Source organism: Pan paniscus, chromosome 1, assembly GCF_029289425.2.
Source record: "Pan paniscus chromosome 1, NHGRI_mPanPan1-v2.0_pri, whole genome shotgun sequence".
NCBI lineage: Eukaryota > Metazoa > Chordata > Mammalia > Primates > Hominidae > Pan > Pan paniscus.
The window spans coordinates 126,730,685-126,785,000 of NC_073249.2; the positions used below are offsets into that span (position 1 = coordinate 126,730,685).

Genomic DNA, 54,316 nt, shown 5'->3' on the forward strand with positions numbered 1-54,316 from the left:
TAAAAAAACAAAACAAAAAAAAGGACAGATACAGGGCACTAATAACTTTGAAAATAGAGGCTCTCGGGTAAAGCTGGATTGGGAAGCAAGAGATCAAGGACCTGAGGTCAAAGCAGAGCCACCTACTGCCTCCCCTTAAATTTAGGCTTAGCCCCAGCCAGTGGGGAAGATTTTCAAGGCAGATCCTGAGCAAACCTGCCCTGCCACCACCTAAAGGATCACAGGTCTGTCTAAAAAATTCCACTGTGCAAGTGTCTTTTCACGAAGGAGCATGGGGGGAAGGTGGGCGGGAGACCCAGCCTTCTTACTGTCCTTGCTGCAGGCAGTGCACCAGTTATGGGGAGTGGAGGGGGCTGTCTCCTGATGGAAGTCAGGCTTTCACCAACCAGATTACTGACTCCTCTCCCTCCTTTGAAGAACAAGTAGCCCAAAAGAGATACTGGAAAAGTTCACTACAATTCTGCTTTCTCCTGTGGAGTGGGGCATAAGCCTCATCAATGTGGAAATGACTAAACGCCAAACATCTACTCCAAATGATTTTCCTGAAAGATTTCTTCTCAGTAGCTATTACAGAGAGATGACGGTATAATACAAAATTCAAAAATAGTTCATTGCAGCACTATTCACAATAGCAAAGACATGGAATCAACCTAAACGCCCATCAGTGGCAGACTGGATAAAGAAAATGTGGTACATATATACCATGGAATACTATGCAGCCATAAAAAAGAACGAATCATGTTCTTTGCAGGACCTGGAGGCCATTATCCTTAGCAAACTAATACAAGAAGAGAAAACCAAATACTGCATGTTCTCACTTATAAGTGAGAGCTAAATGATGAGAACACTGGGACACAAAGAGGGGAACAACACACACTGGGGCCTACTTGAAGGTGGAGATTGGGAGGAGGGAGAGGATCAGAAAAAATAGCTATTGGGTACTACTAGGTTTAGTACCTGGCCAGTGAAATAACCTGCACAACAAATCCCCATGCCCTAAGTTTACCTATATAACAAACCTGCACATGTACCCTTGAACCTAAAAGTTTAAAAAATAAAAGTAAAATTAAAAAATAATAAAGACAAAGATCTATAATAATTTCTAGATCTGCACTGTCGAGTACAATAGCCACTAAATACATGTGGCTATTTAAATTAAAATTAAATAAAATTAGAATTCATTCTCTCAGTTACACTAGACACTTTTCAAGGCTCGAGAGCCACATGTGGCTAGTGGGTTCTTTATTGGACCGTGAAGATACAGCACATTTCCATCACTGTAGAGATTCTATTGAACAGCACTGTGTTAAATGTAGGAAAACAGGATACTGAATTAACAACTCTACTTTTCTCATAACTGAATGCAGTTGTCATCAAATATTATGGTCACAAACCTCCTAAAAAGAATTTCAAAACACTATTATTCTTATAAATTTTTAAGTTGACATAAATTTTTCATCATAAGTTTCAACAGCTATAGCAAATGATCTAATTTTCATGTTATATTTCCATTTTAAAATAAAATCAGGCAGGGCACAGTGGCTCACATCTGTAATCCCAGCACTCTGAGAGGCCAAGATGGGCAGCTTGAACACAGGAGTTCAAAACCAGCCTGGCCAACATTGCGAAACCCCGTCTCTACAAAAAAAATACAAAAAGTTAGCTGGGCGTGGTGGCATGTGCCTGTAGTCCTAGCTACTCAGGAGACTGAGGTGGGGGAAATCACCTGAGCCCCAGAGGTCGAGGCTGCTAGTGAACCTTGAACTCATGCCATGCACTCACTCTGGGTAATAAAGTGAAATACTATCTCAAAAAAATTAAATAAATAATGACACCACTCTCAAATGTATTTACTGGAGTGGCTGTTTGATATTATCTCAAATTAAAAAAAAAAATTTCCACTTCTCCCACAAAGGTATCTTTTTTTAAAATTGTAGTCACCTAGCTAATTTTTTCACCCACAAAGTTATCTTAGTATATCTTTATGTATTAATCTGCATTATGTAAAAATGTTCAGTGAAGTTTTTGTTTGTTTGTTTGTTTTTGTGAGATGGAGTCTTGCTCTGCCGCCCAGGATGAAGTGCAGTGGCATGATCTCGGCTCACTGCAACCTCTGCCTCCTGGGTTCAAGCTATCCTCCTGCCTCAGCCTCCTGAGTAGCTGGGATTACAGGCACCAGCCACCATGCCCCGCTATTTTTTGTATTTTTAGTAGAGACGGGGTTTCATCATGTTGGCCAGGCTGGTCTCAAACTCCTGACCTCAGGTGATCCACCCGCCTCGGCCTTCCAAAGTGCTGGGATTACATGCGTAAACCACCCTGCCTGGCCTTTTTTTCTTTTTTCCAAGATGGAGTCTTGCTCTGTCACCCAGGCTGGACTGCAGTGGCATGATCTCCGCTCACTGCAACCTCTGCATCCCGGCTTCAAGCAATTCTCCCTACCTCAATCTCCCGAGTAGTTGGGATTACAGGCACGTTCCACGTCCAGCTAATTTTTGTAGTTTTAGTAGAGACAGGGTTTCGCCATGTTGGCCAGACTGGTCTCGAACTCCTGACCTCAGGTGATCTGCCTGCCTCGACCTCCCAAAGTGCTGAGATTACAGGCTTGAGCCACCATGCCCAGCCGAAGATTTTTAAAAATGAAAAAAATTTCTTCTGACACTTAGTTACAATATCATTATACAATTGAGTATAACAAATATACATTTTGAAATATTAAACACTAAAAATAAAAACTTATTGAAAATATCTTAATGAGATTAACGCTTTTAAAAATTAGATTATATATCATGTATAAATATTGTTAACTGCTGGAATGACACAGAGTTCAATGGAAACATATAGCAAAAAGTTTATCAAGCAAGTGTGGGACTTAAAAATATGTATTGGCTGGGCACGGTGGCTCACGCCTGTAATCCCAGCACTTTGGGAGGCCGAGACGGGCGGATCACGAGGTCAGGAGATCCAGAACATCCTGGCTAATACGGTGAAACCCTGTCTCTACTAAACAAAATACAAAAAATTAGCCGGGCGTGGTGGCGGGCGCCTGTAGTCCCAGCTACTCCGGAGGCTGAGGCAGGAGAATGGCGTGAATCCAGGAGGCGGAGCTTGCAGTGAGCCGAGATCGCGCCACTGCACTCCAGCCTGGGTGACAGAGCGAGACTCCCTCTCAAAAAAAAAAAAAAGATGTATTAAGGCCAGGTAAGGTGGCTCACGCCTGTAATCCCAGCACTTTGGGAGGCAGAGGCAGGCAGATCACGAAGCAAAGAGATACAGACTATCTTGGACAACATGGTGAAATCCCATCTCTACTAAAAATACAAAAAAATTAGCCGGGCGTGGTGGTGCGCGCCTGTAGTGCCAGCTACTCAGGAGGCCGAGGCAGGAGAATCACTTGAACCCGGGAGGCGGAGGTTGCAGAGAGCCGAGATTACGCCACTGCACTCCAGCCTGGCAACAGAGTGAGACTCCGTCTCAAAAAAAATAAAAATTAATAATTAATAATTCAGTATCACAACCAGGACAGAAGAACATAAAGGGAAATGAAATTGTTCACCAAATTAGCATTATTGAGGACATATTTAATAATTCAATAGGCAGCTGTTGAGCACTTTTGAGACTGTCTCAAAACAAAACACCATCTATATATCTATTAATAATGTGTAAACTACACAATAATATAAGATAGATTATAGAAGCTAGAGCACACTGCACATGGTAGGGATGAATAGAGAGCAATGAAGTGAAATTTTTACTAAGCAGTAAACTCCCAAAGTTTAAAAGGATTTAAACATTCTAATAGCGTTTTGGCAATTAAAAAAAAAATGGTTCTCCTAGTAATCAGAAAAGAAAATTCTGTTTAAAGATGTAATGTTTATCTATTGAAACACTGAATAGATAAACATATCAATGAAGCTTTCTCCTCCTTATTTAAAATCATGCAAAATACACAAATAAGATGCAGGTTCATATCTTAGTTTGAGTGGGCTTTTCAGAGACTAGTATTTCAAAATGCCCCTTTATGTGGTACCCTGGAGATTTTCTTATAACTCTGGGAAAATGCACTAAGACTGGTAAAAAATAAACTTCTTATGTAAAAAGGAAGAATGGCAATTGTGAAAAAGATGCTAAAAAGAACCTTCAAACACCTACCTTGACTTTAAGCAACTCAATTTTAGGAGAAAGTACACATTTAAGTAGCAAAACTTGGAAACTAATTCTCTAAAAACCACTGACATCTGCAAAACCTGAATCTCATGGAAAAGCTTTGTAAAACTCAAGTGGTAGGAATACCCCTGTTTGAAGGCCACTGGTTTAAAGAATATTCTTAAAAGACTGTTCTACAGTGTCAAATCAACAGAACTACTTGCATTTGGTAGTTTAAAACAAACAAACAAACATACTGAAATGGAATTTTAGATAAAGAACAGACATAAGAATAGAAGTTTTTTGGAAAATAGAAATTCAAGTCACTTGTAGGACTTACCACTGAGACTCAATAACAGTGACACATCTAAGCCAAGATTAATCGTAAACTCCCCGTGTATACTGTTGAATTTAAATCTCTCACTCCCAGAGGCAAAATCTCTGCACTCCAGCCTACACCTTTAACACTGCTGGCACACCTCATCAGAAGTACAGAAATCATTTCAGTCTGAAAACCCCCAAATTTATCACAATCCCTCGAACAACAAGTGTAGTATTACTCTAAAAAAGTTTTACTCTAAAATAGAAAGATATATCTCAACTATTACAGAAATGAATAACTTACAAAACTTACCCACTATGTGAAAACATAAACAGCAAGTAACACTATTATCAACTTTAAAGCAAATTGAACCCAACTGTCCAAGGTCATAGATATCACAGACAAGGATAATAATAATGACTATGTACATGGCAACTTTTTTCATTTTACTGTTCCATACAGACTAATTCAGGACTTTCTAAATGTATCATAGAGCATCCTCTGGATCTACATTTTGGACTATGTTTTAATCATCATGAGAAAAGGTCCAAGATAGACCCAAGTTTTAATGAATTACACACTCTATTGTAGTACAACACATTAAGCTGACATACCAAACTGATTTCCTTTGAGTCATAACCTCAACTGCTACCGGGAACAGGAAAACATCTAAATGTGGAAGCATGTTGGGTGTAAGATAACAGAGAATGATGAAAGCACATTCCATTCGAAAGACACTCATTTATTTGTTAATACCACAAGCCAAACAAAAACATATCTGGGGATGAATCTGCGAAACCTACTAGGGTTAAAATTTTACTTCTCTTAATTGTTTGGCTTCCAAAACATATTTGGCTTCCAAAACAGATTCAAATTCAAAAAATATTTACGGCCGGCTGTGGTGGCTCATGCCTGTAATCCCAGCACTTTGGGAGGCCAAGGTAGGCGGATCACGAGGTCAGGAGATGGAGACCATCCTAGCCAACATGGTGAAACCCCGTCTCTACTAAAAATGCAAAAATTATCTGGGTATGGTGGTACGTGCCTGGAGTCCCAGCTACTCGGGAGGCTGAGGCTGGAGAATCACTTCAATCTGGAAGGCGGAGGTTGCAGTGAGCTGAGATTGTGCCACTGCACTCCAACTTGGTGACAGAGTGAGACTCTGTCTCAGAAAAAATGAATAAATAAAATAAAAAATAAATATGTACAAAGTGCCCGCTAGGTAGAAGGTATATATCATTAGAATGAGACAATGCCTATTAAATGTTATTGTTGCCGGGTGCACTGGCTCACGCCTGTAATCCCACCACTTTGGGAGGCCGAGGCGGGCAGATCACGAGGTCAGGAGTTCGAAACCAGCCTGACCAATATGGTGAAACCCTGTCTCTACTAAAAATATAAAAATTAGCTGGGCATGGTGGTGTAATACCAACTACTCAGGAGGCTGAGGCAGTAGAATTGCTTGAACCCGGGAGGCAGAGGTTGCAGTGAGCCAAGATCACGCCACAGCACCCCAGCCTGGGTGACAGAACGAGACTGTCTCAAAAAAAAAAAAAAAAAAGGAAAATGTTATTGTTGTCACAACAAGTACATTTGCATAAAGTTGCCTCATTATACTTGAGATGTGATTTCAGCAAAGATTAGAATTATACCCAAATTACAGATCAAATCTATATCCCTGATTTAATTAATTACATAAAAAAGAAAAATGTATTTACTTCAGGTGTAAAGAATATTTTATTTCAATACTTCAATATTGAAATCAGCTATCACACATATCCACCAATATTGAAATCAGCTATCACACATATCCACCGACTGATATTTCATTGTCCATCTCTCAGGAGATATTCAAAGTGAGATTAATTTAATGAAGCCTTCTCAGCAAACCTAGAACACTGTACTTCATCTTCAAATTTAAGTCATAGCCTTTAATAAGTTACTTCCTAGTCATTATTTTATAGTATTTATGAAATAGTGCAATATATCAATGAGGTATCATTTAAGAGGCAAATACTCTATAGATTTGGATTTGTCATCCCAATTCCTTGGCATTCAATAATATAAGTATCTTTAGCGGCATCTTCTTCATCTTCTGATTTCTTCACAATAAATTTAGCCTGAAATCAGAAGAGGAGTATATAAGTAATACGAAGAGATATGGAGGAAAGAGCCCACAACTCCAACTTATGTAGGCAGAGAGTTAATGTCAAGCCCATTTTATTGAAAAACCTACAGAGACACAAAGATCAAATGATTGATGAGAAAGAAACTTAATAGCCTCAAGATAACACATTTCATTGTACAACCATGGTTCTTCTTCAGAGGTATACATACCTGTGAGTTTTGTCCAAATATATATGCCTGGGCCCCTTCCACGCACACTAAATCAGAAAGCTCAGATGTACAGCTTAGGCAAATAACAATTTTGAAACCTCAAATGGTAATTTTAACGCAACTGTATTCCCTATGCCCTAAAATTTTTCTGAAACATTTCTACTTTTATCTTGTCAAGTCACAAATTACCCTTTAATTTCTTTACATTTTTTCTTGCTAATTTAGTTCCCTAAATATATCGTTCAAAAGATCCAATTCAGAGAAGGTATGTGGGGAGGAGGGGTGGTGGTGGTGATTAACATCTTCCTTCATCTTTAATGTACTGGGCTTAATATCACATTTTTCACTTAGTAACTAAAGTTGGCTTTGAAATATTTTACCTGTATCATTGTATTTTGCTTTTGTTTTTGTTCTGTTTTTGAGACAGAGTCTTGCTCTGTCACCCAGGCTGCAGTGCAGTGGCATGAACACGGCTCACTGCAGCCTCAACTTCCTGGGTTCAAGGGATCCTCCTGCCTCAGCCTCCAGTGTAGCTGGGACCACAGGCACATGCCACCATGCCTGGCTAATTTTTAATTCTGTTGTATAGGCGGGGTCTCACTTTGTTGCCCAGGCTCAAACTCCTAGGCTGAAGTGATCCTCCTGAGTCAGCTTCCTAAAGCGCTGGGATTACAGGCATGAGTCATTGTGCCTGGCCTATATCACTGTATTTTGAAAACATCATTATTTTTAAAGCAAATGTGATTCATTTTAACAAAACTAAATTTAGAATCGAAACAACTAGCCAGGTGCAGTGGTGCACACCTATAATCCCAGCTATTCTGAGGTGGAAGGATCATTTGAGTTCAGTTCAGGAGGCTGGCCTGGGCAACACAGGAAGACTCCTCAAAACTCCCATCAACGTCTTAAAAAAAAAATCAAAACAATTAAATAGGTTAAGTTTGTGGCAAAAGGATTTCAAATATGCCTAAAATCTTAGGATTCTTGGAAGCACAATTTGAAAACCATCACTTGGGGGCCTTACTGAATGAATAGTAATGTTTTAAAATTCTTTCACTTTCAGCATTACATGGTAATGTACTGACACAGAGTGGACACTTGAAATTACTGTTGAATGAATAAATGCTGAATTCTGAGCTAGATAACCATATTAATTAATTAGTAATATATGCATGCGTTTATATATTTTTCAAATTACAAGCATTATGTAAATATGAAACACACGTAGCAGCTATGAAAATCATTTCTAGCCTATACATAAACCTACCTAAAACTACAAATATGTAGACCTGAAAGGAGCATAGCAGGCCTATCTAGCTTAAGTCTGATTTTACAGATAACTATTTGCATTGAGACAAAGAAAGATAAGAAACTTGCCCCAAGTCACCCAGTTATACACAACAAAGCTGACCAAGATACAAGCTATACACAGGTTCATAGCACTTTCCGTTATGTATACATTTCAAATAACAAGTAAGCATCTACTATATGTAAAGTACTGTGAAAAGTAAAGAATATAATGAATAAAACCTGATCTCTGCTATTAAGGAGATCAATCTATAAGGAGAGACAGACAAGTAATAGTTATAAATACAGCATAAGTAGAGTAACAAAAAAAAATAGAGTTAACACTCTTGACATCAAATACAATTTGCCTTTAATTCCCATCAGTCTTTCCTACAATTTAACAAAAACTTATCTATGTTTCTTAATAACAATTAAAAGTATACATAATTAAGAATCAAACTGGGCACAGTAGCTCACAGCTGTAATCACGGCATTTGGGAAGCTGAGGTGGGAGGATCACTTGAGCCCAGGAGTTCAGGACCAGCCTGGGCAACACAGGGAGATCCCGTCTCTCAAAAAAAAAAAAAAAATTAGCAGGGTGTGGTGGTGCACAGCTGCAGTCCTAGCTACTTGATAGGCTGAGGTGAAAGGATCACTGGAGCCCAGGAGTTCGGGGCTACTGTGAGCTATGATACTGCCATTGTAATCCAGCCTGGGCAACAGAGCAAGCCCCTGTCTCTTAAAAGAAAAAAAAAAAAGAAAGGCCAGGCGCGGTGGCTCACGCCTGTAATCCCTGCACTTTAGGAGGCCAAGGCAGGCAGATCGCATAAGGCCAGGAGTTTGAGACCAGCCTAGCTAACACAGTGAAACCCTGTCTCTGCTAAAAAGTACAAAAATTAGCTGGACATGGTGGCACACGCCTGTAATCCCAGCTACTCTGGAGGCTGAGGCATGAGAATCGCTTGAACCTGGGAGGCAGAGGTTGCTGTGAGCCAAGACCGTGCCACTGCACTCCAACCTGGGTTAACAGAGCAAGACTCTATCTTAAGAAAAAAAAAAAGAAAAGAAAAAGGATCATCATACAAATAGGAGTAGGGCAGCAACAGTGGTTTTGTGTATGGGACACTTCTGTAATGATTAATTTTTTAAATTAATATATGTTACTTTTGTCACTTTAAAAAATGCTTAAGACTAGGGCTGGGCATGCTGGCTCACACCTGTAATCCTAGCGCTTTGGGAGATTGAGGTCAGAGGACTGCTTGAGCCCAGGAGTTCAAGACCAGCCTGGGAATGTGGCAAGACTCCATCTCTACAAAACATCAAAAAATTAGCCAGGTGTGGTGGCACACTCCCGTAGCCCCAGCTACTTGGGAGGCTGCGGTGGGAGGATCATTTGAGAGCCCAGGAGGTTTGTGCCACTGCAATCCAGCCTGGGCAACAGTGTGAGACCCTGTCTCAAAAATAATAATAATAAAAATGCTTAAGATTAGCAACTTCCCTTATAAAATTGTTACAAATTTTATATTTCTTTATAAAATTACTTTATAAAGAATAAGCAAAATGGGAAATATGCTACATGTTACTGAAATAAGCAAGAAATGAAGTTGTATGCATTAACTGCAAAAAATGCAAAGAGAAACGATTTAGGAGAAGAGGAAAACACCTAAATGTCAACAGTGGTTTTACCGGCAAGGGGAAATTATGAGAAGGCTTTTCCCCTCTATTTCCTATAAAGAAATTACATTAGTTTCATGATTAAATATACCTATTGTTTCTTTAAATTAACAATCCAGGCCAGGCACAGTGGCTCACACCTATAATCACAACACTTTGGGAGGCCAAGGTGGACAGATCACCTGAGCTACGAAGTTTGAGACCAGCCTAAGCAACATGGCAAAACCCCATCTCTACAAAAATTAGAAAAATTAGCCAGGTGTGGTGGCATGTGCCTGTAATCCCAGCTACTTGGGAGGCTAAGGCAGGAGAATCACTTGAGCCTGGGAGGCAGAAGTTGCAGTGAGCCGAGATCATGCCATTGCACTCCAGCCTGGGCAACAGTGTGAGACCCTGTCTCAAAAAAAAAAAAAAAGAATCCTGTAGGAAAGGTATGAATATGAGCTCATATAATGATAAATCCTTCTTCATTAAAAACTGTACGTCAACTCTACTAAATTTCAGAGGACAGTGAATATTAGTTTCAACAAATATTCTATTTTACCAATAGAATCAAGAAAATAAAATGTCTAAAATTTTATATAAATTTTTTTTATAGCCAACTATGAATCCCTTGTGATTTGATATCATAGTTCACAACAAAACATCTTTACTTACTCTGTAAGGCAGTACCACACAGTGATTATAACATGGGTTTTGAATTATGCTTTCCCAGGTTTGCTCAAAGCTCAGCTCTGCCACTAAAAATCCATGTGGCCTTGAACAATTTAATGAATCTCTCTGCCTCACTTTACTCATATTTATAATGGGAATAATAATAAATAGCCACCTACAATAGTTATGCTGAGTAGACAGTTTAGATAAATTGCTAAATTAGCTCAGTGCCTGTCACACAGGAAACAGTGATAGCAATTATGATTACTATTAAGTTTCCTATTAAAATTTAACCCAAAATTGGCTAAAATAAAAATCAAAATATCAATTTCCCTTTCTGATAGAATACTCACCTTTGCTATTTGCTCAGCAAAATGTATCGCGGTTTGCGTATGGAGTGTAACTGGTCCTGTTTTTATTCTGGAAACTCCATTGGCTAATGCCATGAAAACAATCAGCTATTTAAAAAAGAACAAAGAAAAACCTCACACATTTATTAATATTTGGCGTTATAATTCCATTGCTGCCCATAATAAAAATACTACTAGAAATAAAAATTGCTAAAACAGAATTTCTATTTCTTTAGGTTTCCAGACATACTCAGAAGATGACAGAAAACCTATGTTACCCTAAGTCTGTGAGTAGTACAAAAAGGCTTGGTAGCAGCTCTCAACATACAATTTTTTAAATTAATATTTACAAGTAAAATACAGAACAGTAATGTACTTAGACCAACTATCTCTACAAGTTGGTATATATAATATGATGTTTATTCTACTCTCTTAAATTACATTTTAACAGCTGAATAGACAGACTAATACTGGGACTTTACTGGGAGTTTAAAGTAGACCTGGGCAAGGAGGAAGAGACTAGAAATAACAGAAACTGTCTTAAGAAACAGGTCAAGAAATCTTGAGGACTATATTTCTAAATGTGGACACTACTGATTTGGGACTAAAGAGACAAAAGTATGGTAGAAAGGAAAATCTATAACAGACCATAAAAACGATATTTGGAAATATTCAGTATCACTTCTCACTGTGAGTGAACGTGCTAAGTTTTTTTTGTTTTTCGTTTTTGTTTTTTTTTTTTGAGACGGAATCTTGCTCTGCCGCCCAGGCTGGAGTGCAGTGGCACATTCTCGGCTCACTGCAAAACTCCGCCTCCCAGGTTCACGCCATTCTCCTGCCTCAGCCTCCCGAGTAGCTACGACTACAGGCACCCGCCACCACGCCCGGCTAATTTTTTGTATTTTTTCAGTAGAGACGGGGTTTCACCGTGTTAGCCAGGATGGTCTCGATCTCTTGACCTCGTGATCCGCCCACCTCGGCCTCCCAAAGTGCTGGGATTACAGGCTTGAGCCACCGCGCCATGCAACGTGCTAAGTTTGAGAGGTCTGTGACACGTCCAAGTGGAGGTGTTGACAGGCATAGGGGATATTATGAGCAAGGAGTTAAAGAGAAAGGCCTGGGCTTCGGATATAAATTTGGGAGTTGTCAGCATAAAGACGGTACTTAAGCCATGAGACTGGACAAACTAAGAGAGGGAGCAACTACAGAAAAAGAAAACAAGTATAAGCCAAAGTCCAGGGGCTCATCAAAATTTAGAAGTTGGCCAGGCACAGTGGCTCATGGCCCTTAATCTCAAAACTCTGGGAGGCCAAAGTGGGAGGATCACTTGGGTGCCAGAGTTTAGGATTAGCCTGGTCAACATACTGAGACCTCGTCTCTATAAAAATTAAAACAAAAAAAAAGTTTTAAATTAGGTAGGCATGACAGCATGTGCCTGTAGGCCTAGCTACTCAGGAAGCTGAAGCAGGAGGATCACTTGAAACCAGGAGTTCGAGACCAGCCTGGGCAACATAGCAAGACTCTGTCTCCACCGAAAAAAAAAAATTGTTGTTGAGAAGATGAAAACCATAATAAACTAGCAAAGGAGACTAGAATGTATGGCCAGTGAGATAGGAAGATAACAGTATTTCAGAAACCAAGGAAAGAAAATACTTCAAAAAGGAAGGAGTGGTCAATTGCGCAAAACACTATAGACAGGTAAAGTAAAATGAGGGCTGAAATTTGAGGAATGCAAATCCCAGAATATTTTTTAAAATTATTGAAGTAGGACTTGCTAATTAGTGTCTGAAAGTCAATTATTTAAATTGATATTCAATCTACCACATATTCAAATCTAACAGGTTAGAGGGTTTTTAACCTAAATGTGTCATTACCTGGTCTTGCAGATACTCATCCACAGTACCACCATGTCTAAGATTTGCTAATAGCATTTCGGCAGCTTCAATTCCAACTTTGTCTGCATTTACACCTTAAGATAAGCACAACATTAAAACAAAACAAAACAAAACTAATTACTAAGAGACAAAAAGTTTGGTATATCCCAATTAGCACTGGTATACAATGTTTAGGCCTCAAAAACCCACTCAATGCACCTTTTAGAATAAGATCTTTAGTTATTTAATATTCTGAGTGTTTGGGATACACAAGTCTTATACCTTTAAATATACTAGTGGAGGAAAATATAGGCTTCATTAGTCCTATTTAAAATGTACTAATTTATAAAGCCAGTTTATAAGTTAAGTTATGACCCTATAATGCTATGCCTCAATTTCAAAAATTAAAACTTGCAGCCAGGCATGGTGGCTCATGGCTGTAATCCCAGGACTTTGAGAAGCTAAGGTGTAAGAATTGCTTGAGGCCAGGAATTCAAGGCTGGCCTGGGCAACATAGCTAGACGCCATCTACCAAACAAACAAATTCCCCTCCCAAATCCCAGAAAAGCATGCGTGTTACAATTAGTCTGCAGGTAATTCCATCAGAATTAAAGAATTTGGCCCAGTGCGGTGGCTCACGCCTGTAATCCCAGTGCTTTGGGAGGCTGAGGCGGATGGATCACTTGAGGTCAGGAGTTTGAGGCCAGCCTGGCCAAAATGGCAAAACCCCATCTCTACTAAAAATAGAAAACTTAGCTGGGCATGGTCGTGCATGCCTGTAATCCCAGCTGCTCAGGAGGCTGAGGAAAGAGAATCACTTGAACCTGGGAGGTGGAGGTTGCAGTGAGCTGAGATTGTGCCACTGTACTCCATCCTGGGTGACAGAGCAAGACTCTGCCAAAAAAAAAAAAAAAAAAATTAAAGAATTTTTTTAAAGTCAAGAAATTACATTTTATGTAAAAAAAGAGCATATAACATTATCAGATAAAATATTTTAGAGTTTTATTTCCTCTAAGATTTGAACAGGTATTCGCTTATTTTAAATATAAGTCAGAATATTTACCCTCTTGCCCTATTCCCTATCTCTCCATACATATTCCAAATCTTTGGTACAACACTGAATACAAAGTAAGTCTGTCACAAGTAGTAGAATGCCACATTATTATTTTAAGGTATTTACTCTCAACTAAAAAATTCTTGGCTGCAAATGAAAACGTCTTATGAAAAATGAAAATGTGGTTAGTTTTGTTTCTATTTTATATTTGCAAATTTACTTGATTATATATGATAAAATTTTCCCCAAAGTGGAAATTGTAGAATTTTAACTCTATTTTTCTTTGTTTTTCTTGTTTTTTCTTGTTTTTTTTTTTTTTTTTTTTTTTTTTAGCGACTAGGTCTCACTACATTGCCTGGACTGGTCTCAAACTCCTGAACTCAAGTGATCCTCCTGCTTCAGCCTCCCAAAGTGTTAGAATTCCAGGCATGAGCCATCATGCCCAGAAGCTCTATTTTTCTTTATAGTAGTCATAATAATATAATAAATTACCCTCTTTATATTATCAATTGGCCAAGTATTTACGTGACTGAATGAAATGGTTTGAAACATGTTTTGTGAATCTTGACTTCTGGTTAGCCACTGCCATTTCCTCTTCTAGAAGATGGAGATGATAATAACTATGCTGCAAAGTTGTTATAGAAATTAGAGATAATATTTATAAAGCATCTATTACCCAGACTAGTACATAAAAAGCTATTAATAATAACACAGGTTGAGTAACCCTTATCTGAAATGCTTGGGACTAGAAGGTTTCAGATTTTGGATTTTTAAAAAATTTTGGAATATTTGAGCCAGGCATGGTGGCTCATGCCTATAATCCCAGCATTTTGGGAGGCCAAGGCGGGCAGATCACTTGAGATGAGGAATTCGAGACCAGACTGGCCAACATGGTGAAATACTAAAAATACAAAAATTAGCCAGGCATGGTTGTGTGCGATTGTAGTTTTAGCTACTCAGGAGGCTGAGGGACAACAATCTCTTGAACTCGGGAGGCAGAGGTTATGGTGAGCTGAGATCGTGCCACTGCACTCCAGCCTGGGTGACACATGAGATTCTGTCTCAAAATTTAAAAAAAAAAAAAAAAAAAAAAGGAATATTTGGATATACATAATGAGATAGCTTGGGGATGGGACCCAAGTCTACACATGAAATTCAGCTAAGCACGGTGGCTCACACCTGTAATCCCAGCATTTTGGGAGGTGGAGGCAGGCAGATAGCTTGAGTACAGGAGTTCAAGACTAGCCTGGCCAACATGGTGAAACTCTGTCTCTACTAAAATAGCCAGGCATGGTGGCACACACTAATAATTCCAGCTACTCGGGAGTCTGTGGTGGGAAGCTCTCTAGAGCTCAGGAGGCAGAGGTTGCAGTAAGCCAAGATTGCACCACTCCACTCTAGACTGGGCAAGAGAGTAAGACTCCCATCTCAATAAATAAATAAACAAACCTGAAATTCATTAATGTTCATACATACCTTACACACATAGCTTGAAGGCAACCTTATACAATGTTTTAAATGATTTTTGTGCATAAAACAAAGTTTTGTGGCATATTGCCACTTGAAAAGCTTCTGATTTTGGAATATTTCAGATTTTAGATTTTTGGATTAGGAATGCTCAACCTGTAGGAGTATTGCATACCCACTATTTATCTACCATGCTAAGTAATAGAAACCAGATCCTTTGCTAAGGAGGCATTTAAAATACACATATATTAGAAAATTAGAGGATAATTAAGTGCTAACTCTGTGATATAAACTATATACCCGACAGGAGTTCAGAAAAGTAAGAGATTATATAGGTTCTAGAATAATTTGAGGTTTCATAAAGCATGAAGGACTTAAGTGAGTCCTTGAAAAACAGCTAAAATAGGGATGGAGGATGTATAGGAAAAGGAAAGAACTTCCGGCTTTGTAGTACTAGAAAACAGCAGGTACACTAAAGTTTTCTGCCATGTAGCAAAGAATTCCTCAGAGCCATTCACATTCCTTTCCACCCAGCCACCTTGATAGTAACGGCATGAATGGTTCTACATTACTAACTGCCATTACTAGCAGTCTGTAGCAACTGAACATAATAAGCAAAATATGAGAATCTTGCTTATTAGTATTATACACACCAAAAGCAAAATCTCAATTTCTTCTGAAATCTTAATGCTTTTCTAACTAATTGCCAATCTTCTCACATTTTGGATGTTTTTAAACAAAGGTCTCAAGGACTTGTTTTAGGACATCAGAGAGATGCCATGAGGCCGGCACGGTGGCTCACGCCTGTAATCCCAGCACTTTGGGAGGCAGATTACTTGAGGTCAGGAGTTCAAAACCAGCCTGGCCAACACTGTGAAACCCCGTCTCTACCAAAAATACAAAAATTAGCCGGCATGGTGGCACACACTTGTAATCCCAGCTACTTGAGAGGCTGCGGTGGGAGGATTGCTTGAACCCAGGAGGCGGAGGTTGCAGTGAGCCGAGATTGCTCCATTGCACTCTAGCCTGGGCGACAAAGCAAGATTCCGTCTCGAAAAAAAAAAACAAAAACAAAAACAGAGAGATGCCCTGAATTACCACATACACTGAGGGAGGGAAGGAAGGTGCTTGCTATAAGTGAGGCAATTACTACACAAAGGAAATAAAGATTGATTAACCAGAGGCACAATTCATTTCAGCAGATTATTTTGCTCCCATAGTAAAGAATATAACTAACTGTAAGATAAGAGTAATGAAAGATCACACAGATACGCAACAATGGAAAGACAAAACACATTCTGTCTATAATGCAATCACTTAAAGTTGGAAGGGATCCTTAAACATAGATCACAATCACGGTCCAATATCATTTTTCAGATAAGGAAAGCCCAGAGTCACTATGCATGATAATGACAGGACATGGGACTAAAATTTAGGTCTTCTCACTCTCTGTTTAGTGCTCTCTATCATAACACACTGCCTCAGTCTAAAACAGCGAGATTTTCTCAGACAAAACAAAATCTCACCGTTTTAAAATAAAATTGAAGAATGTTATAGTTAGAAGGATTTTGGAGATTCTCCAGGCTAATCTTCTTGCTCAACATATAAGGAAACTAAGATCAAAATGGTTTTAGTAACTGAGACAATGATAAAGACATCCCTAGTTACAACTTCCTGCCTCTACCACCTATGGTGGTATTGACAAGCAGCCAATGTTCCTTCTGGTGATAACCCTAAGAAATTAGGATTCAAGGTCTGGTAGTTTTGTTTTATTTTTTTGAGACAGGGTCTTGCTCTATCACCTAGGCTGGAGTGCAGTGGTGTGATCTCAGCTCACTGCAACCTACACCTCCTGGGCTCAAGTGATCCTCCCGCCTCCTGCCTCAGCATTTAGAGTAGCTGGGACTACAAGCACATGCCACCATGCTCAAGTAATTTTTGTATTTTTTGTAGAGACAGGGTTTCGCCATGTTGCCCAGATTGGTCTTGAACACTTGGGCTCAAGTGATCTGCTCACCTTGGCGTCCCAAAGTGCTGGGATTACAGGCATAAGCCACCACACCCAGCCCCTAAATCCAGTAATTTTCTAGTTAATTTAAATCAGAAATGAAAGGGGATCTGGATAATAGAGGTCATGACATTCTCTCTGAGATCCTTAACATATAGACAAGCTGGATTGAGAAGACCACAAGTTACTTTTGCATTTGCTAACATCTCATTTGACTGATGTGCATGATAGGAAACAAGGAGTCAGTCAATCTCAGCAGGCATGTTGCTCTCTCCTCTATTCTCTCCTAACACCCTAAGTCTAAAAATAAGTACTGTGTACTCTACAAGTGTTTTATCCAAAAACTACTTTAAAGTACAAGTTGTTTCATGTGACAAAGTGAGAAAAAAATGCTGACAGAACATTAGAAAATTTTTTTCAGGCCTGGTAAAAAAATTCCATGTATTACTGATAAAGTAATGATCCCTTTACAATCAATCTCAACGCAGCATATCTAAAATTATCATCTACCCTGGCAAACTAACTCTACCCCGTATATTCACAAGAGGTAAATATATCCAGTTACCTAAGCCAGACATCTAGAAGGTCATACTTTACACTGCCTTCCTCACTTCCCATACCCAACTGGCCAGCAAATATTGTCCATTCACCTTTGCAAATACCCTTTTATCAGTATTCACCTCTCTAGCCCAGCATTCCTTGGCACAGGCCCTTACCATTCTGACCTGAATTGTAATAAACTCTTATCTTCCTGCCTCTAATATGGCTTTCTTCTACTTCTCTGAATTATCTTTCAAAAACTCTCATATCACATCCCTCATTAAATGCTCTATATTTCAGGATGAAATGTAAATTCCTAGATATAACCTATAGCCTTTCAGAATCCGGCCTGTCGATCTTTCTGTTGTCATCTCTCTCCATTCCCTTACCCAGATCTATTATCCACTTGCAGTTGCTTGCTCAAACACAGAACACTATTTTTTTGGTGACAAGGTCTCACTGTGTCACCCAGGCTGGAATGCAGTGGTGCAATCATAGCTCATTGCAGCCTTGAACATCTTAGGATCAAGCAATCCTCCCGCTTCAGCCTCCTGAGCAGCTGGGACTATAGGTGTGAGCCACCATATGGGGCTAATTAAAAAAAAAAATTTTAAGAGATGGGATCTTGCCATGTTGGCCAGGCTGTTGTCAAACTCCTGGCTCAAGCAATCATCCTGCTTCAGCCTCCCGAGTAGCTTGGACTAAAGCTGCATGCCACCTCACCCAGAATACTTTTGTATGTCAAATTTCTTTGTCCTTCCTCCTTAGCTGTCACTTTTCTATCCAGCTAACTTCTATTTACCCACAGAACCCACTGGAGGACCATTAAATGGCAGAAGGCAGATTTGGTGTCAATCAGTCCCCAGAAGGACTCACTTTGCTTCCCCTGTATTCCTGTGGTACCCTGGGGATACCACTATCATAGAACTGGTCTGTTTCTCTGCCAGAATAACCCAGGAGGCAGGAATCATAGCTGTCACTTTTGAATCCCTAGTACACAGTACCTGGCACATTTGGTAACCAGTAATACAAACAAACTCACACTTCTCCCAATGCCTGCTAAGTACTTATTACTTGTAATATGTCTGCTCCTAGTCTCCATTTTATATTTGTATTCTCTTTGCTTCTAAAGACTGTTGTAGATAGTGCATGCAGTGGCTCAATATCCACACTGATTCCTCACTGCACCTAATATGTAATTAGTATATGCCAAATACATATTTTAGATCACTATTTCTCAAACTTCAGTATACATTAAAAGTACCTGGAAAGTTTGTTAAAATGGATTCCTGGGCCCCACTCCCACAGATTCTAATTCAATACGTCTGAGGTAGGTCCCAAAATCTGTATTTCTAACAAACTCCCAGCTGATGCTGACAAGTTTGCCTGTCTGCCAACCACATTTTGAATAGCACAGTTTTAGACAGAATTCATTTATGTGAGTTCAACTGGAAATGGTGATTTTATTTATTCTCTTGATCAGATTTGATGCCCAACTAGTTCTAGATTTACCAACTGAGCAAATTGAAGAATTCCTAATTTTTTTTGTATTCAGTAGTAATAGCATGGCTTAACAGCATAGCTAGGGTAAACATTTTTATTTGTTTATTTATTTTGCAAAGACAAAGTCTCACTACATTGCCCAGGATAGTCTTGAACTTCTGGTCTCAGTGATCCTCCCACCTCAGCCTCCCAAAGTGCTAGGATTACAGTTGTGTACCACTGTGCCCAGCTTGGTAAGCATTTTTAAAGATGCTACAAAGTAGGAATAAAGCAATCAATGACCACGCAAACAACTAGAAGTTCACCTAAAAGTTGCCTGATTGGTAAAAGTAACTTTAAATATTAACAAACACATGCATGTATGTATCTTCTCTCTCTAATATACCAAACCTTAAACAAATTTCCCTTTCACAAAAACATTCAAAATTCTGAAATCACCAATGTAATAACTGATGCAGAGAAGAATCATCAATAGATGTTAAAACCACTGGATGAAAGCTGTTATGGGTGCAGGATAACCAGATGGCCTCAAAATATTTTCTTGGATCACTAGTTAATTATAAAGGTAAAAGGAACTTTCACGGCAGACAGATCTGCAGGACACACCTCCTTAACCAAGTGATCACACTCAACCTCACCAATAAAGGAGAAACTAACATCATGTGCCCCCTGCCGTGATACAGTGGAATGTACACAAAATCACCTATGTAGTATTCTTAATAAAAATGTTTAATCTGAATATATCATGAGACAATCAGACAAATTTAAATTGTGGGAAACTGTGAGAAAATGGCCTGGACTCTTAAAAATGTCAGTATCATGAAATGAACAACAACAAAAAAGGTAATGGGAGGATTCTGTATTAAAAGAGGGACTAAAGAGACTTGAGAAACAAATGCTATGTGCCCCCCCCCCAAAAAAAAAAAATTCCACATCGCTCTAAATAATATTTTGGAAACAATTCATTATGTATGAAGCTATCTGGTGTGTCAGAATAAAACAAATTCTTCAGGTGTAAAAATGGTATTATAATTATGTAGTTATTGCTCTTTGGACATATATGCTGCAGTATTCAGGGGTGAGACATGGCACCTGCAACTTATATTGAAATGGCTCAGAAATATACACAACAAACTAAATGTTCATAACTAGTGAATCTAAGAGAAGGTTGTATGGATGACTAGTTGAACTAGTCATTCAACTTTTCCATAGGTTTGAAATTTTCCAAAGTATAAAGGTGGGAGAAAGACTGAAAGTCTGAAAGTGTAATTGACTCTAAAAGAGAATCAATTAACTACATCCTTTTAAACTTTCATCCATCATTCTATAACATTCCAATCCTGATGGATTAAAGAATTCTGCAGTAGCATTGGGAACTATGGACCCCCTTCATTTATCTTACCTCGTTTACCAAGCGATGATCCAGCAAACAAACAGCCAGTGGAGGTCTCAGCAATAATTCTATGCAAGAAAAAAAGTTATTACTACCTTTGCTATAAATGTTCTAAATTTATGCAAATACAACAAAAGAGAACAATGACTATTAAATAGGCAGAACTAAATCTGGGCAACAAATTGCAAAAGTAAAAATTCTTCATATAGAGTGGTATGATTAACATTGTCTATCTTAATCAGACCAGTAGTATCCTTTACCACTTGACCAGAAGTCACACCAGATTCTAATTCACAGGTTAAGAAATGTCTACCATGCCCCCCAACAAGTTAACATGTCATTAGCACTAAGTGGTACCATTTCACAGGCATACAGTACTATAAAGTGTTTCAGAATTATCTTAAATAAAAAGGTCGTTATGCAGAGACTTTGGTATTGTTCTACGGTTTTTAGATAGTGTTATCATAAGTAGAGCAAGCATTTACTTTAAACCTTTTAATGGAAATTCTGAATGAGAGGATTTGGAACTTAAATATCCACAAATGGTACTTTTATACTTCAAAAACATCAGTTAAAGAATTTGTACTAATACTTAAATCTATAACTCCTAACTGAATTAACGTAATAGTTCTAGTCTGGTTTTTTTTGAGATGGAGTCTCACTTTGTCGCCAGGCTGGAGTGCAGTGGTGTGATCTCAGCTCACTGCAACCTCCGCCTCCCAGGTTCAAGTGATTCTCCTGCCTCAGCCTCCCAAGTAGCTGGGACTACAGGTGTGCACCACCACGCCCAGCTAATTTTTGTATTTTTAGTAGAGACGGGGTTTCACCATGTTGGCCAGGATGATCTTGATCTCTTGACCTTGTGATCTGCCCGCCTCAGCCTCCCAAAGTGCTGGGATTACAGGCGTAAGCCACCACGCCTGGCCTCTAGTCTGGTTTTAAAAAGCTCTTTGCTATATTTATTTGTGAATTGATTTCACATTTGACGTATTTTATGCAACTGGAAATATTCTCATAGGACTAGCTTTAAAGCCTAACTTCTGATTAAACGTTTAAGTTCACTATATAAGGGAAAGGGATCTTACAAGGTAACAAAAGGCAAGCCATCCTCAGAAAAATTGTCTTAATTTATCATACTGGTGTTTTAGGTAGGAATGTCCTTAAAAATATAAACTGAGGCTGGGCGCAGTGGCTCATGCCTGTAATCCCAGCACTTTGGGAGGCCGAGGCAGGCGGATCATGAGGTCAGGAGATCAAGACCACCCTGGCTAACACAGTGAAACCCTGTCTCTACTAAAAATACAAAAAATTAGCTGGGCGTGGTGGTGGGCGCCTGTAGTCCCAGCTACTCAAGAGGCTCAGGCAGAAGAATGGCATGAACCCAGGAGGCGGAGCTTGCAGTGAGCCAAGATCACACCACGGCACTCCAGCCTGGACAACAGAGCGAGACTCCACCTCAATCAATCAATCAATCAATCAATCAATAAATACTTCTTAAAACTATAAACTTAAGCAAGAAACCCTAAAAATCTTTAATTTAATTAGATAACTATTTTAGGGTTCTCAACTAATGTGTAGGAAAAAGTATTGTCTCACATTATTCCATTTCCATTGCCAAACGCTTGGTCTTTAGGTTCTTGAACAGGCTGGATGTTAACATACAAATCCCGGATCTCCTTTCTGATGCATCTAACTGCTGCCGCTGCCATATCTTTTGCTACCTATTTTAGCAAGACAGAAAAATAGAATAAAACAATTACTGATTATTTGGAAAATTGTTTTCAAGACTTCAAAGACACATAAAATAATTGGTAGCTTTTACATGCATTATTTAATAACTTGATTTTCAAGAGAGCACTGAATTTTTAAATATGCTTATGCAAATTAATTTTATTTTTGTTAATTAATGTATCCATTAATATATATATTTCATCTTTTATTTTAGGTTCAGGAGGTACATGTGCAGGTTTGTTACATGGGTAAATTACATGTCGTTGAGATCTGGTATATGAATGATCCCATCACCTAGGTAGTGAACACAGTACCTGATAGTGTTTCAACCCTCAGCCCCCTTCCACCCTCCTCCCATTAGCAGTCCCCAGTGTTCCCATCTTTATGTCCATGTGTATTCAATGCGTAGCTTCCACTTATGAGAACATGTGGTATTTGGTTTTCTGTTCCTACATTAATTTGCTTAGGATAATGGCCTCCAGCTGCAGCCATATTGCCACAAAGGACATTATTTCTTTCCTTAAAAAAATGTTAAGTTCTCTCAATAATTTCAAAATTTAGTTGACATAATACTTATCAAGACACATATATATTTTATTTCTAAGAACATCTAAACAACTTACTTTAAATGGCAAAACACCAGCAACGAAAGCTCTTCCATATATCTTAGTCACACAGCCACGGTCAGTTAAATTTATAGGGTTCAATTGTTTAACTGGTGACATTCGAACAATCACTTCACCACCCCCTTTTGGGTAATATCCCCTATGAAAAGTATAACAAATGCCCACATAAACTGATTGCATGACAAAAACAAAGCTCTATATTACAATAAAATGACATGTCAATGATATCCAAACATGTAATCCATGGAAAAGTCTAAATATTTTAGGTCTGTATTTTGTAAAATTTTACACATTAAAAAACAAAATTTTGTCTGTACTATACAATGTGGTAGCCTTGAGATATGTGAAACTATTAAAATTAAATAAAATTTAAAAATCAGCTCCCCAGCTGCACTAGCCACATTTTAAGTGCTCAATAGTCACATTTGGCTAGTGACTACCATATTGGACAGCACAGATATGGAACATATACCCCAATGCAGAAAGTTCTATTTGACAGGGCTGTTGTAGAATATAAGCGCCTTGAGGGCTAGACTTACCTATATTGTTCCTGCTATTTTCCTGCGCCTAAAACAATGTCTGGCACATGGTAGGTCCTCAAATAAATATATGATGAGTATTTAAGTAGCAAAACACTTAAAAAGTTTTAATTCAATTAATTGGTGTCATTTATTTTACAGCAGACGGTGAGAAGACAGTACTCCTCCCCTCAAAGAGCTCACCATCTGGTAGGGAGATGGCTCCACACACTGTCTACTAGAATACAGGTCAGGCTATAAGAAAGGCTACAACATAGGTGCAAATATGAATTCTGATTGAGGCACAATCACAGTTCATAAAGAATTATAAGTTTCACGTTGAAAAAAACATAGGATTTCTAACTTTTGGGAGAGCAGGGGAAGAATAACATGAACAAAGACACAAAAGTCCAAAGGCACAAAGCATATTTAAGGAATAACAAGCAAACATATTGTTAGAATACATAACACGTTGAAAGGAGGAGAGGGACGAAGAAGTTAGAAAAGTTAGGGCAAGACTTCAAAGCACTTAAATGCCACACCAAGAAATATGGCCTAGTGATTGTGTGGCAGAAGGGAAGCCTTAAAGAGAAATAACCTGAATGCCCAATGTGTTTCTTAGGAAAACAATTCTGATCACATTGTGGAAGAGAATTCCTTTTATGACCCCTTAGTGTCTAGTCCAGTTGTCTACACACAGTGAGCACTTAAGCTGTGCTGGGGCATGAAATATCACTAGATATGAGGGTACCTCAGTGTGAAAATTCCCTTGAAAATATTTTCCCTAGAAATAAATAACCATGATGTGTAGCTGCTCTCAAGTCCCCATGCTCCTGCTATTCATTATTTTTAAGCCACAAAGTACAATTACTTCTTACAAGAGATGCAATGTATTAAGTGGGTATTAAGAGAAAGACAGTTCTCTAAGGGTCTAACTTTTCCACTACTTCTAGCGTAAGTAATAGATCCTAACATTTAAGAAACAAGCAACTTACCTTGTTTTAATGTCACAATTAAATATGAAACCAAATTTTTCAACAATTGGCTTGAAGACCTGAAAAAATCAGTTTTTATCATTAGGTTAATCAGCAATATTCACTAATTTAACAAGTGTATTTACTAAACAAAAGCGCTTTGCTGGCTAGTAACTGGGTGCTATAGGTAAACAGTGTTATAAGAATATGTAGGCTGGTTCCATCTTTTTCAAATAAAAAAACTGATATGTAGCTAAATTTAAAAGTTTGACATTTATTTAATCAGAGCTGTGCAAGTCTATCTAACGAAAAAAATTGGAACTTAGGATATTTGATATCAGTGGTTATTCTACTCCAAAGGCCAATACTTCCTCACGCATCTCAATATAGTACATTTAAGAAATGAGGGGGTATTGGTGAAGAGCATTCCATTCTGTCATCTCAATTTTTTGTACAGTTGAAATCTCATTCCACAGACAATGCTTTAACATTATAAACATAAGCATTTTCCTGACATCATAAAATTATTCCTAAACAAAATCTGAATGACTCCATGGCATCCTAGCCTAATTGACTTAACGGTTCTCCAAGTTTTCATTATTAGATAATGATATATCTTATATAATGATAATTACAGTATATAATGCTCTGTTCAAATACCTTTAACATTTATCTTTAGCTGAACTTTGCAATATTGAATTAGAGGAGTTTCCTTGAAGTTAAATTACTAGGTGAGGAGAGATTAATTTTTATTATACATCCCATCGAACTGACTTTAAAAAGATTATACCATCTATTAGAATGGCAATATTTCAGAGAAAGATGGTGTTTAAGCCTGATGTCTAAGGCAACTCTTTGAGATCTACTCTAGAGATTTACTTATTTCTCTGGGTTGTCTCCTATGTATCCAGGAGGTATACACGTTATTAACCTTGTTTTGTGTTTTTTTTTAAAGGCAGAAAAAGCTTAACAAATAAAAACCTGAAAATATCAAGTGCTAGGATGGATACAGAACAGCTGGAATCCTCTATTTGATATTTATTTTTATTTTAGAGATGGGGTCTCGCTATGTTACCCAGGCTAGACTCCAGCTTAAGCTCAAGAGATCCTCCCACCTCACCCTACCAAGTATTAAATAGCTGGGACTATAGGCACACACCACTGTGCCCACTTCAGCTGGAACTCTCATATAGTACTGGTAATAATGCAAAATGTAGCCACTTTGGAAGCTAAAATAACCTGGCTATGTATTATAAAGTTAGACATTTGCTTATTATAACAACCCAGCAAGTATTTTCCCAAGAGAAATGAAAATGTACAATCACACAAAAACTTGTATATGAATGTTAACAGTAACTTAATTTATAATTGCCAAAATCTGGAAACACCCAAATGCCCTTCAATAGATGAATGGATATGCAAACTGGTACATCCATATACGAGAACACAACTCAAGTTTTCATTGCAGATACAAGCAACATGGATGAATCTCAAATGTATTATGGAGAGCAAAAAACCCAGACTCAAAGCCTACGTACAGTATTATCCCTTATATGACATTCTGAACAAAAGGCAAAACTATGACAGAAAACAGATCAGCAGTTGCCAGGGTCTGAGGTTCAGGACTGATTACAAAAACGTATATGGGAATTTTTTAGAGTAACGGAACTATTCTATGTCTTGATTGTGGTAGATGGTTCATAACTGTGAATCATGTCACTGTCAAAAATCACAGAACTGCATGTTAAAAAGGGTGGATTCAATTGAAAAAATTACACTTTAATAAATCTGGAAGAAAAAAAGATTATACCACTTTTCTCTCCCACTAGTTATATGAGCATGCCAGTATTTTTTAAATCATTTTTTAAATGTTTGATCCTAGAATGGAAGGGGCTTAATAGAAAAAAAAAGTTTGAGTTTCCCTCCAAATCATAATCCTTGTATTTATAAAATAACACATCACAACTGATATAATTTATATCACACTCGAGGTGTTTTTTGTTTTTTTAAAGACAGCATCTTGCTTTATCACCCAGGATGGAGTGCCAACATAGCTCACTGCAAACTCAACCTCCCAGGCTCAAGTGATCCTCCCACCTCAGCCTCCTGAGTAGCTTGGACAGGTGTGCACCACCATGCCTGGCTAATTTTTCTGTGTGTAGTGTTTTTTGTTTTTTATTTATATTTTTTTTTTTGTAGAGATGGGATTTCACCATGTTGCCCAGGCTGGTCTTGAACTTCTAAGCTCAAGTGATCTGCCTACCTCAGCCTCCCAGAGTGCTAGGATTATAGGTGTGAGCCACCACACCAGGCCCTACACTTGAGTTTTTTTTTTTTAATTCACTATAAACACTATTCCAAGACATAACAACAAACTTAAAGTAAACATAATTCCCCACCCCCTACTGCAATAGACACATTTGGGAGGCTGAGGTGGGAGGATCCTTAGAGCTCAGGAGTTCAAGACAAGCCTAGGCAACATAGTGAGGCATTGACTCTACAAAAAATTTTTAAAAATTGGCTGGGTGTGTGCCTGTAGTCCCAGCTACTCAGGAGGCCAAGACAGGAGGATTGCTTGAGCTCAGGAGGTTGAGTATGCAGTGAGCTGTGATCATGCAACTGTACTCCAGCCTTGGCAACAGCACTGTCTCAAAAAAAAAGAAAGAAAGAAAGAAAGAAAAGACACCATGAAGAGATAAACAAGAAAGTCACAAAAAAACACTCAGGATATATTTAGAGAATGGAGACTCAGAAGCATGTATGAGATCATCTTAGTTTGTCAACAACAAAAGCCCTTACCATCTCTGTATAATCGATCTGTGGTGCCATTTCAGCATTAGTTCCACCTTTCAAATGAAGTTCTGATGGAGAAGCAGCAAAGAGAACACACGGCATTGAGACCTGCATCAAGAGGCACACACTCCTAAGGAGAAGGCAGAAGGGGCTTATTTTCATTTTCTTTTCTGCATTTTCTTTTCAAACTCTTAAATAAGCTATATTCTTGTTCATCACTACCAACTAAAGCACAGACAACTGTGAAGGCAGGTATATGCCATTGAGTTTCTAGTTAAAAAACATTTTAGTGTCTGAATAGTAAAATCCTGAATTTTAAAGAAAAACAGTATTTCACCATAGAAAAATAGCTTTAAATGATAACCAAACCTGGGTCTGAATCTTCAACTAAACACATTAGCTGTGTGACCTTGGCTAAGTTCTGATACTTTTCTTTATATTACAAAAAAGTAAAAAACAAAAAAAATTAAAAATAAAACCTTCTTCAAAAGTTTTACAAAAGAATTCTTGAAACTAGCAGTTTATGAAAATGCTTTCAAAATAGACAAGGTCTGGATATGATTAGTTACTATATAACAAGGTACTGTTCCAGGTATAAAGATATAGTTCCTGTCATTGTGGAGTTCATGATATGATAGAATAATATTTTACGCAGCCATAAAAGAGAATGAGTTCATGTCCTTTGCAGGGACATGGATGAAGCTGGAAACCATCATTCTCAGTAAACTAACATAGGAACAGAAAAGCAAACGCTGCATGTTCTCACTCATAAGTGGCAGTTGAACAATGAGAACACATGGGCACAGGGAGGGGAACATCACACACCAGGGCTTGTCGGGGGGCAGGTGGCAAGGGGAGGGAGAGCACTAGGACAAATACCTAATGCATGCAGGGCTTAAAACCTAGATGACCAGTTGATGGGTGCAGCAAACCACTATGGCACATGTGTACATATGTGACAAACCTGCACATTCTGCACATGTATCCAGAACTTAAAGCATAATAAAATATTTTAATAATTATTAATTTTAATAATAACAAACACTCACAGCTTGGCCGGGCGTGGTGGCTCATGCCTGTATCCCAGCACTTTGGGAGACAGAGGTGGGATGATCACTCGAGCCCAGGAGTTCAAAACCAATCTGGGCAACATAGTGAGACTCCATCTCTACAAAAAATTTAAAAATTAACCAGGCATTGTGGTGCACGCCTGTAGTCTCAGCACTTTAGGAGGATCGCCTGAGCCCAAGAGGTCAAGGCTACAGTGAGCCATGATCATGCCACTGCACTCCAGCCTGGGAGACCAAAAAAAAAAAAAGACTGATAGCTAAATATTTCACATGGGAAGTTTTAGTGAAGTAATCCTTGCTTTACTTGCCTGTTTGGTCCTTATAGTCAAATAATGTGAGAAATCACAAGAAATAGTTATGTAACATGATGAATTTCATAAAGTGAAATATTTGGTCATTATCTTTTCTTTTTTTGAGACAGGGGCTCCTTCCATCACCCAGGCTGGAGTGCAGCGGCACAATCTCGGTTCACTGCACCTTCCACCTCCAAGGCTCAAGCCTCAGCTTCTCAAGTAGATGGGACTACCGGCATGTACCACCATGCCCAGCTAATTTTTATTTATATATATAAATATATAAATATATATATATGATGGGGTTTTGCCATGTTGCCCAGGCTGGTCTCAAATTTGTGAGCTCAAGCGATCCACCCACCTTGTCCTCCCAAAGTGCTGGGACTATAGGTGTGAGCCACCGCACCTGGCCTGGTTGTTTTCTAAATGAGCCATTATCTCCCTTCTCCAAAGTTAAGTGAAAGCAATCATATTCATAAGTAGTTTGAAAGGGAATTCGACATAGCCTCTTAGCTATCAAAAGACAGATCTTTATTTAACTCACTTACACAATGATGCTTAAGTATTGAACTGGGAAGCCTGTATCAGTAATAATGAATTTCATTAATTCAATGAATATTTATTGGACAGGTGTGGTGGCTCACACTTATAATCCCAAAACTTTGGGAGGCCAACGTGGGTGGATTGCCTGAGCTTAGGAATTCGAGACCAGCTGAAAAACATGGCGAAACCTTGTCTCTTTAAAAAATACAAAAATTAGCTGGGCATGGTGCTGTGTGCCTATGGTCCCAGCCACGCAGGAGGCTGAGGTGGGAGGACCTGCTGGGCCCAGGAGTTACAGCTTACAGTGAGCAGTGATTGCACCACTGCACCCCCGCCTGGGCAAGAGGGATACCTTGTCTCAAAAAAATAAAACATAAAAGTAGGGAAACAAGCTCATAGACATTAAGCAACTTGCCCAGAAAGTGGCAAAACCTGGACTTAAACCCAGGTTACTTAAATGGAATGTTAAGTGATACATACCCTGCTGTCTTGGTATCTGCTGTGTGGATTCCACCTTTGATCTTCTCTGGTGTAAAGGTTATTTCTGTTGAGCCAATTTCTGCCCCCTCCAGTTGCCCATCACACAAATCTCGAATCATTTCCAGTCCAGATAAATGTTGAGGCCTTCAGGTCATAATACTGCATCAAAACGTGTGCATTCAGACTGCCTACATCCCCACATTTTATGACAAATTTATAAAACTGCAATGGCAAGAAAACAGCAAGGTCTAACCACAGTAAGTGCCACATCTTCAGTGTCAGCTTCCTTTTGGGTTTTTATGAACCTAGACTACCTGCTAGTATGTATCATTTTAACGCTTCCTTGCAGACCAGTTATTCCTGACTATAAATACATACCCTGATATATTGCTGCAAATTAGAAGTGTGCTAAAGAAGAAAACTAATAGTTATTTCAGTGCCACCAGTCTCGCTTGCACTTGACTGAACAATCTATGGTGCCTGTATGGGCTGAACTATGTTCCCCCTAAATTAACATGCTGAGACTGTAACCCTCCGTATCTCAGAATGTGACTATATTTGGAGATAGAGCCTTTAAAGAGATAATTAAGTTAAAATGAGGCCACCATACAATCTTACTGGTGTCCTTATAAAAAAAAAAAAAACTAGAACATACAGAGACGCTAGGGGCAAGGTGCACAGAGGAACCACCATGTGAAGAGGCAAAAAGACAGGCCTGGAGCAGATCCTTTTCTCATGGCTCTCAGAGGAAACCAACCTTGTCAGGACCTTGATCTTGGACTTCCAGCCTCCAGAACTGTGAGGAAATAAATTTCTGTTGTTTAAGCTCCACTCCGTGTGTGGCATTTTGTTATGGCAGCCCTGGCAAACTAATACAACACCTACAGCCTAATGAATTGGATTCCCCTGTTGGTGAACTGGAGGGCTGCAAACAACTATGACAAAGGCAATTAACATTAACATATATCAGTAATTGCCTTTTGGTAATTTCAAAACTGTAGACAAAAGACTGAGACCGCTGATTTATTAAAATGTAATAAATACAGAATACATACAAAACAATCAGCGTGGCTTCAAACCTGGGTCCTCTTCTAGCAGGTGCATGTACCTGAAGCTCAACTAGTGGCATGCCCAGCTACCCAGACAGAAGAAATAAGGTCAAATGTCAAGGTGTTTCCCTCTCCACAACAGATAATTCTGGTCATAACAGCTCTCTGGAGGTATGAATGAAAGCTGGGATAACACATCTCAGGATTCTTTCCTGTTTTATGATTCTAAAACTGACAGCAGAACCAGAATGCACTGGTTATAAAACAGGGTGTCCTCTGGCCTCACAAGCATTTCTGCCCTATCTATCTTGCCAGCTCATACGTGCTATTCGGATATTTGGAATGCCCGGTGAGGTGGGAAAACATTTTAAAAGCTAGCTCTTCAGCAAATGACACTATTTAGTCAAACAGAGAAAACTCGAGACCATTTCTAAACTCACCCCTCCAGGCTTTCAAGACTTTACAACCCAGGCCACCGCCCAGGCAGAGTGTCCCCGCCCTGGATCGCCCATACCTGCGTCTGAGACCTTCTGGGTTACCCCACTCAGACTCCCGATGCCCCAGCCCGGCAGCCCGACCCCCCGATCCCCCAGCTTCACGGCCCAACTCCCCCTCCAGCCAGATTTACCTCAGGCCTGGCGTGCTCCGGCCGGCTCGGATCTTGTGCACCCGCAAGGGGAGGCCTAGGAGACAGCTCAAGGCCGTAGAGACTCTCAGGATCTGGCCGCCCTGCAAAGGTTGGGGTACAGGGAGAAGAGAAGTAAGCACACCGGTGGTGAGAGCTCCCCTCCTTAGTTAGGCTGCAGCCCCGGCCGCTTCGCTCTGCACTCACCCCTTCCATGATGCTGCCATCGACCTCCACCCGCGGCCCCGCCATGGGGGGCACCCTGGGGCCCAGCCCGCAGCGACAAAGCCTCCGCTGGAGCAGGAGAAAGAAGAGACGTTGGCTCCCGCCCAGTAGTTCAGAAACCTTGGTTCATGCCTGGGGCTGCAGGAGCCTGACGAGAAAGCGGAAGAAGCGGCGCCTCTCGGGACACTGGAGTCAGCAGAAACGAACCCCCGGGTTCGCCCAGGTCCGCAGTCAGTGCGCATGCGCGTAGCTCGGCTTAAAGGAGCCGCGCTGGGAACACTGCGGTCGGGGCGAGGAAGCTGCCGGGGAAGTGAGATGACGGTCGCGGGGGTGCCCAGGAGCCCTGAAAAACTTGTGCCCTGGACACGGCAAAATCTGCAGGTTGCAGAAAGTCTCAACTGTAAGATAACTCCTCCAGTTATCCCGCAGGCTTGTGCTTTATCTCTGTTTTGTGGGTAAATATGTGTTTATATCTGTTTTCTCGAGGATCCTGGCATACCCCGAGGTGCCGACTTTTAGAGCTGAAGATGCAAGAAAGATCGGGATCCTGCGATGCACCGAACCTGTCTCTCGAAATGTGTGCGCCCTGGTACATTGATACTCTTGGCCTTTGGTTCCTTGCGGTGTGCGTGTTTGTGTATGCGGAGTGTGTTATCTTTGTTTCTAGGGTGACACACCATTTATTTGAGAGGCGGGCAAGGCAGAATCACTAGTTTAATATTCTGAAAAGCCAAAGTTATGCCATTTTGCTTGAGAGTGAGTGCAAGCTCTTGACTCCAAGGAACAGTGCAGCTAACAATTCACCTCAGGCTAGGGCAGAAGCAATAGCCAGCTTCTTGGTTCTGCCTGTGGCTCAGTTCCTACATAATTGAGTACCAAATAATATGTCAACCTCTAGGGAAGCAAAAAAGAGTAATTCAGCTTCTACCCCCGAAGTTATTGGAGGTATAATGGAGAGACTGAGACGTAATCAATTACAATGTCATCCTCAATAATAATTAACATGTACTGTATTTACAGTTTATTATGGGGACAATTACAATATATTAATAATATACTGTAACAATAACAGGCAACACTTATTGAGCACTTAGGTGTTGTGCACTGCATGCATTCATAACATGATAAAGTACTTACTGTTTTTACTGTTTTACAGCTTCCTGTGTTAAACAATTTGCTACAAGGTCACACAATTTTAACTAGAAGACTGAGATGTGAACCTGGGTGGTCTGATGTGAACACCACTGTCTGGTAATCCCAACGCTCTGCTGCTTTGCGACAGAGAATGTTTTAGGGAACACACAGACTATGTACTTAACCAAATCTGGAATTTGCCGTAAGATATTAATCAGAGAAGTAATGATACTTGCATTTTAAAATGAAGGCTTTGGCAGTAGGAGAAGGGTGAATAAGAGGCTTAAGAGCCTGAAGGGAGAAATGCCAATAATACAATTATCCAGCAAGAAATAATCAGAAGTTGAAGTAAGGCAATGATGGTAGGGATGGAATATAAAAAAGCTGTACCCCTATCTGACATCTTTATTGGGGGAACCCGCCCCCAATATTTCAACGTAGGTTCTTTCTATTTTCCATAAGTGTTGGCCAGCTGAGAAATAAAGAGAGACAGTATAAAGAGAGGAATTTTACAGCTGAGCCACCAGGGGGGACATCACATATCGGTAGGACCATGATGCCCGCCTGAGTCTCAGACCAGCAAGTTTTTACTAAGGGTTTCAAAAGGGGAGGGGGTGTAAGAACAGGGAGTAGGTACAAAAGCACAAAGATCACATGCTTCAAAAGGCAAAAAGCAGAACTACTAGTAAGGGTCTAACAAAGATCACATGCTTCTGAGGGAACAGGACAAAGGGCAAAAGCAGGACTACTTATAAGAGTCCAACAAAGATCACAAGGCAAAGGGCAAAAGCAGAGCTACTGATAAGGGTCTATGTTCAGCGGTGCACGTATTGTCTTAATAAACATCTTAAATAACAGAAAACAGGGTTCAAGAGCAGAGAACTGGTGTGACCACAAATTTACCAGGGCGGAGTTTTTCCCCACCCTAGTAAGCCTGAGGGTACTGCAGGAGACCAGGGCGTATCTCAGTCCTTATCTCAACCGCGTAAGACAGACATTCCCAGAGCGGCTGTTTATAGACCCCCCCACAGGAATGCATTCCTTTCCCAGGGTATTAATATTTATATTCCTTGCTAGGAAAAGAATTTAGCGATATCTCTCCTACTTGCACATCCATTTATAGGCTCTCTGCAAGAAGAAAAATATGGCTGTTTTTGCCCAACCCCACAGGCAGTCAGACCTTATGGTTGTCTTCCTTTGTTCCCTAAAAATTGCTGTTATTCTGTTCTTATTCAAGGTGCACTGATTTCATATTGTTCAAACACAGATGTTTTACAATCAACTTGTACAGTTAACACAATTATCACAGTGGTCCTGAGGTGATGTACATCCTCAGCTTACGAAGATAACAGGATTAAGAGATTAAAGACAGGCATAAGAAATTATAAAAGTATTATTTGGGAACTGATAAATGTCCATGAAATCTTCACAATTTATGTTCCTCTGCCGTGGCTCCAGCCGGTCCCTCCATTTGGGGTCCCTGACTTCCCGCAACACATCTTAGATTCTTATTACAGAAACTTAACATTCCCAGAAGAAGCCTCGCCTTTTTATTTCTAATTTTGGCTATGAATTCCTAGCTATGACCCATTTGCCCCATTCTAACTATTTCCAGTGGTAGGGGGAAAAGAACAAGACAGTAATATAATGTAGAGATGAGCTAATTGTGGTAATAATAAGCACTTGTGTAGTGCTTTCATATACATGATCTCTCTTAATGTTCATAACAAAGCTGTGAGGTTGGTGCTCTTATCTCTCTTTGGTTAATGAAGGACTGAGGCCTAGGGAATTGGAAGTGACCTGCCAAGATGACAGAACAATAAAGTGGCAGAGTTGGGTTAAATCCTGGGTTATTTTAATGACAAATGACAGACCAATAATTGATTCCTCAATAAAACAGTGGAAGTCAGAAAGAGTAGAATTGTACATTCAGAATGCTGGCAGAAAATAACCATCAACCTAGAATTGGGCACTCAGCAAAATTATCTTTCAAGAATTAAAGTATAGAAATAAAATAATTTCCAGGTACATGGAAACTGAATTTAACATCTACCTACACTTTTTAAAGGAAGTTCTAAAAGATGTACTTCAGAAAGAAAAATTACTTCAGAAGGAGAGTCTGAGATAGAAGTGATGGGCAAAGAAATTGTAAACACATAGTTGAATCTGAGCAAACATTACATGAAATAACACCAGACAACAAAAGTATGTAAGACGAGAGGTGGATGACAAAGTTAAAGAATTCTAAGGTCTCTCTTTGTAGTTAAGATATCAATTAATAGAGTTGACATAATTCAAGTCTTTAAGTACGCAAGGTAAAGTTTCAAGGATAACCATGAAAGTGTATAACTTCTAATCCAGCCAAAGGAAAAAATGGACTAACAGGAAAACACAGATTAAATGAACAAAAACCTAATATCATAATGAGCATTAAAAAAAAAGAGGATGAAAAGAAAGCACTAAAGTAACAAAATAGAAATAAATTCATATATATCAACAGTAACAATGAAAGTAAATAAACTTTCTGATGAAAAGCCAGAGATTGTTGGATGACACATACCCACAAGTTTAAAAAATAAAAAAGCCAGAGATTGGTTGAAAAAAAAAGTGCCATTTACAAGAGATGCACCAAAAACATTAAGGATCGTGAGGAGTTGAAAATAAAAAGATGGAAAAGAGACGCCGTATAAATGCCAACAAAAAGAAAGGTGGTATGCCTATATTCGTGGTATACCTGTATTTTGTATTGAATTAGACTTTAATACAAAAAGCATTATCATTGACCAAAAAGAGTCACTACAAAATAATAAAAATTGTGTTCCCCAGGAAAATAGTTATTCAAACCTTTGTGTGTAATAAATAGCTTCAAAGTATGTAAGTCAGAAATTGAAGAAACTGGTGAATCCACTACCATATTGTGAAATTTTAGCTCACTTATTTATAGATCAAGCAAATGAAAATTTAGGAAAGACAAGACAACTAATAAAACAACTAATAAACTTTGATCTAAGGGCAATTATATACATACATAATTGGCCATGTACATATATATACAGATATATATATACATAAGATATATATACAGATATATATACACAGATATATATATATATAACCTTCAGTTATTATACATGTTTCCCTCCAGAACTCATGAAATAGACCTCCCCAGTACATTTTATAAGGCTAATATGATCTTGATGCCAAAACCAAAGACAACTTGGGGAAGAAAAATTATAGGTCAACTTTATTTATAATTTAGATGCACCAGTCTCAGTGAAAATATTTACAATCAAATTCAACAATGTTTGTAAAATACAACACATTATAACCAAGTTGGGATTGAAGATCAATTTAAAATTGGAAAAATATGCTGATGTATCAAAAACCTAAGATCACACCAATAGATGCAGAAAAAGGATTGGAAAAAAAAAAGATCCATTTATGATGAAACAAAATCTAGCAAACCTAGAGATAAAACTCTCTTAGTGTTATTAATGGTATATTAGTCCATTTCACATGGCTATAAAGAACTACCTGAAACTGGGTAATTTATAAAGAAAAGAGATTTAATTCACTCACAGTTCTGCATGGCTGGGGAGGCCTCAGAAAACTTATAATCATAGCAGAAGGCAAAGGGGAAGCAAGGCATGTACTTACATGGTGGCAGGAGAGAAAGAGAGAGGAGATGGGGGCGAGGTACACACTTTTAAGTGCCACACACTTTTCAACAACCAGATCTTGTGAGAACACACTATCACAAGAACAGCAAGGGATTTCCCCATGATCCAATCACCTCCTACCAGGTCCCTCCCCTGACACTTGGGGATTACAACTTGACATGAGATTTGGGTGGGGACACAGAGCCAAACCATAACAAATGGCATCTAAAAAATTCAACAGCAAACTTCATTTTCTTTTTCGGCCCTACTGGGAGTCAAGCAAACATCATGTTTAGTAGTAAAATATTAGGTTCCTTCCTTTTAATGTTATTAACAAGATAAGAATGCCCAATATTATGGCTTTTTTAAACAGATGGTAGAAGTCCTAGACAGATTTTACAAGAAAGAAAAAAGACATAATATAGGACAGGCAAAAACAACACCTTAATTTTGATATCATCTTAATGATGAGACTGTCTACATAGAAAACCCAAAAGGAATCTAGAAGAAATGGATAAATTCCTCGACACATACACTCTCCCAAGACTAAACCAGGAAGAAGTTGAATCTCTGAATAGACCAATAACAGGCTCTGAAATTGAGGCAATAATTAATAGCTTACCAACCAAAAAGAGTCCAGGACCAGATGGATTCACAGCCAAATTCTACCAGAGGTACAAGGAGGAGCTGGTACCATTCCTTCTGAAACTATTCCAATCAATAGAAAAAGAGGGAATCCTCCCTAACTCATTTTATGAGGCCAGCATCATCCTGATACCAAAGCCTGGCAGAGACACAACAAAAAAAGAGAACTTTAGACCAATATCCTTGATGAACATTGACGCAAAAATCCTCAATAAAATACCGGCAAACCAAATCCAGCGGCACATCAAAAAGCTTATCCACCATGATCAAGTGGGCTTCATCCCTGGGATACAAGGCTGGTTCAACATACGAAAATCAATAAACGTAATCCAGCATATAAACAGAACCAAAGACAAAAACCACATGATTATCTCAATAGATGCAGAAAAGGCCTTTGACAAAATTCAACAACTCTTCATGCTAAAAACTCTCAATAAATTAGGTATTGATGGGACGTATCTCAAAATAATAAGAGCTATCTATGACAAACCCACAGCCAATATCACACTGAATGGGCAAAAACTGGAAGCATTCCCTTTGAAAACTGGCACAAGACAGGGATGCCCTCTCTCACCACTCCTATTCAACATAGTGTTGGAAGTTCTGGCCAGGGCAATCAGGCAGCAGAAGGAAATAAAGGGCATTCAATTAGGAAAAGAGGAAGTCAAATTGTCCCTGTTTGCAGATGACATGATTGTATATCTAGAAAACCCTATAGTCTCAACCCAAAATCTCCTTAAGCTGATAAGCAACTTCAGCAAAGTCTCGGGATACAAAATCAATGTGCAAACATCACAAGCATTCTTATACACCAATAACAGACAAACAGAGAGCCAAATCATGAGGGAACTCCCATTCACAATTGCTTCAAAAAGAATAAAATACCTAGGAATCCAACTTACAAGGGATGCGAAGGACCTCTTCAAGAACTACAAACCACTGCTCAATGAAATAAAAGAGGATACAAACAAATGGAAGAACATTCCATGCTCACGGGTAGGAAGAATCAATATTGTGAAAATGGCCACACTGCCCAAGGTAATTTATAGATTCAATGCCATCCCCATCAAGCTACCAATGACTTTCTTCACAGAATTGGAAAAAAACTACTTTAAAGTTCATATGGAACCAAAAAAGAGCCCACATTGCCAAGTCAATCCTAAACCAAAAGAACAAAGCTGGAGGCATCACACTACCTGACTTCAAACTATACTACAAGGCTACAGTAACCAAAACAGCATGCTACTGGTACCAAAACAGAGATATAGACCAATGGAACAGAACAGAGCCCTCAGAAATAATGCCGCATATCTACAACTATCCGATCTTTGACAAACCTGAGAAAAACAAGCAATGGGGAAAGGATTCCCTATTTAATAAATGGTGCTGGGAAAACTGGCTAGCCATATGGAGAAAGCTGAAACTGGATCCCTTCCTTACACCTTATACAAAAATTAATTCAAATGGATTAAAGACTTACATGTTAGACCTAAAACCATAAAAACCTAGAAGAAAACCTAGGCAATACCATTCAGGACATAGGCATGGGCAAGGACTTCATGTCTAAAACACCAAAAGCAATGGCAACAAAAGCTAAAATTGACAAGTGGGATCTAATTAAACTAAAGAGCTTCTGCACAGCAAAAGAAACCACCATCAGAGTGAACAGGCAACCTACAGAATGGGAGAAAATTTTTGCAACCTACTCATCTGACAAAGGGCTAATATCCAGAATCTACAATGAACTCAAACAAATTTATAAGAAAAAAACAAACAACCCCATCAAAAAGTGGGTGAAGGATATGAACAGACACTTCTCAAAAGAAGATATTTATGCAGCCAAAAAACACATGGAAAAATGCTCATCATCACTGGCCATCAGAGAAATGCAAATCAAAACCACAATGAGATACCATCTCACACCAGTTAAAATGGTGATCATTAAAAAGTCAGGAAACAACAGGTGCTGGAGAGGATGTGGAGATATAGGAACACTTTTACACTGTTGGTGGGACTGTAAACTAGTTCAACCATTGTGGAAGTCGGTGTGGCGATTCCTCAGGGATCTAGAACTAGAAATACCATTTGACCCAGCCATCCCATTACTGGGTATATACCCAAAGGATTATAAATCATGCTGCTATAAAGACATATGTACACGTGTGTTTATTGCAGCACTATTCACAATAGCAAAGACTTGGAACCAACCGAAATGTCTGACAATGATAGACTGGATTAAGAAAATGTGGCACATGTGCACCATGGAATACTATACAGCCATAAAAAATGATGAGTTCATGTCCTTTGTAAGGACACGGATGAAGCTGGAAACCGTCATTCTCAGCAAACTATTGCAAGGACAAAAAACCAAACACTGCATATTCTCACTCATAGGTGGGAATTGAACAATGAGAACACATGGACACAGGAAGGGGAACATCACATACTGGAGACTGTTGGGGGGTGGGGGGAGTGGGGAGGGATAGCATTAGGAGATATACCTAATGCTAAATGACTAGTTAATGGGTGCAGCACACCAACATGACACATGTATACATATGTAACAAACCTGCACGGTGTGCACATGTACTCTAAAGCTTAAAGTATAACAATAATAAAAAACTAAAAAAAAACTCTTAGAATAAAACTTAGATGTATTTTGTCATGACTTTGGATTAGCCCATTTTTTCTGTATTATGATACCAAAAGCCCAAGCAGCTAAAGAGAAAATTAGATAAATTGAACTTCAATTTAATTAAAATTAAAAACTTTTGTGCTTTGGAGACTATTTTATTTTGTTTACACCAAATTTATTTTATTTTTGTTTACACCAAATTCATACACCACTATGAAGAAAGTGGGAGGACAAACCACAGAATGGGAGAAAATATTTAAAAATCATGTATGTGGGCCAGGTGTGGTAACGCATCCCTGTATTCCTGGCACTTTGGGAGGCCAGGGCAGGAGAATCTCTTGGGGTCAAGAGTTTGAAAGACCAGCCTGAGCACCACAGAGAGACCCCGTCTCTACAAAAAATTTTAAACAATAAATAAATAAATAAATCATTTATTTGGTAAGAGTCTAGGATCCAGAATATATAAAGAACTCTTTGAAGTTAAGCAAAAGCCTGGGTGCGTGGGTCATTTGGGCCCAGAAGTTCAAGACCAGCCTGGGCAACATAGTGAGACCCTGCCTCTACAAAAAATAATAAATTAGCCAGGCATGTTAGCATGTGCCTATCGTCCCAGCTACTTGAGAGGCTGAGGCAGGAGGATTGCTTGAGCATGAGCCCACAAGCTGGAAGCTGCAGTGAGCTATGATTCCAACACTGCACTCCAGCCTGGATGACAGAGCAAGACCACCACCCTGTCTCAAAAAAAAAAAAAGTTATAAACAAAAAGACACAAGCAAAGGATTTGAATAGGCATTTCTGCAAAGATATACAAATGGCCAATAAGCACATGAAAAGTTGCTCAGTGTCATTAATTATTAAGGGAATGCAAATCAAAACCACCATGAAATACTACTTCTCACCCACTAGGATGGCTGTACAAAAAGACAGGCAGTAACCACTGTTGGTAAGGATGTGAAGAAACCAGAAACTTCATACGCTGCGCTAGTACAAATGTAATGTTGTTGGAGCCCCTTTTGAAAATATTCTGGCAGTTCCTCAAAAAGTTAAACATAGTATTACCATGTAACCTATAAATAGCAATTCTACTCCTAGATATTCACAGAAGAGAAATGAAAACATGTCCACACTCAAGCTTGTACATGAATGTTCATGGCAGCATTATTCATGATCCAAAAAGTGGAAACAACACAAATGTCAAAATTAAATCAAGTTATAACTTTAAGAGTTCATTGTGCATACGAAACAGTTTGCAAACTGGAAAGACCTCAAATTGGAAAACAGCATGAAGTCTCAATTTAAAAAAATTATGTTTTTTAATTTATATAAATAGAAACAGGGTCTTGCTATGTGGCCCAGGCTAGTCTTGAACTCCTGGCCTCAAGTAATATTCTTGTTTTGGCCTCCAAAATTGCTGAGATTACAGGCATGAACCACCTAGCCCAGCCAGGTCTCATTTTATAGCAATTACAGCGGTTTATAGAGCATACAGGAAGCAACATTGTAACTTTTTTCATGACTGGCTGTCATTTTTTTAAAGACATGTTGAGCTATTTAAGCTGATTTATCAATAGCTGATTCGTTTAACTTCATGAAATCATATTGATAAAGACAAAAGGCTTACTTTTATGTTTTGTTTATCTTTAGGGTTAGGGGAAATCAGGATGGATTAAGTCTTAGTTACATTGCTATGGGCAGTTTGGCCTTGAGAAATCTAAACTGTGGCTCTATTTTTATTTATTTATTGAGACAGAGTCTCACTGTGTTACCCAGGCTGGAGTGCAGTGATGTGATCACGGCTCACTGCAACCTTGACCTCCTGGGGCTCACGCAATCCTCCCACCTCTGCCTCCCGAGTAGCTGGGACTACAGGCACATGCCACCATGCCTTGCTCATTTTTAAATTTTTGGTAGAGACAGGGTTTTGCCATGTTGCTCAGGCTGGTCTCCAGCTCCTGGGATCAAGTGATTCTCCTGCCTCAGCCTCCCAAACTGCTGAGATTACAGGTGTGAGCCACCACACCTCGCCCATTTTTATTTTTATTTTAACAATGTCTATCAACTGATGTGTATATAAACAAAAAGTAAAGTATATCCATACAATGAAGTATTGTTCAGCCATGAAAAAGAATGAAGTACTGATACCATACATGCTGTAATATAGATGAACCTTGAGAACATAAGTGAAAGAAGCTAACTGAAGAAGCCAGCCACAAGAGACCACATATTGTATCATTCCAGGTATATGAATGTCTAGAATAGACAGATTTATGGAGATAGTTTAGATTAGTGATTGTCAAGGGCTGTGGGGGTACATTCAGAATGCGGAGTGATTGCTAATGGGTGTGAGGGTTATTTTGGCGAGGGGTGATATAAATGTTCTGGAATTAGATAGTGGTAATAGTTGCAGAACTTTGAATATACCAAAAATCACTAAATTTTACACTTTAAAAGGGTGAATTTAACGTATGTGATTGCTATCTCAATTTTTAAAATTGCAAAAGACAAGACATGTGAAGGAAATATAGCAGACTACCTTTAGGACCTTTGGATTGTAAAGTATTTCTTTTTTCCTTTTTTATTTTTGGAGACAAGGTCTTGCTCTGTCACATAGGCTGGAGTGCAGTAGCGCAATCATGGCTCAGTGTAGCTTCAACCACCCAAGCTCAAGCGATCCTCCCACCTCAGCCTCCAGAGCAGCTGAGACTACAGTCATGTGCCACCACACCTAGCTAATTTTTGTACTTTTTGTAGAGATGGGGTCTTGCCATGCTGCCCAGGCTGGTCTTGAATTCCCGGGCTCAAGCAATCCCCCTGCTTCGGCCTCCCAGAGTGTTGGGATTACAGGCATCAGCTACTGCACCAGGTGGGATGTATTTCTCAAGACACAAAAATCACTAATTATAAACAAAAGATAAATACTGTTGGCCTGTGAACGGTGGCTCAAGCCTGAAATTCCAGCATTTTGGGAGGCCAAGGTGAGAGGATCGCTTGAGCCCTCAAGTTTGAGACCAGCCTGAGCAACATGGTGAGACCGCGTCTCTACAAAACGGTTAAAAAAAAACTTAGCTGCATGTAGTGGTGTGCACCTGTAGTCTCAGCTACTAGGAAGGCAGAGGTGAGAGGACTGTTGGAGCCCACGAGTTCAAGGCTGCAGTGAGCTGTAATTGCGACTCTGCATTCCAGTCTAGGTGACAAAGTGAAGCCTTGCCTCAAAAAAAGAAAAGATTAATATGTTTTAACTACACTAAAATTAAGAACCCTGTGCATCAAAGGACTCCTTCAAAAAAGCAAGCAAAGACATGTCACAAACTGGAAGAAAGTATTAGCAACACATGTAAATTAAAAGGATTAGAAGAATCCAGAATATATAAGGAACTCCTAAAGTAATCAACTAGAAAAAGATACACTATAGAGGGAAAATGGGCAAAAAGCATGGACAGGCATTTTATTTTATTTTAAATTTTTTTTGTTTTTACATAAACAACACTTTTTTTGTTGATGTATTCATCAATAGACACAGGTTGTTTGCATATCTTAGCTATTGTGAATAATGCTACAGATATCTTTACAAGATATTGATTTCATTTCCCTTGGGTTTATGCTCACAGAGAAATTGCTGAATCATATGGTAGTTCTACTTTTAATTTCTTGAGGAACTTCTATTTTCACAAAAATAAAGTATATCCATACAACGAAGTATTGTTCAGCCATGAAACTGTACCAATTTACAAATATTGCCACCAACAGTTTACAAGGGTTTCATTTTCCCTATACCCTTGCCAACATTTGTTATTTGTCTTCTTGATAAGTCATCCAATATATTAATACTACATTTATATAGACTGTTTCATCATATAAAGTTGTATCAAGATACTAGAATTCCTTTGATCTTCAAAATATCCCTGAAGGTATGTTGAAGATGGTAGGGAAGGTATTATCAATGTCAATCTCATCTTGTACACAAGAAAACTGAAACTTGCCCATGATAGGCAAAAAAGAGGCAGATCTATATATAATTCAAACTCTTAATGAATCACTACAAACTATCCATATTAAACAAAATATATATCTGTATTATATACAATACATACAACTCTATATTAACATAGTTGACTAAGCATATATTGGAACAGTTTCTAAATAAGTAATGATATTTAAATACTTAGGCTATTAAAAGTCCTCAAAATTCATAAATAGTTAAACTACAGTAGCTCAGGCAAGCATGTGTTGGTATATTTTGGGGTAATGGTCAATGCAGGGGCTGACTCTAGGCTACATTTATCTCCTGACCACTTAGAATTCAGAGCAGAATTCAGAAGGTCATCCTCAGATTTTTCTACACCAGTCAGGCACACCAAGGAGCCAAACAAGTAATTTAAGACCTTCATTAATTAGCATCTTGCATTTTGGTAAACGTCACTCTTTCTGAGAATTCCATTGAATAGAGCAGAGTGTCAGTTTAACGAAGCCACAGTCATGTTCTATTTTTTTTTTTCTTTTAGGCAGGGTCTTGCCCTGTTGTCTAGGCTGGAGTGCAGTGATGCAATCACAACTTACTGCAGCCTCGAGCTCCAGAGCTCAAGTGATCCTCTCGCCTCAGTCTGTAGGACTACAGGCACACGCCACTACCCCCAGCTAATTTTTTGTAGAGATGGGGTTTTGCCATGTTGCCCAAGCTGGTCACAGACTCCTGAGCTCACGCGATCCTCCCGCCTTGGCCTTCCAAAGTGCTGGGATTACAGAGCCACCGTACCTGTCCCACAGTCATTTTCTTAAGGATAAATTGTTTCATCTTATTTTGTCCCACATTTATAGAAAGTAACATAGACAACCATCTTAGAAATATCAACAATTGAGCAAGCACTCTAAGAATGGCTAATAAACATGTAGAAACATGCTCAACTTTATTAATAATCAGGGAAATTCAAATTAAGATTATAACATCATTTTATAATTACTAAATTGGGGGAAAATTTTAAATCTGACAATATCAAATGAGGAACAATAAACATACAGCAGCTAGGCATGTAGTTTGTACAATCACATTGGAAAACAATCTCATATTATCTAGAGTAAACTTGAAGATAAACATAACCCCTGTTTCAACAATTCAACTTTTAGGTATTTATCCTAAGCCTACTAATCAAAGTGTAGTTGGCTAACCAATAGCATTTGTATCACCTGGAGCTTGTTAGAAATGCAGAATGGCAGGTTTACCCACATTTACTGAATTAGAATCTGCTTGTTAACAAGATCCCCGGTTGCTATGAATGCTCATTAATGTCCGAGAAGCGCTGTGCTAAAGAAACCCTAGAACATGCACCAGGAGAAATGATCAAGAATGTTCATAACAGCACTGACGGTAATAGCAAATAACTAGAAATAGCACAAATATCCACTCAGTAGAGAATGGATAAATAAATCATGTCAGAAAAACTAGTTGCAGAAAGATACATACAGTTTAATACCATTTTTATGAGACTCAAAAACAAGCAAAAGTAAATAATATGTTACTAGGCATCCATCCATATATGTATATGTGGTCAATTCTAAAATAAACAAAGGAATGATAAACACAATTCAAGATAACGCTTATGAAGGGGAGAGGTAAAGGAAGGAGCAGACAGTGATCTTCACTAACAGGAAAGATTCTATTTCTTTTTTTTTTTTAGTTTAAAATGTATTTTATTTTTAGACAACCTACATAATGTGTTTTTCCATAGGTTCTATTTCTTAAAGTTGAGTGGTAGGTTCAAGGGTTTTTGTTATATTATCATGTGACATATGTATTTGTTTTGTATTGTTTTGAGATGGAATCTTGCTCTGTTGCCCAGGCTGGAGTGCAATGGCACAATCTTGGCTCACCACAACCTCCGCCTCCCAGATTTAAGCAATTCTCCTGCCTCAGCCTCCCGAGTATCTGGGACTACAGGCGCATGCCACCATGCCCGGCTAATTTTTGTATTTTTAGTAGAGATGGGGTTTCACTATGTTGGCCAGGCTGGTCTCGAACTCCTGACCTCGTGGTCTACCCGCCTTCGCCTCCCAATGTGCTGGGATTACAGGCATGAGCCACCACGTCCAGACTTATGTATTTGTTTTTATTCATATGTTCATTATTCTCTCATATAACACAGTTTTAACAGCTTTATTATGGTATACTTTACATACCATAAAATTCACCTGTCTTAAGTGTATAATTCAAAGATTTTTAGTAAATGTACAGAATTATGCAATCATTGCCACAAAGTGGCAAAAGAAAATTTTCATCACCACAAAAAAAATCTCTCTTGCCTCTGCAATCACTGCCCCTTCCACCTCTAGCCCCAGGCGAATTTGTTTTCTAATGCTAACCTTATTAATTAATAATACTAATATAATCTTATTATATAACTAATATAACTAAAACTAATCTGTTTTTCATCTCTATAAATCAACATTTTCTGGACATTTAATTTAAATGGAATCATGTAATATGTGATCTTTTGTGCTTGTATTCTTTTACTTAGCATAATATTTTTTTGACATTCATCCATGTCATAGCAATTATCGCTAATTCAGTCATTTTTAAGGATGAATAATATTTCAGAATATGGATGTACCACATTTTGTTTATTCACCTGTTAATGGACATCTGGGCTGTTTCTAGATTTTGGCTGTTATGCTGTTATGATTATTCCTATACAAGTCTTTGTGTGAACACTGTTGTCATTTCTCTTATGTAGCTATCCAGGAGTGGAATTGGTGGGTCATAACTGGCCATTTTTAAATCTAAAAAAAGAGAAGAAATGGGGTCTTTGTTTCTTTCAAACTCGAATAAAAGAATTAACTAGGGAATAGATGGTGTATTTCTTTCCAGATGCTGGAATGAAAGATAAGGACACATATTATACTGAATATAGAAGCAAGAATCCATTGACATAAGAAGACGGTAAAGGATAAACTAGTTATCTTCTGAGGAGCAGGTACAGTTAAAAACGAAATTAGGACAAAGAAAGTTGTATAGCAGCAGCTTGGAAGGGAGATGATTCACTTCAAAGGTACAACTGCCACTGCTTTTTATACAAACACATGCTTGTGGGATTATCAAATATATTAATAATGTCTATAAACATTTTTAAGGAAATGTAAAAACTTGAAATTCTTTTGACTAGTCTAGATTTTCTGAGAAAGATAGCTATTTAGGCCGGACCCCGTGGCTCATGCCTGTAATCCTAGGACTTTGGGAGGCTGAAATGGGAAGATCGCGGTTTGAGACCAGGACTTTGAGACCAGCCTGGGCAACATAGAGAGATCCCATCTTGAACTTCTGAGCTCAAGCCATTTGCCTGCCTCAGCCTCCCAAAGTGCTGGAATTATGGGCAGGAGCCACCACGCCTGGCCCAAGAGACCCTATCTCTACCAAACAAACAAACAAACAAAAAAGATAATAAGATTTATTGTTTGCATTGATTTTTTGTGTGTAGGTGTGTAATACATAAAATGGCAAATGAGGGGAAAAAGTGTTTGGGTCATATTAAACAATGAAGTTGTGAAATACCTGAGATTTTGTTTCATAACCACTAATCTTCAATGTTGAGCATTTAAAATGTATTTGTTCCAGTTTTCTTTCTCTGTAATTCCTTAGACATCTGTGCAGATTTTCATTCCCACGTAAGAAGCAATAACAGACTAATGTCATCCTGGACATTTCCAGGAATTGGTTTCCTAGTTGCTCTGAGGAAGACTGCCTTTTAAAAGAAAGCTCTGATCTGTTCTTTACCAGTTCCACTTGACCTGAATTTGACATTTCTTTAAGAGACAACTAAATCAAGATCATGTGTCTGTGACATGTATTGCATATGCTAGTTAGCTGCATCTGATAGCAGTCTGTAAAAAGAAAGATGATAACATGTTTATTTTAGACATTAGGTAATGTTCATCTTTCATGAAAAAAATTGATTAGCCAATTTTGGTAATCAAAAACATAAATGGGAGTAAAAAAGGCAGTCATTGGGAAGTACTGCTGTATGGACTTGTGAAACAACTAGTTGTCCAGAGCCTTGCTACAACGTATAGAAATATTCTATTTTCTGTATTTGGGGCGGTTACACTACAAGATGAAGACGGGGAAATGTTTTCCAACTCATCCCTCAGGTCCTACTGCAACATAACTTTCTTGAGGTAAGTACCCTTCTTTGTGTTTCCTTAACACTCTCTATTTTCCCCATCACATACACTAAAAAGATTATCTTTGGTGCATCTGTATTTACACAGCGGTGTTAAATTTGGGCTGCCCTCTGCCCCGCCTCCGTCCCCCAGGCTCTTTTCACTCCCCGCTGGGTCCCAGATTCTAGGGTTTAGCTCAGGCTCCGCCCTACTCCCTGGTTGGCTGTTGGGTGGGAGGCTCGTTTCTTCCCTCCCTATTGGTCGCCCAGGGGGAGGCGCGTTTCCCATCTCCTGATAGGCCGCGCCGAGGAGAGTCTCTCCAGTTTGCGGCACTGTTGTCATTTCCGGGGTAAGATGGCTGCAGTCCGTATGCTGAGAACCTGGAGCAGGAGTGCGGGGAAGCTGGTAAGCACGTTTGGGCAGATCTGAGGCCGGGAAGGAGTGATTTGTCCGGAGTCATCCAGGAGTGGTGTTTTACTTTCTCCTCCGGTGCCAGGCGTCCAGGGCACGCGTGATGGAGAGGTGAAGGGATGCATGCAAAATAAAGGGCAGAGAACGGAGCGAGTCGACCAGTCTGGAGTGGAAACCCACTCCCTCCCCTTACCTGGAAGCGCTTCTGCAGCGATTCAGCCGTCCTCCTGCTCCATCTGTACCCCGAGGCCCAGCTAGCGTTTCATTGAGCGCCTTCCAGGTGCCAGGCATTGTGATAGGCGCTGTGGATCCAGAGATATATTCGTTTAGCATTTATTGCGTACCCACAGTATGCCAAACACTGGTAACACGACCCCTACCCTCAAGGAATCTACAGTGTGTAGAGGAAGAGGCCGTTCAAGTTATAGAATATCAGCAGGGTTCCCTGCTTCCGAAGAACTGAGCAGCTCGGCGTCACTCTTTTGCCTTGTACTTCTATGTCCGCACCACATATCATTCCTACCCTTTTGTCACCAAGGCTGTGACCCACCACCATCTCCCCTGCACTTCCTTCTCTTTCTCCCAGTCTTAGCACCAAGCACTGACACATACCGGTAACGATACTTGTTACACCCTATTTGCTTAGTGTTTCTTCTTCCTGCCTCTTCTCCCTTTCCCTAGATGCTCCTGCCTTGGTGACCCCGATCTTACAAAAACTTTCAAGAGCCTGCTATGTACCAGGTACTGTGTTAGGCACTGGAGATACAAATATGAAATAGACATCATATCTTCCTTCTCAAGAGATTACAACCTTGTGGTGGAGGACAAAGGAGAGGGAGACAGATAGAAATTACAACCCAGCATGAGAGGTACTGTGATGGGACAAGTGCCTAGAACTACAGGAAACAGGATTGGACACCTATGGTGGACTTGGGGGTCAGAGGAGTTCCCAGAGGATACTGTATGACTTGAGATTTAAGAAGGATAAGTAAGAGATAACCAGGAGAAGAGAGCTCTTCTCAGCAACACTTAACACATATTGGTCTCTCTTCTTTCTAGAGCTTTCCATTCTTGTTTTCTGTGACACCAGTTTCCCAATATTATTCTTTCTTCATCTTTGGCCACTTCATCCCAATATCCTGTTTCACTTCCCGCCTTTTAAATATTGCTTTTTCTAAAGGGCTCTGACTTTGGCCCTCTGCACTTTTCCCACTTTCTGGGTTATCCCATCCACTCTTTGGCTTTAGTTACCATCTATGCTGATGAGTCCTAAAGTTCCCCAGTCTTCCAACCAGGTCTACTCCAAACCCATATATCCTACTGTCCTGGAAATCTCCAGTTTCATATGTATGTGATGTTTTCCAGCTGCAATTAAAAACCCAACCAATAAATAGGAAATTAAGTATCCATGCATACAGAGCATCCCCAATTAGATGTCAGCTCGCATTAAGTGGCTTATGATTATCAATGTCGTCATTTCCCTAGTAGTTCATTTGTCCTTTTCCTACTGTTTACAAGAGGGCTGCTACGACTTCTTATTTTATGTTGAAGGCAGGAAGGCGGAAGAGGAGGAGGTTCCAGTCTCACTGGCCAGAACTGTGTTACATGGCCCCTGCTAGCACAAGGGAGCTTAGAAAAACTTGTCTTTTTTTTTTTTTTTTTTGAAATGGAGTCTCTCTCTGTCACCCAGGCTGGAGTACAGTGGTGCGATCTTGGCTCACTGCAGCCTCTGCCTCCCAGGTTCAAGCGATTCTTTTGCCTCAGCCTCCCAAATATCTGGGACTACAGGCACACGCCACCATGCCCAGCTAATTTTTGTATTTTAGTAGAGACGGGGTTTCACCATGATGGCCAGGCTGGTCTCAAACTCCTGACCTCAAGTGATCCGCCCGCCTTGGCCTCCCAAAGTGCTGGGATTACAGGATGAGCCACCATGCCCAGCAGAAAAGCTTGTCTTTAGTCTTCTCACAGTGTCTGCCATAAAGCTTCAAAGCAGGTCAGACTCTCCAGCCTCTAGAACTGAACCCTCAAACCAGTTTCTCTTAATTTTTTTTTTTTTTTTTTTTTTTTTGAGAAGAGTCTTGATCTGTCGCCCAGGCTGGAGTGCAGTGGTGCAATCTCGGCTTACTGCAACCTCCACCTCCTGGGTTCAAGTGATTTTCCTGCCTCAGCCTCCCAAGTAGCTGGCACTACAGGCGCGAACCACCATGCCTGGCTAATTTTTGTATTTTTAGTAGAGACGGGGTTTTGCCATGTTGGCCAGGCTGGTCTTGAATTCCTGACCTCAGGTGATCCTCCTGCCTTGGCCTCCCAAAGTGCTGGGATTACAGGCGTAAGCCACTGCCCCTGGCCCAGTTTCTCTTGATTTGAGCCTGTAATTCTCTCTGAAGAAATCTAGTCATGATTTTTCCACCCTGCCCTCAACTGGAGGTGTCTTGGCCCTTCTTAACTGGATTATATGCCTCCAGTGGTCTTGTAGTTTTTCCAACCCATTCTCCATAGTGTAGCCAGAGTGATCTTATAAAGTAAGAGACATTTGATAATGTCATTTTCTTGTTTAAAACTGCCCTCAGCAAAATGTCCAAAATTCAAATGACTATGAGGCAATTTATGATCTGGACCTTTCCAGTCTCTTAGATCTCATTCCTTACCAAAACCTACCCATCCCAACCCCAACTCTGACACTTCCCCACCCTTATTCCACACTAAACTACACTAGAAGTCTGTTGAACAACTTGAGTTATTTGCACACACACTGTGCTTTCTCTCTCAACTCCAGACCTTTGCACATGTATTTCCTCTGCTTTAAAGACTCTTGCCTTACTCCACTGTGGCCTTATCTGCAACATACCTCATCCCCTGGGTTACACCTACTCATCCGTCAGGTCTTACTTCAACATAACTTTCTCCAGCTAGGTTCCCTTAACACACTCTATTTCCTTCATTATAGCACGTGTTATAATCACCGGTTTACTTGTCTTTACCTTTCACTGTACTGTGCATTCTATAAGGGAAGAAATTGCATCTGTTTTGTTCTCTGTATAATCCCAAGTGCCTGGCACATTGTAGGTGCGCATAAATATTTTTTAAATGACTCAGTAAAAAAAAAGTCAGGTTTGTAAACTCTTGTAAAAAGTTGTAAGCAAAAACAGTTCTTACCCCCGTAGTAAATTATTAAAATAGCCTTATAATGTTGTGTTTTACATTTCCCTAGGACATAATGTATTTGACTCTTGATTAATCATGCCATTTGGAATTTTTCTGTTGTGTCTGTCTTCCTGTAGTAAAGTGTAAGCAATTTGAATTCAGGAACTATATATTGCATCTTATTTAGCTTTGCATTTCCAAGTCCAGTACAATGTCTGACTTTAGGGGTGCTCAACAGCTGCCTATTGAATTATTATTAAATATTTCCTTAATATGCTACTTTGGTGAACAGTTTCATTTCCCTTTATGTTCTTCTGTCCTGGTTGTGATATTGAATTATTAATTTTTTATTTTTATTTTTTTTGAGACGGCGTCTCACTCTGTCGCCAGGCTGGAGTGCAGTGGTGCAATCTCAGCTCACTGCAACCTCCGCCTCCCGGGTTCAAGCGATTCTCCTGCCTCAGCCTCCCAAGTAACTGGGCAGGCACGTGCCACCATGCCCAGCTAATTTTTGTATTTTTAATAGAGACGGGGTTTCACTGTGTTGGACAGGATGGTCTGGATCTCTTGACCTCGTGATCCGCCTGCCTCAGTCTCCCAAAGTGCTGGGATTACAGGCATGAGCCACTGCACCTGGCCTAATTTTTTATTTTATTTATTATTATTTTTGAGACAGGTTCTTGCTCTGTTGCCCAGGCTGGAGTGTGGTGGCATGATCTTGGCTCACTGCAGTCTTGACCTCCTGGGCTCAAGTGGTCCTCCTTCCTCAGCCTCCCAAGTAGCTGGGACTACAGGCATTCACCACCACAGCCAGCTAATTATTCTGATTTTTAGTAGACAAAGTCTCACTGCGTTGCCCAGTATGGTCTTGAACTCCTGGGCTCCAGTGATCCTTCTGCTTTGGACTCCCAAAATGTTGGGATTATGGGCATGAGTCACTGCACCTGGCTGAATTATTTTTAAAATCAAGGAAAGACCTATTTTAGTCAAATAATTGCATTAAGACTTAGACTACACGTATAGTTGTTCAACCAGGATGTATTTGAGAATGAAAATGGTGTTATTAATAATTGCCTTGAATCACTAGAGGTGAATTGGGTGTCACCTCAGGCAAATTGGTACAGATGGTCCCCATAGAATTAGGTGTCTTTAGTATTGTTCATAGATGAATTGAGAATTGCTTCAAATATAAAATATATAAAACTGATAATTCCATAAGCATGCCTTTTTAAAATTGGAGGTTTAAAGCCTTATGCTTAATTTACTAGTCTAGCTGGGTGTGGTGGCTCACACCTGTAATCCTAGCATTCTGGGAGACTGAGACAGGAGGATTGCTTCAGCCCAGGAGTTTAAGACCATCCTGGGCAAAAAAGTGAGACCTTGTCTTTATTTTATCATTATTATTATTATTATTTGAGATGGGATTACAGGCATGAGCCACTGCACCCAGCCGACCCTGTCTTTGAAGAAAATTAAAAAATATAATTTACTAGTCTAATTGTCTGTTTCTAGAAAAAAAATTTAGAATTCTAGCTTGAAAAATTATTTCTTCTCCTCTTTCCTGTTGCCTGTTAATCCATCTATTCAGCAACTTCACAGTGTTTTCAGCCTTCTCCTCAGAGCCATTCAATTACTATTATATTAATCATATACTGCCTATGGTACTTTTGTTGCTTTTTTTCTTTTTCTACTATTAATTACCTCAGTCAGGAGCCTGTTGCTTTGTGTCTCAAATACTATACAGTACTCTCCCCTTCTTATCTGTGGTCTCAGTTACCCATGATCTACTGTAGTCTGAAAATAGGTGACCACAGTACAGTAAGATATTTTGAGAGAGAGACCACATTCACAAAACCTTTATTACAGTATATTATTATAATTTTTCTATTTTATTATCAGTTATTATTATTACTGTCTTACTGTGTCTGATTTATAAATTAAACTTTATCATAGGTATGTATGTATAGGAAAAACATGGTATATGTAGAATATGTAGGATTCAGTACTGTCCATGGTTTTAGGCACCTACCGGGGGATCTTGAACGTGTCCGCTGCACATAAGGAGATAAGAGAGGAATACGGTAATAGTTCTTTTTTAAAAAAAATCCTTTTTTGATAATTTTGGTATGTAATAGTTTCTTGACTTCTCCCTTTCTCTCCAGATTTTATCTGTTATAATCTATTCAATAAACCACTACTAATTTCCTAATCCTTTTTCTTCAATAACCCATAATGTATGAGTTCAAACTCCTTATACTGACATTATAGTCATCAACCATTTCCTCCTTGAGCTGTTTCCATTGCTCTCTTTTATACCTTTGGTCAAGCCAAATCAAGCTGCTCAATGTCCCAGCAGATATGCTAAGTCAATTTCTGCTGTAGTTTATTTATGCTGTTTCCTCTGCCTTAAAAGTGCCCTTCTGCTCTTTTATTATGTATGCTTATTATGCACAGTGCAGCTTAAATCTTCCTCCAAGAAGCCTTCCCAGGTCATACTAACGTGAAAAAAAGCCCACCAGACCCCTCTACTTAAACTCCTTTTTTTTTTTGAGATAGAATTTTGCTCTTGTTGCCTAGGCTGGAGTGCAATGAGATTACAGGCATGAACCACTGTGCCCGGCCTGCTTAAACTCCTTTATCACGTACTGCCTATGCCTCTTTTTTTTTTTTTCGTAAACCTATGGACTATATTAAAGAAGCCTATGCCTCTTATTACAAAAAGTTAGAGCATGCATGTCCATGCTTGAGTGTGTTTGTATGTGTGTTTATTTTCTCACATACGTTGTAAACTCTTTGAAATTAGGGATTATTTCTCCTATTTCTAGGGTCTTTGACATCAAATTTATTTAGCTTCAGAGCTCGATTGTTCCACTTATTTGCTGTGTGACCTTGGACAAATTACTTCACCTTTCCCATCAGTTTCCCGTGTGTTGAAGAGGGCTAACGTGTATGTTCCACAGGGAAATTGTAAATATAAAGATGATGTCTGGGCCGGGCACCA

At 39.3% G+C, this 54,316-nt stretch overlaps 2 protein-coding genes across 14 annotated transcripts in view; one reads left to right on the plus strand and one right to left on the minus strand.

Annotated features, from left to right (window-relative positions):
* Positions 1-6,186: 6,186 nt before the first annotated feature.
* RTCA (RNA 3'-terminal phosphate cyclase) lies at positions 6,187-31,789 on the minus strand. 4 transcript variants are annotated; one of them, XM_063599776.1, is made up of 12 exons: positions 31,519-31,731; positions 31,315-31,415; positions 30,395-30,433; positions 29,638-29,781; positions 27,258-27,381; positions 24,480-24,538; positions 22,964-23,105; positions 22,206-22,330; positions 20,619-20,677; positions 12,645-12,739; positions 10,774-10,878; positions 6,187-6,588 (listed from the first exon to the last, which is right to left on the minus strand). In XM_063599776.1, exons 1-12 carry the CDS (start codon positions 31,561-31,563, stop codon positions 6,487-6,489), a joined length of 1,140 nt encoding a protein of 379 aa, XP_063455846.1. In that variant the 5' UTR covers positions 31,564-31,731; the 3' UTR covers positions 6,187-6,486. The 4 variants fall into 4 exon arrangements, with proteins under 4 accessions (XP_063455846.1, XP_003808525.2, XP_034787854.1 ...); XM_003808477.6 differs by lacking the exon at positions 30,395-30,433 and having other exon boundaries at positions 31,519-31,789; XM_034931963.3 differs by lacking the exons at positions 30,395-30,433; positions 31,519-31,731 and having other exon boundaries at positions 29,638-29,796.
* Positions 31,790-47,961: 16,172 nt separating this feature from the next.
* Positions 47,962-54,316, plus strand: part of DBT (dihydrolipoamide branched chain transacylase E2) — a 75,968-nt gene continuing 69,613 nt past the window's right edge. For 3 of the 10 annotated variants that reach the window (XR_010110808.1, XR_008626122.2, XM_055115609.2), the window contains exon 1: positions 47,974-48,162. Coding sequence is in view for 5 of the 10 variants with exons in the window: in XM_055115609.2 (XP_054971584.1) it covers positions 48,112-48,162 (51 nt within the window). In the remaining 5 variants the exon portion in view is untranslated. The other 7 variants (XR_010110807.1, XM_055115596.2, XM_055115615.3 and 4 more) reach the window with 6 other exon arrangements.

Coding starts and splice junctions, on each gene's coding strand:
- RTCA (XM_063599776.1), bottom strand. CDS start 31,563: ATGGCGGGGCCGCGGGTGGAGGTCGATGGCAGCATCATGGAAGGG. Junction 31,416..31,518: donor ATGGCAGCATCATGGAAGGG/GTGAGTGCAGAG, acceptor CAACCTTTGCAG/GGCGGCCAGATCCTGAGAGT. Junction 6,589..10,773: donor TTGCTGAGCAAATAGCAAAG/GTGAGTATTCTA, acceptor TTCTGATTTCAG/GCTAAATTTATTGTGAAGAA.